The 69079-nt window shown below is 32.6% G+C and overlaps 7 protein-coding genes and 1 pseudogene across 14 annotated transcripts; 3 read left to right on the forward strand and 5 right to left on the reverse strand.

Moving 5' to 3' along the window:
* On the forward strand, positions 5205 to 9082 carry LOC109344295 (transcription factor TGA7-like). Of its 3 annotated transcripts, XM_019583012.1 has the most exons (10): positions 5272 to 5300; positions 5900 to 5909; positions 5944 to 6073; positions 6186 to 6266; positions 6446 to 6505; positions 6583 to 6660; positions 6729 to 6801; positions 7327 to 7598; positions 7718 to 7945; positions 8813 to 9082. In XM_019583012.1, exons 3-10 carry the CDS (start codon positions 5954 to 5956, stop codon positions 8963 to 8965), a joined length of 1065 nt encoding a protein of 354 aa, XP_019438557.1. In that variant the 5' UTR covers positions 5272 to 5300; positions 5900 to 5909; positions 5944 to 5953; the 3' UTR covers positions 8966 to 9082. The 3 variants fall into 3 exon arrangements, with proteins under 3 accessions (XP_019438556.1, XP_019438557.1, XP_019438558.1); XM_019583011.1 differs by having other exon boundaries at positions 5205 to 5309; positions 5900 to 6073; XM_019583013.1 differs by lacking the exon at positions 5272 to 5300 and adding an exon at positions 5539 to 5561 and having other exon boundaries at positions 5900 to 6073.
* LOC109344293 (F-box protein SKIP2-like) lies at positions 10663 to 12857 on the reverse strand. Its single transcript, XM_019583008.1, has one exon. It carries the CDS (start codon positions 12650 to 12652, stop codon positions 11057 to 11059), a length of 1596 nt encoding a protein of 531 aa, XP_019438553.1. The 5' UTR covers positions 12653 to 12857; the 3' UTR covers positions 10663 to 11056.
* Positions 14184 to 15778, reverse strand: LOC109342476 (F-box protein SKIP2-like). Its single transcript, XM_019580455.1, has one exon. The coding sequence runs from the start codon at positions 15570 to 15572 to the stop codon at positions 14184 to 14186; it is 1389 nt and encodes a 462-aa protein (XP_019436000.1). The 5' UTR covers positions 15573 to 15778.
* LOC109344294 (E3 ubiquitin-protein ligase At1g12760-like) lies at positions 16772 to 20920 on the reverse strand. 2 transcript variants are annotated; one of them, XM_019583009.1, is made up of 5 exons: positions 20692 to 20920; positions 18858 to 19719; positions 18219 to 18344; positions 17852 to 18134; positions 16772 to 17347 (listed from the first exon to the last, which is right to left on the reverse strand). In XM_019583009.1, the coding sequence occupies exons 2-5, from the start codon at positions 19526 to 19528 to the stop codon at positions 17153 to 17155; spliced, it is 1275 nt and encodes a 424-aa protein (XP_019438554.1). In that variant the 5' UTR covers positions 19529 to 19719; positions 20692 to 20920; the 3' UTR covers positions 16772 to 17152. The 2 variants fall into 2 exon arrangements, with proteins under 2 accessions (XP_019438554.1, XP_019438555.1); XM_019583010.1 differs by having other exon boundaries at positions 18858 to 19733.
* On the forward strand, positions 31038 to 34991 carry LOC109342641 (annotated as a pseudogene).
* LOC109344296 (arginine--tRNA ligase, cytoplasmic-like) lies at positions 36276 to 43397 on the forward strand. 4 transcript variants are annotated; one of them, XR_002107311.1, is made up of 19 exons: positions 36276 to 36411; positions 36712 to 36788; positions 37222 to 37370; positions 37533 to 37608; positions 37706 to 37807; positions 38005 to 38220; positions 38767 to 38847; positions 39418 to 39501; positions 39602 to 39706; positions 39963 to 40141; positions 40391 to 40475; positions 40909 to 41095; positions 41267 to 41336; positions 41943 to 42012; positions 42395 to 42484; positions 42591 to 42659; positions 42782 to 42883; positions 43024 to 43214; positions 43285 to 43397. XR_002107311.1 is itself a non-coding variant. In XM_019583014.1 (18 exons), the coding sequence occupies exons 1-18, from the start codon at positions 36300 to 36302 to the stop codon at positions 43132 to 43134; spliced, it is 1965 nt and encodes a 654-aa protein (XP_019438559.1). In that variant the 5' UTR covers positions 36276 to 36299; the 3' UTR covers positions 43135 to 43382. The 4 variants fall into 4 exon arrangements, 3 of the variants coding, with proteins under 3 accessions (XP_019438559.1, XP_019438560.1, XP_019438561.1); XM_019583014.1 differs by having other exon boundaries at positions 43024 to 43382; XM_019583015.1 differs by having other exon boundaries at positions 36276 to 36405; positions 43024 to 43382.
* On the reverse strand, positions 44227 to 47925 carry LOC109344298 (serine hydroxymethyltransferase 7-like). The gene is made up of 4 exons (XM_019583020.1): positions 46792 to 47925; positions 45611 to 46013; positions 45278 to 45370; positions 44227 to 44815 (listed from the first exon to the last, which is right to left on the reverse strand). The coding sequence occupies exons 1-4, from the start codon at positions 47740 to 47742 to the stop codon at positions 44592 to 44594; spliced, it is 1671 nt and encodes a 556-aa protein (XP_019438565.1). The 5' UTR covers positions 47743 to 47925; the 3' UTR covers positions 44227 to 44591.
* LOC109344297 (auxin response factor 17-like) lies at positions 55173 to 59195 on the reverse strand. 2 transcript variants are annotated; one of them, XM_019583017.1, is made up of 3 exons: positions 57860 to 59195; positions 56014 to 56752; positions 55173 to 55361 (listed from the first exon to the last, which is right to left on the reverse strand). In XM_019583017.1, the coding sequence occupies exons 1-2, from the start codon at positions 59009 to 59011 to the stop codon at positions 56051 to 56053; spliced, it is 1854 nt and encodes a 617-aa protein (XP_019438562.1). In that variant the 5' UTR covers positions 59012 to 59195; the 3' UTR covers positions 55173 to 55361; positions 56014 to 56050. The 2 variants fall into 2 exon arrangements, with proteins under 2 accessions (XP_019438562.1, XP_019438564.1); XM_019583019.1 differs by having other exon boundaries at positions 55173 to 55524.

The raw sequence follows: 69079 nt of genomic DNA on the forward strand, positions 1-69079 counted from the left end.
ATAATATGGATGATACATTTTATTATTTTATGTATAATAAAATAATACATTTGTCATTGAAAATATAAAGGAAAATAAATACTTATATCTTAATTACTGAGGATCATTTTTCAATAATTACTGGTTGAACCTTGGATATTTTTGTGAGGCTATGAGCGTATATTTGAATCCAGTAAATAACCCCATGAATGAAAGGATAATCAAAATATTCCATTCTTTAAAATGGTGGGAACGTATTCTACTACCATTTTGTTTATAGAAAATAGTGTATATAGGTGCTTCAACAAATGATACAATTTGAATGAGGAGTTCATAAAAATAAAATTAAAAATAAGCTAAGGTAAGATATAGGATATGAGATAAAAAAAATTAAGTATATCAGCCATGTATTTTGTGTAGCTCAATTTTGGTAATGAGTGAGAAAAGTATATAGTTTTTAAAGTGTTATATTTGTTTGTTCATATTTTAAATTTTACATTTTTACCAATTCAGTCGAGTGTTGGGAACTAACCCTATGTATTTAAATGTCATTCATAAACTAAAAATTACTTACTAAAAAATATTTATATTTAAAATAACAATCCATTTGTTATTACAAAATATTTGCATGCTTAATAAAATACTAAAAAATATATATGCTAAATAAATTTAAGTTCAGCCTATTAATAAATATAATATTGGAAATTTTCAAATTATCATATTTTATCATTTCTTTGAAAATTACTAGACATGACATGATTCATTAAAATAAATTACTAGATCGACACTCACTCACACTCTATATATTAGAGAAGTTATTACACAGTATAAAATTAATGTTCCAAACCAAACTTTCATCATTAATGGTGAATAATTGATCTTGATCATTAATCCTGAACCATGTAAAAAATTCTCCTATATATTAACCCAGAATTAACTATTTCTTTCGTGTGAGCAATTTTAACAAATTTATTTTTTTAAATTATTTTCGTGTACACTAGAGTTTTCTTAGTCAACATCTAAATATATACTAATCTGTCATTACCCCGAAGTTAGTATTCAAATATTTTTTTATAAAAATGCAACTACATTTTTATAATCAGTCATTAACGCGAAAGTCGTTTTCAAATCAATTTTATTCTCAAAATTTTCCAAACTAAAAGTGTAGACATAATTTTTATAAGATGAGTGAGTACTTGAAGACAACCAACTCATAGCATGTCATGACGTTAAGATGGGATGAGGATCACATATCCCTATTCATATTTACTTCCAATTAAAAATTTTATTTAATTAAAAATAAAAACTATAATAATGAAAAATAATATATTTATATTATTTTATGAAATTTGATTGACTCGACATTAGAAATTTCTCAGAATAGAGGATATTTCTAGATTAAGATGGACCAAAATCTCCACTTGTCTGATCCTTGTTAAAAGTAATAAATGTAAAGAAGTTTTGATGCAGAAATGATCATATTAAAACTCTTTTAAACGTTAAAACATGCATGAGTGAGTATATGCATTAATAGCTACATCTAAAGGGTCACAAATATAAAAAATTTGTTTTAGGGTTAATTAATTTTATTTTATTTGAAATTATTTATAGCTCATATTTATCTTCTTAGTTGCTATTTGAATTGTTATTATTTTATTATTTATAATGATTTTTGTCTATATAATAATAAATTAGTTAGACCTACTCATTCTTGAGTTTAACATTTTTTACCATCATAAATTTCTATATTATTTACCCATGATAGACTTTCGGTAGCAAATAAAAGATGGTTAATTACTCTAAATTTAAATCTAAATGAAATGTATTATGAAATATGAACTCATAGTTTAAGCGAAGGAAAATTATTGCTTAAAGGTGAACCCATATAAGAGCTTTTTTTTATGATGGAAAAAGAGGAGAAAAGAAAAGAAAAATAAAAAGGAAAACTACCTACTTTTTGAAAATCTTTATCTTCTCCTTTTTAAAAGCATAGTTGGATGTCGTTTATAAAGAACCATACATTTCCTTATGAGGTTGGAAGAGGCATCTTTGATCAAATTTAAGAGTAGAATAGTTGGCATGATCAACTACACTTATCTATGACCTCATTGTTATCAAGTGTAAATGTATTACTTTAGTTAAACACCATATTTATCTAATTACGATAACTTTCCTTTTTAGAAACAAACAAGATAAGGTTTACTATTCCTATAAAATATAACATCATAGCAATAGTAGTCATGATTGATTATGAATGACAATTGGATTTAGATTAGTAGATATCAGTGTCGTTAAAACTGTACCGGTTATTAAATTGGTCAGAGTATTGGTATATTGGTACAGTGGTTCACCCAGTGGTTCAGTAATTAAATCACATGTCGGTTAAACCGAACGTACTTGCTTATATTTATACATATATAAACTTATAATAAAAAATTCAATAAGTACATACTCAAATTTATAATTCATATTCATAATCTACTCAAAATTCACATAAACAAACAATTTTAAGTCTTTAATAAATGCAAAGTCTAAATTACAAAACATATATCAATCCAAAAGTAGTACTTAACAACCGCAAAATATAAATAAATAAATGACACAAGCTCACAACTCACTCTACAAAACAAATAAATCTGGAGTTTTAACATTTAATACCAATGTGTCAAAGGTGTCTGATATCGAGATTATATTTTTGCACCACATCCTATCTTCAGACACTCTAAGATTACACAAATGTTACTGAGATTACACACGAATGTTAGGAACCAAAATGTGTAATTTGAAGAATAGTTGGAAAGATGAGTCACCTTGTGATAGGTTTTTAAGTTTTTTTGTTAAAAAAATTGTGTATAAATCAGTCAGTTTAGTCAAATATCGGCCGGTTCACCAGTTTTGACTGATTTTGATAGTTGATCAGTTCAACATCTGTATCGTATCGGTTAGGGGTCTGGTTCACTAGTTTTCCGGTCGAGCCAGTCGGTACGGTTTTAACATCATTAGTGGATATCTATTTAATTATTTTATTTGCTTCAATCTAGTACTCTACTTGAGTGCAACTAGACATCTAGCTACTAGGTACGGATTCGAGTATTTTTCTTTTTCAAGGGCTTCCTCCATTGGTGTAAGTCTTAGGGGAAACCATAATTAAAGAGTGGCCACATGGCTATGTCCATCAATAAGGGACCGATAATGCATGGGAAACATTAAACGTAGGAGATTAAATAGAGTGTTTAAAATTTATACAATTATAATGCAACATGCTTAGTGAATTATTTATTGCTTATTTCTATTACTTTTATTTATGATAATTTAGGGTTATAACTTATTATTACGGGGAAGTGTATATATGGTGTATGAGTTTTATACATTATCAATGTATTATTCATTATTTACGTTTAATTATCATTACATCTTCAAAAGTAATACAGGTGAATATTGAATGATATACTGACTGTATATAAATCTTCACACAATAATATTTTTTTGTATGATCAAATGTGTCTCATCACCAAAACTTTTTTTTGGTAAGAAACTAATCTTTTTTGGGTTCGTGGTTGTTCGTACCAACAAATGTCGCTCTTATTAATCGAACCCTCGACCTTGGGGATTCAGTGAAGCTTTACATTACTGTACCAACACCATATTGGTATATCAATAATATTATATATACTACCCTCTATTATTATAGGTGTTTATGATTCAACCTTTCATAATAACAATTAAAAAAAAATTACATTGGGATATATATTCAACTCTTAATTAAACTTTAAAGAAATGAAGGTTGAAATTAATATTCCTTTAGGACAAACTGATATAACATATTATTATAGGTTCAACCTTTCATAATAACCCAATTCAAAGTTAATAAAAATGGATTCAAGATTTATAAATTAAAACTTATGTATTATTAGTTACGTTATTTATTTATTTTTCTCTTAAGTAAGACATCTAAGAAACATCTCAATTTTTCCATAAAAAGAATGAGAAAACATTAGAATTTATTTATGAGGATTTAAATCCAGACACTCAGTTTTCATATGGTATAAGTTATTTGTGATGTTGGATAACGAATAAAGATTACTTGTTCTTCACATTATCTCATTTTGAATGAATGACATATTGTCATATGAATATAATAAATTTTTTAAAAATAAAATGCAACATTCTAATTAGCTTGATATATGAAATGAAATACCACTTGTAACTGATTATTTTTGCCCGTGTGTTCACCATTATATATTAGTGGGTAAATTTAAATTCAATAAAATATATCTCAAATTAAAAAAGTATTAACATATCATATTAAATTCAGGTTAACCTACACATATCCTATATAAAGTTAGGATTATATATCTTTTAACAGTATCTCATTCCTTATTTTAAATCAATCACATATTAATATGTGAATAAAAAAATAAAAAACAGTAAAAAGTAACACTCTGGTTAACTTTAGATGAAGAGTAAAACACTATTTTGAACATTTAAACTATATACATGTATAACCACTCTCCCACTTCTTTTTTTCTCAAACAAACATTTCTTTCACTTCTTTTTTCGCAATCAATCACTCTTTCACTTATATATCTCTAAATCTCACACTTATATAGTCTTAAATATCAAATAAATTCATTTATAAGTCAGAAACTGGGCCATGAATGAATCACAGTCGCGTCAAGAAAAGATGTGACATGTGAATTAAGCACTTTCTTCTGCGCCTAACCTTTTCATTTTTATAATGCACTAATGACTTTTTAAATGCAGTGAAGTTAGAACTAACGACACAGATTAGTTTTATTGGCTAAATGGATTAGTTTTCTTTTTAGTAGAATTTTCTAAAGAATTGATACTCACACGATAGTTCAACTTTATTCTATTTTACATGCAATATAAGGTAATATTTAACTCTATTTATATAAATATATGAGTATTTTACCAATCATAAAATTAGTTATGTAAAATTATATAAAGATACGTATATTTCTCTTTAAGAAAGATACAAGTTCCAATCAAACCCTATTAAAATCTTGACTGGAACAAAATTGTCTCTTACAAGAGATATTTGTGACCTGAACTAAAAAAATTTGGTGATGCAAAAATTATTATTGTATGTACTATCAACCTTTAATTGCAATTGTTATCTACAGTCATATCATTGCTTTTATAGTTTGTTTGCATGTGCTAGAATAATAATAATGATAATAATGCAAAGCCACTAAGCTAGTTAGTTTCTCAAATATATATATTCAATACTGAGCATCATCCATAGGACTTTCATGAACTAATAAAAACTTTGGAGGTTGCATATTCTTCCAAGCTAGGTAGCATAGGTTAGTTTTCTTCAATCTTTAGTAGTAGCATGTAATTGGTTAAGTTCCAATTTCAAGTTAAATTTCACTTCAGTACATGAAGTTTAAGGTTGTCTTTTTTAGCAAAACCTTGGACTTAACTGGTCAAACATTTAGTTTAGTACTTTGGTCGGTTCTGTTTATTTCTAGAAAGAATATAAACTCATGCAAGGCAGTGAATTTCTTTTCACAGAATGAGTCTCTCTGTGTCTTTCCTTGTTCCTTCTTCTTAAGGTGTTGTTGTTGATCATTTCTGCATATGCTGTATTGAAATGCTTCTCTGCTGAAAATTTTGGATCAACCTGCTAAGATTTTTACTCTTTTTTCTCTCTCTTTTGAGTTAGTAGAAACACAGTAAATAAGAATCAGGATACTTCGGCTCGCGTAACCGAAAATCGGGGCAGACGACTCATAGAAAAATATATTAGGAGACTAGGAGACTGCTATGGATTGATTATCTCTTTTCAGCTTAGACCTTTTGATAGTAATTTAATTTTCCATGCCAGAAGTCTCTTCTTAGTACTAGTAAGTGAATCAAATGATCAAATTAATGTATTTTTTTCATTGTTCAGAAAATTCTATCCTCTTATATAACTCAGAGAGTTAAAAGAGACAAAAGAAAGATAATGGATATATATGAGCCATTCCAGCAAGTTAACATGTGGGGGGATAACTTTAAAGTTGAAGGAGGCTTGAATTCAATTTCTTCCCCAATGTTACTAGTGAACACTACCATGGAGGCTAAGGTAAGAAAGCATAAACTTCTCATTTTTCTTCTTTTCTTCTATTTCTGATGTGGTTAGATTCATGTTATGTGATAAGTAGATTATAACAATCTTTTGAATTTCAATTTTTCAGTCAGAGTATATTCCTCATGAACCAATGGAACCTTGTGGAAATGATCAAGAGAGTACTAGTACTAACAAAGATGTTAGTAAGGTGATGAATTTTCACCAAGAATCTATTTGACCTGATTTTCTTGTCTATTCCTAATGGTTACTCATGTTTCCTAGTACATAGTTTATCATGAATACACAATCATTTTAATGTTGATAAAAATGAATGATATGATTGAGTTACATCTGACATGTAGTAGTTCGATATTTACTGATGTGTAGGTGCTAAGACGCCTAGCGCAGAATCGAGAGGCTGCTAAGAAAAGTCGGCTGCGAAAAAAGGTAGTATAAGTGAACTTACAGAAAGCCAGAAATGTATTCAGTGTTTGTCATCTGATTCATACTTCTGTTATTCATAGGCTTATGTTCAACAATTAGAAACAAGCCGGTTGAAGCTTATGCAATTGGAATTGGAGATTGGGAAAGCAAGAAAGCAGGTGCACCAAAACTCATGATGTTTATGTTCCTTTCATGTTTTAGTATATACTAAAATGTCTACTTTCAGGGTATGTACATTGGTGGTACTACATTTGATGCTAGTTATATGGGATCTCATGGAACATTACTTTTGCACCCAGGTTTGTGATTTATAATATCAATTTAACTAAGCTCACTTCAAATTGTCTTCTATTAATTTTTAGAATAAATTATAACCTGTTCTTCTCTGATGACTCCATGCATTTGAACAATTTGAAGTATGGTTTTATTTTACCCTTCTATGTTCTATATAGGATGCAAATGATATTTTCATAGTTTTACATAGTAGCCAATATATTTCAAACTCTTCTGCTAAGCCTTTTTGCTAAGTAACAAAACATGATGCTTTTTATATGTCATATTATTATGCAATGACACACTTTTACTTCATTAAGTACTAAGTAAATTCCCTGCATCTAATATTGCACTATACATTCTATCATATCCTATCAACTTTTCTTTCATCTGATTCAAATCTGAGAAACTCAGTAACAAGTGTTGAACTACACAATATCAATGTTTACTTAGAAATATACTTGCTACTTAACTATTTTTGCCTGTGTATTTAATATTGTGCTTATATCATGTTACACACTTAAAAGTGTTCTTCCTATTCCGCGAAGCAGGGATCGTTGCATTTGAAATTGAATATGGAAATTGGGTTACAGAACAGCATAGGTGGAACGAAGAACTTAGAAATGCATTTCAAACTAATGCATCGGATGTTCAGCTCCATATACTTGTTAAGAGTGTCTTGAACCATTACTCAAACCTTTTCAGAATGAAAGCAGATGCTGCAAAGCTTGATGTCTTCTACTTAATTTCTGGTGTGTGGAAAGCATCGGTCGAGCGCATTTTCCTTTGGATTGGAGGATCGCGCCCGTCACAGCTTCTAAATGTACATACCATAGCCTGAATCTGATTCTCACAACTGCTTACATCTTTTTCTTATGAAACAGTCTAATTAATTTCGTTGAAGTTAAAATTAAACTTGCATAAATTGATCTTTCATTGCAGATCATTGTGCCACAACTTGAGCCTTTGAATGATCAACAAATGGCTAGTATTCACAATCTCCGTTTATCATCTCAGCAAGCTGAAGATGCACTTTCACAGGGATTAGATAAACTTCAGCAAAGTATGGTTCACAACATAGTAGTTGATCAGTTAGGTGTAGGAAACTTCGAGTTTCAGATGGCCATTGCCATGGAGAAAATTGAAGCACTAGAAGGTTTTGTAAACCAGGTAATATAACATCAGATATTAGACCATTCTAGATTTGTATTTTGTTCTAGGGAACATTCATTGTAGTCTACACTCGAGAAGTCTTTTGCAAATTACAATAGGACTAGACCCCTTTAGTTTCTTAAAATAACCCATTAGTTAATTCAATAATTAAGGTACCAAAATAATGGAATAGAACATGACATAAACTTAAAACAAGAGATTGAATAGAATAAAACATCTTGTTCCATCATGCTCTGTCCATGCGTTAAACACTATTGTCCACAAATTAAATATTGGTAAGTAAATCTTAAGGCTAGGCATGGTTTAAATAAATGTTGGATTAGTCATCTCATTGCTAATTGGTTGAGTCGGAACATTAATATGGTATTAGAGCCAAACATTAATCATGGGTAAAAAATAACTTATTGTCTGGTCCGCAAGCTTATGTGGAAGTGACATGTTGGAAAGTAAGTCTCACATCGTCTATCTCATATTTCTTGGCATAGTTTAAGTGCATGTTCAACTACTCATTTCATTTCATTGTCAATTGGTTTTGAGATGGAACCTTAACATGATATGACATTAATCATGGGTCAAAGATAACTCTTTGTCTGGTCCGCAAACTTCTATGGATGGGGCATGTTGGGAAGTAAATCTCACATCGTCTGCCTCGTTCTCCTAGACATAGTTTAAATACATATTGTGTTGCTCCTCTTGTTGTCAATTGATTTTAAGATTCAACATTAACATCAAACACTATCACCATAATAAGTTGTAATGGTAAATGTGACATCATATAACTTCTCATTCTACATTATAATTTCAAATGGGTCCTTGAATCTGCATGCAAATGCTAATTATCCAATGCACTTTCTTGCACTACAGGCAGATCACCTTAGGCAACAAACATTGCTTTATATGTCAAGGATCCTAACAACACACCAAGCTGCACAAGGATTATTGGCTCTAGGAGAATACTTACACCGTCTTCGTGCTCTTAGTTCTCTTTGGGCTAATCGTTCATGTGATTCTACCTAGCCTCACAAACTTAGGATTAATATGTGTGTATATGTATGAAAATTAATCCTCTAGTGTTTAACATGGACCAAAATTATGTAATTTGTTGCTCTTTGGAATATGATTGTTGTTATCACCCAAAAAAGAGTATGCTTGTGTTGTATATATATAGACATTGTATCATCTTCTACACTATTATAAAAAGGAATTTTACCTTTAATAGAACAATGTTAAGTGTCCAATATTTTACTTCTTTAAAATTGATTATTTGTGTTTTTTTTATAAATAAATTATCAATGCCTCTCAAAAGGGAAGATAGAAAAATTACATGTTATAAATTATGGAATGATTCCATAAATGTAGTAATTTTTTTACTCAACATAGTCAAAAAATGCTCCTTGAATCCTTGAAGCTTAGAGTTCAACGAGTTAGTTCAATGGAAAAACATAAAGAAGGCAGAAAGCATGGTAGAGTAACACTTCAGAGGTGTTCCATCCCGGTCAACCGGATACCTCGTCCAACCAGGATGAGATCCATTTGACCAAACAGAGGCCAAATAAACATGATTTAGGTACTTACGTCACTCTCCTGTAAGCCTCATAATTGTCTCTAACACTTCATTTAATGCGTTCCCAATTGAACTCGTCACGCCACCCGTGAAGTCAGTCTGCCCCCTTGAGCCAAGCAAGTCCAACTTGGAGGCTTGTATCACCTTGCATCAAGTGTCATTGTTCCTGACACCTTATTTAATGCGTCCACAAATGGGCTCTGCCACGCCGCCTGTAACTCCAACTCATGTCCTCCTCACAGTATAGTCAGAGACGAACCTACTATGCAGCGGGAACAAGTTTGTTATGCTTCTATGACACCTACTGTCAGTCACCATTAACCACTAGAAATATCTCATATTCTCTCATAGTGGGTGTCCCCTTACAAGAAGTATCTCATATTCTCTCATATCTTAAATATTCTCACTCACTCTCATAAGCACACTAACTCTCTCATTCATTGCTAGCATTTACTCTCATTTATTCTCCAATATCCAATAATATTCCCTAGATTCATATTGACTTGGGCGTTGGAAAACCTTTTCAGGACCTCCCCCGGCGGATCCAAGCTCTACAACAACCAGATCAGAAGACCGCAACACCCGAATATCTAGATCAAGAGGGCTGAGTCATCAAAGCACATCGTTTTATTTTACGTTGGAAAAGAAATTGTTTACAAATCGCTTGAATTTTCTTTTCAGACGTGAAAAAAAGCCATGTGCTTCAGGAGTAGAGTGATAAGAAGGTTGAGAGTTTGAATCCACCTACCACAAAAATACTAACATTTTGCCTATAAGAAAATCGCTTCAATAGAAGCTCGGGTTTGAAACCCATATCACGACCCGGACTAGTTTTTAACACGTTATATCACCCTTCAGCTTTTCATACCCTACTGCCTTGTAATACTTGTTATTTTATCCTCGTAATATTTTGTAGATTGTGCATTGTTAGGATTAATGATAATGAACATTTTAATTCTTCAATTTTGTTTGTGTTAAGTGTGATAGTTTTGAAATTTGTGAAATTAAATTGATCTGTAGAATAGTTTGATCTGATACATATGTAGAGCAGCTCAAACATACAGCCGCCAATAACAGCATACAGAAACCTAATTACCTAACTGTTATAATCTAACCATAATAGTATGAAACAATAGAAATAAATGAAAGATGTGCTGTAGCATTATATTCCTCTCTTTGAATATGTAGTGAGCATTATGTGCTTATGAGATCACAAAATAGTAGAACTGTTCTTAAAAACATATTGACAATGAAACAGTCATGCTAAACTATACACTCTACAACTTCCAAACCAAAAAAAGAAACCGAAAAAAGTGGTATAACAAATTGAACAACAACATGAATTGGGCCAATGAATGAAAGTAAATTAGCTACATGTGTAGTTATCGTGATAACTACGGCAGCCAGCAATAGATAGGGAATAATAGTAATCAGTAAGCTAACACTTCTAAGGAACACGGAATTTAAGACATGAAAACTCATGTAACATATTGTGAAAATGGCAAAGAATGGATTATCATCATTCTTAATTTTATTCAAGATTATCAAAAACTGTTACCAGAGATATTATCAATGTTTGCCCATCTTCTGAAGGCACAGGGCACAAAATTCCTACCAGCCAAAAATCCAAACTTTGTCCTCAACATTGAAAATCTGTTGCTATTGTTGTTACTACTTGATGCAGCAGCAGCATCTGCTAGGCTGGTTACTTGGGTAACTATTGGATGGGGAAAGACTATTGTACTTTCTCGAACTCTGCCACCATCACTACCACTTCCATCCAAATCATCACCTTCAACTTCACTATAATCAAAATTAAAACCCGAAGAACCCCGCTTTTCGCGCAGCCACTGCACAACTTCACCACTGACTTTCCTGCATTTTCTAACCTTAAGCTTAACCAAATTGGGACAACCAAAACCAAAAGCTGCAATCCCAGAATTAGACACAGGGCACCCTTTGATACAAAGCTTCTTCAGTGCCACAGATTTTGTAGCAATGTACTTAATTTCGGCATCACCAACTGTTCCAATCCCACAGAGAGCCAACCTTTCCAAATTTGGACAATTAGAAACAACCGCCTCTAACCCTAGACCAGTCGGAAACATAGCAATCAAAACAAGCTCAAGCAAATTAGGACAATTTCTCGCGATGGCAATCAATCCATCATCACCAATCCTATTAGACCTCCATCCATCAATGTGCAGCTTCTTCAACATCTTACATCTTTCGGCGACATCAGAAATCCCTAAATCTGAGCAATTAGGAGTTTTCACAACATGCAAAGTCTCCAATTTCAGACACTTAGATATCCCTCTAAGACCTAAGTTACTAACTTGAACCTTTTCAAGGTGAACCTCAACCAATCCAGGGTTCAATTTACCCATAGTTTCAAGCATCATATCCCAATCTCCCAAACATCGAATCAGCTTCAAACTACGAAGCTTCTTCGAACCGATTATAAGAGGCTCAAAGCTTCTTCCATTAACAAGCTCTTTCAGGCAAATTGATTTCAACGAAGAGGAAACGGAAACAACACCATTACCTACAATTTCGGTGCTTACGCCATCATCAACGCCACGAAGCCTCTTAATTGAGAGTTCTTCGAGGAAATTGCAATGTTCCATTAACGTGTAAACGCCTTTCACGCCGAACATGCAAGAACCGCAAGAGAGCTTCTTCAGATTCTTACAGTTTCTCGCTAAACCAGCCATTCCGATTTCCGTAACCTCTCTGCAGCCACGGAGCATGAGGCGCGTGAGGTTACTGCACCGAAGCGAGATTAAGATCAAAGCGTCATCGTTTATGCTCATGGATCTTCGGTCACAACGTAGGGTGAGTTTCGTGACCGAGTCGAACCGGGAAAACAAGGAGGGAACGCGGTTTACCAGTTCAGCCTTAGCGTTGAGTGAGAGACGGTAACGGCTTTCGCCGTCAACGCGTAACCACCGTTTGGAAACGGAAGAGCATCTTTTCCGGTCGACGGAGGTGAGAAAATGAAAAATCATAGCTAGACATTCGTCGGGGATGTAGGCGGTGTAATCACGCGCTCCATCTCCAACAGAATCATCGGAAGAGAAATGAATTTGGCGATGATAGGGTTCCGGCGATGTGACGGCGGTGGACGGTGACTGTCCCATTAAAAAAGAGACGGTGAGTTATTGAGAGATAGATTTGAAAATGAATCTGAAAAGAGAATTGAAGTGAATGTCGCAGAGAAATATGCATAGCTATTTATTTATTTGATTATTATTTTGTTGTTGTGGTTGAAAGTCGTGAAAGGGTGAAACGCGTGTTGTGGGAATTAGCACTGAAGACGAGGTTACTTATTGTTTGAAAATGGTGACTTTTCTTTCATAAAACTTGACAGGTAGTGATACAAAAATCGTGGTAATCATGGGTACTCGAAAAATATCGCAATTATGAGATTTACTTGGCTCATATTCAAATATTCAACTTTGTAAACATTATTCATACTAGTCAGGCTTCAATGTTGAATAGGACGAGAGAATATTTATTTCAGAACAAGTATTTGTTGTTCATAACTATGTTTCAAAATCTGTCTCAAACTAATCATAATATGTTATGAGTTAAAAAAATTAAATATTTATAATATTTTCTATTTTTGTTTCATTGTGATTGATTTGGAATATCCATAGGAATAGATCTCACCCATTTATTTCATGGTCATTTCCTTTCTCTGATCAACCAGGTCTTGTCAGAGGTGAAGTATAAGTGAACATAATTTCTCTTCATTCTTGAGGGCAGCCTTTCAAGTTTGAGTTAACCATTAAAACCCATAATAGAACCCATAACAACAAGAAAGTACTACATCCATTTCTTCAAAATAATCGTTCACTTACATAATAATAGAATTTTAAAATAATTATTCACTAATAATTTTAAGAGAGTATTAAATAATTATTTTTTAAAGAAAGTCTTCACTGGTGTAAATGAGAGGTTAGAATAAAGTTCGAAGGCTAAATTAGGAAAGTATATATTATTTTTCTGATTTTAACAAAATAAATTGGATTTTGTAAATGTGCTTTGTTTACTTCTAGACAATTATTTTGATAAAGCTAGAGTATTTTTCTCAACACCCAACTCTCCAATATATTGTGAAATATCAAATACATGCGTGATCATTAATTTTACATAAAATATATTAAAAATAATTGTTTGCCTCAGTTTTATATTAAAAATTCTAAAAAATAGATAATACTAGCTGACATTATGTTTACACTCCAAATTGAAAACATCACCATACAAGTACTTAATCAGATATCCAATAAAGAATCTCTACAAACAATAATATTTAGTAGTTTGGAGAATGCTTCCAATCAACTTAAGCTTATTTCAAATTCAATACAAAAACATTCTCATTATAGTAGTGTTTACAATATTATATATAAACATGTATGTATATGTAATATGTACACGTGGAGAACTATTAACTGAAGAAAGATTTGAACTGGTACATAGCCTATATCCTACAAAAATATGTTAAATTTGGGGGAAAGGTGCCTATATTGCATCTACAACTTATTGGGCTCTCACTTTCAGGTAACACAAACCACTCTTGAAAGAAAACTCCAAATATTTGATGTAACTTGAAAACTGCAATTACCTTGGTCCTTGGGGATGTGCCTGGCTTCAGGAAAGCTATTAGTATCACCTTGTAACGATAGCCGCCAATGGTTGGCTGACTTGGCATCTATTCTCATCTATTGCTGACGCTGGAATCCGTGGCCCCCGCTTTTCGCGCAGCCACTGCACAACTTCACCACTGACTTTCCTGCATTTTCTAACCTTAAGCTTAACCAAATTGGGACAACCAAAACCAAAAGCTGCAATCCCAGAATTAGACACAGGGCACCCTTTGATACAAAGCTTCTTCAGTGCCACAGATTTTGTAGCAATGTACTTAATTTCGGCATCACCAACTGTTCCAATCCCACAGAGAGCCAACCTTTCCAAATTTGGACAATTAGAAACAACCGCCTCTAACCCTAGACCAGTCGGAAACATAGCAATCAAAACAAGCTCAAGCAAATTAGGACAATTTCTCGCGATGGCAATCAATCCATCATCACCAATCCTATTAGACCTCCATCCATCAATGTGCAGCTTCTTCAACATCTTACATCTTTCGGCGACATCAGAAATCCCTAAATCTGAGCAATTAGGAGTTTTCACAACATGCAAAGTCTCCAATTTCAGACACTTAGATATCCCTCTAAGACCTAAGTTACTAACTTGAACCTTTTCAAGGTGAACCTCAACCAATCCAGGGTTCAATTTACCCATAGTTTCAAGCATCATATCCCAATCTCCCAAACATCGAATCAGCTTCAAACTACGAAGCTTCTTCGAACCGATTATAAGAGGCTCAAAGCTTCTTCCATTAACAAGCTCTTTCAGGCAAATTGATTTCAACGAAGAGGAAACGGAAACAACACCATTACCTACAATTTCGGTGCTTACGCCATCATCAACGCCACGAAGCCTCTTAATTGAGAGTTCTTCGAGGAAATTGCAATGTTCCATTAACGTGTAAACGCCTTTCACGCCGAACATGCAAGAACCGCAAGAGAGCTTCTTCAGATTCTTACAGTTTCTCGCTAAACCAGCCATTCCGATTTCCGTAACCTCTCTGCAGCCACGGAGCATGAGGCGCGTGAGGTTACTGCACCGAAGCGAGATTAAGATCAAAGCGTCATCGTTTATGCTCATGGATCTTCGGTCACAACGTAGGGTGAGTTTCGTGACCGAGTCGAACCGGGAAAACAAGGAGGGAACGCGGTTTACCAGTTCAGCCTTAGCGTTGAGTGAGAGACGGTAACGGCTTTCGCCGTCAACGCGTAACCACCGTTTGGAAACGGAAGAGCATCTTTTCCGGTCGACGGAGGTGAGAAAATGAAAAATCATAGCTAGACATTCGTCGGGGATGTAGGCGGTGTAATCACGCGCTCCATCTCCAACAGAATCATCGGAAGAGAAATGAATTTGGCGATGATAGGGTTCCGGCGATGTGACGGCGGTGGACGGTGACTGTCCCATTAAAAAAGAGACGGTGAGTTATTGAGAGATAGATTTGAAAATGAATCTGAAAAGAGAATTGAAGTGAATGTCGCAGAGAAATATGCATAGCTATTTATTTATTTGATTATTATTTTGTTGTTGTGGTTGAAAGTCGTGAAAGGGTGAAACGCGTGTTGTGGGAATTAGCACTGAAGACGAGGTTACTTATTGTTTGAAAATGGTGACTTTTCTTTCATAAAACTTGACAGGTAGTGATACAAAAATCGTGGTAATCATGGGTACTCGAAAAATATCGCAATTATGAGATTTACTTGGCTCATATTCAAATATTCAACTTTGTAAACATTATTCATACTAGTCAGGCTTCAATGTTGAATAGGACGAGAGAATATTTATTTCAGAACAAGTATTTGTTGTTCATAACTATGTTTCAAAATCTGTCTCAAACTAATCATAATATGTTATGAGTTAAAAAAATTAAATATTTATAATATTTTCTATTTTTGTTTCATTGTGATTGATTTGGAATATCCATAGGAATAGATCTCACCCATTTATTTCATGGTCATTTCCTTTCTCTGATCAACCAGGTCTTGTCAGAGGTGAAGTATAAGTGAACATAATTTCTCTTCATTCTTGAGGGCAGCCTTTCAAGTTTGAGTTAACCATTAAAACCCATAATAGAACCCATAACAACAAGAAAGTACTACATCCATTTCTTCAAAATAATCGTTCACTTACATAATAATAGAATTTTAAAATAATTATTCACTAATAATTTTAAGAGAGTATTAAATAATTATTTTTTAAAGAAAGTCTTCACTGGTGTAAATGAGAGGTTAGAATAAAGTTCGAAGGCTAAATTAGGAAAGTATATATTATTTTTCTGATTTTAACAAAATAAATTGGATTTTGTAAATGTGCTTTGTTTACTTCTAGACAATTATTTTGATAAAGCTAGAGTATTTTTCTCAACACCCAACTCTCCAATATATTGTGAAATATCAAATACATGCGTGATCATTAATTTTACATAAAATATATTAAAAATAATTGTTTGCCTCAGTTTTATATTAAAAATTCTAAAAAATAGATAATACTAGCTGACATTATGTTTACACTCCAAATTGAAAACATCACCATACAAGTACTTAATCAGATATCCAATAAAGAATCTCTACAAACAATAATATTTAGTAGTTTGGAGAATGCTTCCAATCAACTTAAGCTTATTTCAAATTCAATACAAAAACATTCTCATTATAGTAGTGTTTACAATATTATATATAAACATGTATGTATATGTAATATGTACACGTGGAGAACTATTAACTGAAGAAAGATTTGAACTGGTACATAGCCTATATCCTACAAAAATATGTTAAATTTGGGGGAAAGGTGCCTATATTGCATCTACAACTTATTGGGCTCTCACTTTCAGGTAACACAAACCACTCTTGAAAGAAAACTCCAAATATTTGATGTAACTTGAAAACTGCAATTACCTTGGTCCTTGGGGATGTGCCTGGCTTCAGGAAAGCTATTAGTATCACCTTGTAACGATAGCCGCCAATGGTTGGCTGACTTGGCATCTATTCTCATCTATTGCTGACGCTGGAATCCGTGGCTGAAGTTGACTGTTCATTACTTGTACCAACTTCACTTTTACAAAGAGGACATGATGCATTTATCTTTAACCATTTGTCGATGCACTCGACATGAAAGACATGAATGCAAGGTAACTCCCGAAGCTCGTCATCATCTACATATTTTGCCAAGCAAATGCAACAAACCTGCAGCGAATTTAAGAAAGCTATTGAAATAAATTGCATCTGGCATTCAGATATAGTCAAGCCAACATTAAAGATGGGACATTCTCTCAAAGAAAGGATACCAATCATAAAAGTCGGCTATATTTGAACCATGTAAACAATTGCATTTAGATTTTACTTAAATATTAAAAAAAGCATTTCTCTTTCAGTGGCTAGGTTTCTTTAGCATTCCTTAGGTCTTTCCCAAAATTGCAGAATGAGCTGCAGACATACAGGATGCATATCAGGTGAGAGGCGTGTACATCTAAACCATAGCATCGTACATAAATAGTCACGATTAAAACATCAAGTTGTGTGATTTCATAAGCGATCACAGAAACACTAACTTTTGATCTTGACCATCCTGCTATGGTTTATTAATGGCCCATATTTGTTCCTCTCAATCGGCACAATAAATAATAGGGGAGGCTGGAATTATTCTCTAGTATTTTTCTCTATCAAACATATAGCCAATTATAAACTTACGGCATCCTCTCTAGATATCAACCGTTCCTTTTCTGTTCCGGAAGCCAGAAGTCCACCTTCTGTATTGACATCCTGAACACCACTGTTTTCATTTTCCTTCATTTTGAACTTGTAGATCGGCAGAGCATTAATACATACGGCTGATGCTCCTCTATTTTGAGAAAAATCCTCCTGAATGCCCAAAATAGAAATTATGCAAGGTAGGCAGCAACAAATTGTTGCACACAGTATAAATGGCAAGGCATATCCGATGCAGCTGAAGGTAAGAAAGACTATACATAACCTGCATACAAGGAAAGCTATAATATTTGAATAATTGGGAAAAGTGAAATACTAGTACTACCAGTATATTGCTTGTAACAGGTACCTATACAATTTTGGAGCATCAGAAGGAGAAGTTTGACCTCCAAAGATCCACACATTGCCTACAACAAACCAAACTGCAAAAAAACAATCCAATACCATCTTGAAATGCTCTACTAATCCACCAAACCTGAAATTTATCAATGCACTTATTAGTTAAGTGCAATAATCATTAATTAAACATGGATAGAACCTGATGGGGTGGAATTTGAGTTTCATATTAACTTGAATTCGACATTAAATAACTCAGGAAATACAACAACCCTTATACCAACTAACTCGGAAAAATTAAGATCTGTCTTCTACAAACATTTTAAAAACATTCAAAAAAATTCAAGGTTAGTGAATTTTAGGAATTCAATCAATGACTAAAATGATTATCTAGTATATAGACACTAAGAGCAAAGAATTAAACAAAAGAGAAAGGCGGAAAAAAAGTGGAAAGAAAGAAACAATCTATAATGTGGACATAACATGCTGAGATGGAAGTACAGAACCACAATTTCCACTTTTTCTTCTTCCTTTCTAGATGATACTCTCGAATAAAATATCGCGCATTTTTTAGAAATGGAGACAAAAAATAAATAAATTTGATAACCATCAAAACAATAGATGAGTACCAGAGCCTAAAAAGAAAGCTTACCTTGAACTGAAGGGTTCAGGAATTCTAGCACTTCTTGTAGCTGATTCTGTAGCACGACTATTCTCTTCATTTGAAACATGAGCAACAGAGATGGCAGTATATGAAGAAGGTTCTGAAGGGTTTCTTTCAAAAGATCCTTGAAATGGTTGAGAGGTATCTTCTACAATACTTTGATTAGGGTATCGATATCGCCAGTAAAGAATAGGAAGCGTAGCAACACAACCAGATGTATAACCCAGAATCCACAGAAATAATGGTGCTTGAGGGTTTTCATTTCTGGATAATGACAAGACAACAATAGATGCTATGATTTGACTCAGAGTGACAGCAAGCTCCACAGAAATCCACAGTCCAGAATTTAGAGGGTTCCTTCTGAGATGGCCATACTCCTCACTTCTTGGTGACGAGGAATTTCTAGAATTATATCTGGATGCAGAAAAATAAGATCTTTGATGAGTCGAGAGTTGTGTGCTGCCATTTTGTTCATCATCATTCTGTGGTATATGCATTCCAGGGTGTTGATCATTATGAGATGAGCTTGATGAAACTTCATCATTCCTTGTAATATCAATTATGTGCTCATGAACATTGCGGGTTTCCAGCTGCTCCATTAGCAAAGGATAATGATCGGTTTGTGTGTTGCTATTTCGTTCCGGATGGGTATCATCCATCTAAGTTAGTCACAATCAAGGTAGAAGAACTGTAGAGCACAATAAAACAGAGATTTGTAGAAACAAGTTTTCCAAGCTACATCTTCTAATTCGCTTCCTGATCATCCATCTGCTCTAACATGCTGAATCAAAGTGCAACAAGATCATTGCAGCAATTTGCGCCACATGTTGTAAGAGATTGAATCTTTGTCCTGTTTAATAACCACTGGCCATTAATTTTATAAATTAGAGGCTTATCATATCCTCGGCCTGCTTCCAACACAAGCAATATCTTGAAAGTGATAAGATAAAAGAAAACAAATGTGGATTTCTCTTCCAAATCCAATGAGGTTGCATGATTGCTAAGATGATCATCATAACACCATCTTAACAAAACACAAGGAACATTGTAACAAGATATTAAGGTAGTTGTCAGAATTCTATTGTTATCTTTTTACAATAATACTTCATTTTAATGTTACTAAATGAAGAATATCTTATTCCTACAACGCTACCTATAAAAAGATAATACAAAGAGTCATAGGAAATAAATGGTAAAGCTTTACCAAAAGAACTTAAATGAAGATTTTAACACTATCAACTAATTATGCATTGCCACTTCATTAAGAGTATTTGACTCTGAAGTTATTACCTTAAAAGCCACAATGTGTTAATGTATGATGATAGTGTAAAAATCTTATGCCGCCAATGTATCAAAATTAAACTCCAATTCTAATGCCAAAATCAGTAAAGTAACAGTGCAAATTCAGCATACACTAAATGGATAAAGGAGAAGGTATGATATGAGCATGACATTAGGAACTAAATCTGTAGAGAAAAACAAAAACGGTTCCAAAATAAACAGAAACATAGCAATTTCAAATTCCAAGTTAAATCCACAACACAAGTTTGAATATCTAATTAAATACAGCATATAATTAAAAATTAGTAACACTGCATTTCATATATCTCAATCATGCAACCTACTGATCCAAAAAACAAAACAAAAAAATCAATCATTTTGACATCCCAATATATTAAATTGCAAAAAAATCTTAAAACAATTTCTAATTCATCATATTAAATATTCTTAAAACTGAGACCCAAATTTACAAGTGCCATGAAACCCCAATTGAAAATTTGAGACATTTTGAAATTGGGATGCAAAGAAGAATATTTTGCACCTGATTGAGGTGAATAATAGACGTGAGAGAAAGCGTTGAAGCTCGGTGTCGTTTCTTAACCTTCAAAATTTTCATTTTTTCTTCCCCAATGAAGAACGTTTCAGAGAGAGAAAGGTGAAATATTGAAATCAGATATAAGCTGTTGAGTTAACCTTGTGGCTTCCACACCGATGTGAGTGATATTTGTTCCTATGGTGGAGAATCAACTTCATCTGAATATCCATTGAAGCTTTTTGTCTATGTTATTTTTTGTGATAGAAGGTTGGGTCATTTATTTCTATTTTTCATTTGGAGATTTTTTTTCTCTTTTTTTTTTTGTATCCGAATTTTCTTCTTCTTATACAATGAGAATTATATAAAAGTATTGTTATAACCTTGTGCCTAAAAAGTATTATTATTATTATTGTTGTTGTAGGGACTAAGTGATTATTATTGACTTGTGTGATTGAGTATATTTTAGATGTAGTAATATTTATACTAGTGATAATATTTCCTCATATATAGGAACATATTTTCCTGAAATATATGAAGTTATCCTTATAAGAGAAGGTTACACTCCACCTACACCAATAACATACAGGATTAAATTTATCCCCTCATTACGCCATAGTAACAAAACAATAATTTTTAAAATTATCATTTAACAACGCTTTTTATGTGAGTCCAGTAGTACATAAGGTTATATTCAATAATAACGTTTTTTACAAAGTAGACATTTAACCGCGCTCATTGAACCAAAAACTATTAAATGTCTACTTTCTAAATAAAACAATATTTTTATGAGACATTCTATCAAACACATGACAAACATGTCCAACTCAACCTTAACAGATTCTAATACTATAAAACAACATACGAGTAATGAGATCTTACGGAAATTGTTCATTTTTTCTCCTCTAATGTTCACCATAGCAAAAAACCTAGAACACCATAGCTGCATAACTTCACAACAAATAAAGATCACACTATCAGTAAAAAAAGAAAAATAAATAAGCTAAAATAAGATAACGATCTACCTTATGTTTGAAAAGAAAAACAAAAAATCGGTAACTTCACTATAGTTGTATAACTTCACAACAAATAAATATCACACTATTAGTGAAAAGAGAAATAAATGAGCTAAAATAAGATAACGATTTACTTTATGCTTAAAGATAAAAACCAAAAATCGATAATTTGCTTGAAGAGAGAGAAACTAAAAAAAAAAGTAAGTAATGGAGAAGAAGAAGAAAAGTAAGATAAATAATAAACTGAGTTATATGTATTATTGTGTAAGATTTTGTTTTTTAATTTGAAAAGATTCTCGCTCACTAAAATAAACATTAAATGTATGACCTCTAACAGCAGTGGTTTCAATAAGCGCGATTAAAGCATCTTTAACAAACATTTATTGAAGTAGTGTCGTTAAATATATGAAGTATGACATTTAACAGCGTTTGCTTCAATAAATGCCGTTAAAAATAACACATTTAACAGTGCTTTTAAAGATGTTATATTTAACATCGCTTATTGAAGAAATGCAGAATATATGAAGTATGACCTTTAACAGCGATTGCTTCAATAAGTGTTATTAAAGATAACACTTTAACATCGTTTTCTTCAATAAATGTTGTAAATTCTCTTTCATCTTATATTTAACAGTATTCAACATATAAATGTTGTTAAATATCAATTCTAGCATAGTGATCAATCATATTCTATTTCCTCAAAATGTCAGTACTTTTAGAGTACAAGTCCTCATTTTTCTATGGAGAATACAATATATTATCATGTGAGTAAATAATTTATTATCTTTTATATATATAATTATTTTTATTTCTTTTTAACACGCCGGTCTATTAAAAACAATAAAAAAGACAATTCTATGGAAAATACTTGGAAGAGTTAGTCTCATTAATCATAAAGTGAGTGTTCCCAACTTGTACAAATTGTGATGGGCAGAGGAGGAAGTTGTTTAGAGAGAGAAAAAGTGAAAAGTGGTGTAAATCAACTTTACCCATTAAAACCCCAAGAACAACAATTAATATAAATTATTGGAGAGATTATTTTAATTTTCTTATGTTTTTAATGACAAAAAATATTATTTTATTATACTTATAATAAATATATCATTATATATTATATTTCCTTTAATTTTTGAAGAATTTGTCTCTACATTTCTATCCGTAAATAGAGATAAACAATATAGCAAGATGTACTAGCACCATGTGCCATGCAAGGACATCTCCCATCACGTGTGCTTCTATGTATGTGGGTTTTGCATTAAATCTCATGCCAATGTCCAAGTTATGGGAAACATATGCTCGGTTGGGAAGGTACATTTGCTTTAATTAAAAAATAAGTAAATTCTGGAAGAATTCGGCTTAGAATAAAGTAATATATTCTCCTACATCATAAGAAATATAATATTATTTTTTTATTAATGATTAGTTTATAAGTGATATATGTCATTTTCTTATGTTGTATAAAGATTTTGTACCATGATACATCATTACATTTTGGTTTATTGTTCTGATGTTCACCTAGCTAGCACATCCCGGAGAAATATGTTTCTGCTATATTATGGAACAGGATCAGTAGCAACATAGCAACCATGTCCAAAAGTGGCCCCAACGTATATTCTTGAAGATTAGTCTTAATATATAATGCTGGTATAGAAATTCTTTGGTATTTGCTCATTATATATCATTAATGTAAATGGGTTCCACGTATTCTCATTAATTATCCTTATAGAAGGTTCAACTCAAAGAAAGAGTACTGAAAATTCTAACAGATATACATCAACGGAATTGAAGCAAATGAAAATATCTTTGATATATTGTATACAATAAGAACACAATTATTATGGGAGAAATTTGATGTCCCATATTATATGTCATGAGTAAAAAAACTTATGATCAATCAGAAACTTATAATCTATTTAATTTATTGTGCATTTTGACTAATAACAATTTTTTGGGACATGAAAATGGCACAAAGCATTAACTACATATAGTATTTGTTACCAATTGTTATAGGTAGTAGTAACCTTTTGGTTAGTTCACCATAGTTTTCAACCATTTCTTCTTTCACATTGATATCATATCTAAAATTGACTTGACCCATTTATGTTTTTTCACCACAGGTACTCAGCAATATGGGTAAAATTATACTTCTATATGCATTAAGAGTTACAGCAGGAGCTTGCCATGAAGGATTAAAGGCCATAACATTTTTTATGGGCCTCCTAATCCAACACGATTAATTATGCATATATTGTTATAGTCTGGTTATCTTAGACATGATTTAAATATCATATGAACTAAATAACCAAAATAATAAATTAAATAGACTATTTTTCTCACTGCTAATTGTTTTGAGAGTAAATATTAACATGATATCAGAGTTAGAGTTCAACTTCTTTTCGGTTGTCATGAGTCAAAAGATATCATTTAGTCATGAATAAAAGACAATATTTCGTCTGATCCAATAGCCTTCTATGGATGGGGCATGTTAGGAAGTAAGTGTCACATCTATTGTCTCATTCTCTTGAACATGATTTAAATACATATTGCACCAATACTCTTATTGACAATTGATTTTAAGATGGATCTTAAGAGATATATCTCTCCCATTATATGTTAAAGATATAATATAATAATTAACAAAGTTTATCCAACAGTATAAGCTTCTTACATCTTTAATTTATTATTTCATGTATCAAAATATTTTACCACCACTGGGCCATAAGTTTTGTCATGAATGGAACATCTAGTTAGTTTATTGCGGTGCTTACTTTACTATCTAATATACATCTCTTTAATGTTAGACTTCTAGAAGGGCTTAAGTCATAAAAGTGTGCGCTTTAATTGACATTTGGGAGATAGAAAAGTTAGATAGAGGTTTTTTTAGTACTACCAATAATATTCACTCACCTTTAATTTATTATTATATGTATCAAAATATTTTACCACCAATAGGTCATAAGTTTTGTCATGAACCGGGCATCTAGTTAGTTTAATGTGGTGCTTACTTAACTATCTAATATACGTCTCTTTTAGGTTAGACTTTTCGAAGGGCTTAAGTCATAAAAGTGGGCGCTTTACTTGACAATCGGGAAATATAAAAACTGGATATAGATTTTTTTGGTACTACCAAGAGTATCCTCTCGCCTTTAATTTATAATTACATGTATCAAAATATTTTACCATTGGCCATAAGTTTTGTCACCAATGGAACATGTAGCTAGTTTAATTAGGTGCTTACTTTACTATCTAATATACATCTGTCACAAATGCAGTGGAGACCATTAAGGTAAATGGTAAAATGGAGAGGGCAAATGAGGCATTGGATGACACAGCTAATAAAAAACACGTAGCTACTGATCCGTATGGCAAGGAAGTGAGGAAATGCACAAGAACCCGCGTAACTAACTCTAGGCTGAAGGATTACAATTGGTCTAGAGTCTAGTATATAGCTGGTGGACAATGATGGTAGCAGGCATGGAAAGAATGATGCATATTTCTCTCTCTGAACATTTCTATTTCTAGTTTTCCTTTTACAATTCTCTCTGTAATGCTGACCTTTATGTTAATTAACATTCCATTGTAAGAAACTCAGCTTTTCATAATATAATACAGAGAGTATTTATTATTATCCCTATGTGCTTAGTTTATCCTTGTTACAACGTCTCTTTTAGGTTAGACTTTTCCAAGGGCTTAAGTCATAAAATTGATACTTCAATTGAGAATTAGGAAATAGAAAAACTAGATAGAGATTTTTTGGTACTCAAGGGTATCCCCTCATATTTTTTTAGGTAAGAAATTAATCTTTTTTGGTGTTCGTAATTGTCCTTCTCAACAAGTGTCGTTCCCAGGAATTAAACCATAAATCTTGGAAATCCAGTAGAGTCTTACACCACTAGACTAACATCTTAGTTGTTAAATAGAAGTCGCTTTAAGATATAAATACTAAATAATAATAAATGAGTGAAGTGGGGAAACAATTAATTACCAAACTTTCAACAAAAACAGTCATTGTTAAAACTTAAGTCCATCAAGAGAGCTCAAAGCTAAAGATCTACCCTTTTGATAAAAAAAGAATTCACGATTTTCTTAGCCTATACCAATGTCATAAGGTAATTTATAAGTTTATTTTCATTAATTGCTCCCACAAGTAAAAATACCGCGCTCTCCAACAACTATCTTATAAGTTTCTTGATATAAGGACGTGATTTGATGAAATGAGATAAGATAAAATATAGATTAACAAGATATCAGAAAATATGAACAACTATTGAGCCATAATACTCGTTGATTTGTTTATTTTAGGTTATCACGGTGACAAAATTATTCATAATCCAAAATTCATCTAAATTAAATCCATCCAAATCCACCTGTTAGAATAATTGGATTTAAATGGATATAACTCAATGGATAATGTTGATAATGAATGTATTCAAATCCATCTATTATATCAATGGATTCATGGGTATATCCATTTGGATGAATACTCAATCCTCCATCCAAAGAATAAAAACAATTTTTCCCCCAATTAGTTCAATATTAATATAAAAATCTCTCCCACCTTTCTAACAGCACAATCCCACACGCATTATAAAAGTTAAAAATTGCAATTATGATTTTAAAAAGTGCTTATAAAAAAAGTATAAATGATTTTGGCCTTAGTGCTTTACTCCCAACATCTTAGGGTAAGAAAATACTTTCTTAGAACCACACACCTTAATGCAAAGTATAAATATATCATTTTGGTTATTGACTAATGTGATAATATAATAACCAAATGAAATATTTTAGGAAGATGGATTGTTGCATACAACTTGTGGAAATCTCAATTATATTGCACGAGAGATTCTTGCCAATAAGAGTGTTTATTAAAAAGCTTCACAAATTCACATTTTTTAAAATGCTTATAAAAAACACTTTTTAAAAGTATTTTTTTTAAAAATATTTTTTAAAATTGATATTTGAAAATACTTTATTAACAATAAATTTAAAAAAAAATTCTTCAAATAATGCTTTATTAAAAAACATTTGTTCAAATTTAAAAAAAAAAGTTGGATATTCATCCATCCAATCCATTAAAATGGTTACATGGATAAAATGGATGAATTAGAATTCATTAGATATGAATGAATTTGATACTTTAAAAATATGATGTAATAGATTTATATGGATTGATGAATAGTTTTTCATCCATCCATTAGGATCCAAATCCAAATCCATCAGATTGTCACCCCTAATTATCACCCCTTGTGCTATCTTAATTCAAATCTTTTATCTTTTGGTGAGCAAAAAAAATGAACAACTATTGTCCCTTTCTAAACAAAACCTGCCTAATATCTATTTCATTTTTGCTATGTCACTTGAGAACAATAACACCCAAAACTAGTAATTCGTTCCTCAAATTCAGGGAAAAAAAAGGAAGGCATACCTCAAATTTTGCCATGCTAACTTGCCGAAAGAGGAAGATACTGTTCCCAAGTGTTAGATGATGCGAATCATTTGCTTGAAAATAAGTGTTAGATGATGCGAATCATTTGCTTGAAAATATGTGCTAGTAACTATATATATTAAACTTATGTGAATTGGGGAACATGTATATTTTTTTGGGCTATTGGTCTTCTTCGTTTGTGATATCACCTATAGTGGAACATGTGCTAAAGCCTCAAACTGTCTTTGTTCTAGCCTTGACCAAAAGACATTGTCTCCTTAATTTGTAACTTTAGAAAAGTTATATTAATTTATGTCCTTAATGTATATTCCACCAACTAGCTTGGTTTGTTTAAGTATCTCTCTTTCTGACATCTAAATATTTATATGTTTAGTTAAATATCGGTTATAATAATATTAATTGTAGTTAATTGAGATCCATTATCAATAATGTAGCAATATCCCAAAATTATTGACTAGAAATAAAACAAAGATTATTTAAAATGGCATTTGCCGTTCAAGGAATATATTGATTTGTGCAATACAAATTACAAGTGTTAATTTTGTCTTCGGTAGAATTCAAGTCATAATGGAGCCATTACCAAGCATGATACGTTTCTTTGAGTAATTAGTTCTACTTCTATGAGAAGACATATTTATTCTGATTCTTTTATAAGAGATTTACTAGTGTGTGCTTTGGGCACAAATTGAACAATCTTCGGAAGTAATATAAATATCATTTTTGAAATGTGAGATACTTTATAATTTTTATAAAAAAAACATCTCCTTAAAGGATTCAATAATATGTACTCTAAAATACGTAGTAGGAAAATCATATTTTTGATATTCTACAACATTTGGATGCTACTGAGATTTGCAGTAACATCAATAATTATGCATATATTCTTCAAACTAGCTCGCATATTATATGAGATTATATAAAGATTCTACATTTTCTATTTTCTTCAATATAGTTTATTCACTTCTGAGTTAAGATTGTATAGTTTTATCATCCTCATATCTCATTATGGTGAAAATACCATATATTAGGTTGCCCAAACGTTTAGATTATGAATTGTGTATACATATTTTTTTGTTAAGAACAATGCGTTAAAATCAGCATAAGGAGTATTAATCCAATACAAGAGAAAGATCAAAAGTTGATATTTTTAGAAGAAAGCAAAATATAAGATTTTGGGCCTTTACATCAATTAGTAAAAACTAATGATGCAGGAGCTACTTTTGCCAAAAACCAGGGCCAATATCTAGCTTGAATCAAATCCATAATATGAACATAATTCACAGGCTTATCTGAAAAAATAAAATCATTCCGTATAATCCAAATAAACCAAACAACAATAAATCAAATCATCCTCTAGAGATTTGATCCTTTAGCAGTAGACAAAACAACATCATGCATATTAAAGCAATCACGTAAAGATATTGGAATTGAAGTTGAGACTTGAAGCCAACAATAAACTCTTTTCCAAACAACATAAGCAAAATCGCAAGATAGAAAAGGATGCTCAATAGATTCTTCGTGGTTCAATCAAATGACACACTTAACTTCATCAACATTAAAAAGAACTTGTCTCATGAAAAGTTCCAACTTAGTGGGAAGCCTAAGTCTAAGTAATTTCCACACAAAACAAGAGATTTTTTATGGCACACAATCAATTCAACATTTATTTAAAATAGTACCTAAAGGTGAAGGACTTTGGCCCCTTTTGATGAGATAAGCAGAATTGACAACATACTTCCCAAATGCATGTAGACTCAAACTCCAATTGTCCTCAATATTCTTTTTGCAAGCATACGGTAAAATAAGATCATACAAATTCCGGACCAAAATTTCCTTTATGTCAAACAAATCCATGTGCCATTTGACCTCCCAAGACCACTTATTGTCGATCCAAATACCACAATCCCTCGCGGTTCCGATTCTATTCAAAGTTAATGCAAAAAGTCTTAGAAAGGCATCTTTCAAACTCTGATTCCCCACCCAATATCCATCTAGAAAAGAATTTGTGAACCATTTCCTAGAGTCCTCCAAACATTCTCATCAAACCAACCCCTACCATTTCAATGAATAGAACCTACTTTACATAAATCCTTCCACCATCTAGAAGCAGATCTATTAGCCGATGAAGCTAAATTAATACACCATATTTCAACTCAATTACTTTTACCAAAAATCATCATTATCCTGTAATATATGCCATCTCTATTTCTCTAAAAGATCCAACTATATCAAGCCTTCTTAATTACACACATTTTATTGCGAGAAACATATATGTGTAAGTCTTAACCATGTATATTTTTTGTATTACTAATGGTAACCCTTCACCTTTTAGTAAGGAATTATTCTCTTTCGGGGTGTGTGGCTGCCCCTCCCAACAATTGTCGCTCACAGAAATGGAATCATTGACTTTTTGATCATTAGGAGGATCTATCGAGACCTTACACCACTAATCAACACTTTGTTGGTAGTCTAACCATATATGTTCTGAAACAAATATTTTCTTTTATATGTCAAAGTATATTATTAATGAATATAAGAAATACTCAATTCCATAAATACAAAAGTAAACGGTGGAGAGGGAAGTTCTCAAGGCTTTCAGTATCCTAACCATGGCAATTGAAAAACCAATAGCCCCCATAGCATATGAACATATTAAAAGAATGTTAAAGAAGGTTTCTTGAGTATAACACTTTTTGATGATGATGAAAAGAAGTTGAATGAAACAAAAACATAAAGAAGAAGATATATGAAAAATGATTCTTCTACTATTGAGAATGATTTTGTTGAAATTATAAAAGGGGAAAGACTAATCCTATTTATACAAAGAGAAACTAGAGTAACCAAGTAACTAACTATGGAAAAAAATAAACTAACTAACTCTATGAAGAATAAAAGGCACACATGCCAAAACAAACTGAAATATACAAATGCTAACGGTGTTGCTTATTAGCCAAGCAACACAGGATAAAGAACATAGACATTTGCAGTCTAGGATGAAGCAGAGATATTTGCATCCTAAGCTTGATTGTGTTTGTCTGATTGAGGTAATTGACTAATATGATTAGCCTGGACATCCCTTGGATCATTAGTGAAGCTCCTTGTTTGAGGAGCATAGTTGGTTGATGAAATCTGATACATTATTGTGACTGATTTGAGCAGATGTAGTGTGGTTGTCCTAGTGCTTGTATGTTTGAATCTTCGAGTTGCTTATCCAATACACATTTACATGAGACATAGTAAATTACTATGAGTTTATCAAATTTAGTCATTCTTATCAACCAAAAACGATAATGAATTATGATAAACTTGTTAAAAAACTTGTATTAATCAATAGTATCTTCTCACTTTATACTAATTAATCACTTTCTATGTGCAAAACTTCTCATCTCAGCAAGTGATTTTTAATGAAAGTGGATATAATTTACTGGTAAAAGAAATAAGAAAAAAAATGATTTTTTCTTGTACTCAAGTTATCTTTCTAATTCAATAAATTTGTTTAGGAGCTTACTCCATACATTTTAACCATCTATTCTATAAAGATCTAATGATTCAAATTTACTAACTAATTTCAATCATTGGATTTTCCTAAAATGTATAATTAAGATGCGGAATAGATTTTTTCTACTTCCTCTTAGAGTAAGTGAATCCCCACCCAATTTGTTTTGCTTTCAAAAAACAAAAATGATTACATAATCGTGCACTTTCTTCATGCTACCCTACCTACATATAACTCATTGCAATTAAGAGCCTCTTCAATCAAGCAAATCACATGCTATGTTCCCAGTCACCTAATCAAACGGCCATGACCAAATCTCAATAACAATCGTTTGATGTGTCCCATATCCAATTTATGGTGCTGGCCATTGTTGGTGGTTTTGCTTAGAAACATGTTGTCCCCCAAAATTGTTTCTCATGTGACCGACCATTTACCCTTACTTGACCTGTCATTGTTCACACTATGTCCTTTCTATTCTCTTTGTATATATATATATAACCATGCCCTTAATTTCTTCCATGCATAAAAAAACTTGTAACCCTTCACCAAATATTGTGATCAAGTTAGTGAGAAAATGGCCAAAGAAGGTCTTGGACTAGAAATCACTGAGCTAAGGTTGGGTCTGCCCGGTGGAGAGTCTATAAAGGTGGTGAATAAGAATGATAAGAAGAGGGTGTTCTCGGCGGTTAACGGTGGCGTGGACGAAAATTGCGGCCGGAATGTTGAGAAGAAGAATCAAGTGGTGGGGTGGCCTCCAGTGTGCTCTTACTGGAAGAAGAACTACATGAATGAAGGTTCAAAGATGTATGTTAAGGTTAGCATGGATGGGGCTCCCTTCTTGCGTAAAATTGATTTGGGCATGCATAAGGAATACAAAGAGTTAGCCTTGGCTTTGGAGAATCTTTTTGGTTGCCATGGATTGGGTGAGTATACATCTTCTTTTTAATTTCTTATGAACCAATGTATAATCTTTCTCCACGTTTTTATGGTTGTCGATACATTGTGTTTATCATAATTATAGAAATTTGCAACCAATATGACCTTAGTTGCAATAATGCAAGCAACCCAAACCCTAACAACTTGTGTTGTTGCTGACTACAATTTGAAACCCTAATCTTTGTAATTATTATTTGTAAAATAGTCTTAATTTCTTGTTTGGTACATATAATATGGTAAAAAGTGGAGACATTAATGCAAAATATGCAGGTCTATTATTCATATATATGTAAAATAATACATAAATTGTATGAAGCATACAAATGATACAATTGATATTTATATGATTATCTTACTTTTAATCAGGAAAGTTGAGTTGAAGTTCTATCCTAAAAAAGAAACTAATAACTATTCATTAATTTCAAACATTCATTGTTTGTTGTCTTTGATGTTGATCATAGGCATCATGGTGCTTGATTAGGTTTAGTTAGCAGCATTTGCACTTAATGAACTCAACAAATTCTGTTGATGCAAGTTAAATGTGTTGACCGGAGAGATATTTTATAGTACAATATAAGAGTTATGAAGAACCTTTACTTAATTTTAATAATAGTCCTAGAAAGAATGGACAAGAGTAAAATAATTTTGGGAGGGATGTAGGACAAAGTGGGGAACCAAGTGTAGAATATACATTAATAATTAGACATTCTCCTTATTACGGTGATGGCGTGCAGCTAGTGTATATAAAGTTGATTGAGTTGCTATCTTCATAATAGGTTATCTTATATCTAACATTATTTTTTATTCTTGTCACAATTATGGTTGTTCTATTTTTTATGTATAGAAAGTTATTCACTTAATGGGTAATAAACTAATTCGGCTCTTTCGATTATATGATTGTCCCTTTGAATAATATTGACTTTTTGACCTATCTAAATATTCAATGAGCTTTTCACTACTAGATCAACGCCTTATAATCATGGGTATTACATTTCTCACGAAAATATGCTTGATAGACCACAATTACAATCACAATTGTAGAAAAATGTTGCTAATATATAAGCCACAATTACGATCATGGTATCATTACAGAAATTATTGAAAACATAACTGTGATTTGGGAATATAAATTCAAACACCGCTGGACATAAATTAATTATACTTGTGCTTAAACACTTCATTAGTATGAACTTAATGCATAGGAACCAAACATAATTAACAATAATTTATGAGAATTAATACTATCTTGTGATATTTGTTGGCAGTGGAGGCGTTGAAGGATGAGGAGAATTGTGAACACGTTCCCATCTATGAAGACAAAGATGGTGACTGGATGCTAGTTGGAGATGTCCCTTGGGAGTAAGTTCTTCTTGCCCCTCTCCCTTCTACACTATTGTTTCTTCATAATATTGTTTCCTACAAAAATAGGTTTAACTTTAGGTCAAAGTTACACTTTTCTCTCTCATCTTGATTATCTTAGAATAACAAGACGTTGATTTAGTGGTGTAAGGTCCTGTCAGATTCCCAATATAACCAAAAGGTCAAAGATTCGATTTTTTATAACAACACTTGTTGAAAATGACAGCCATATATTCTGAAAGAGATTAGTTCATTATCGTAAAGTGATAGATATTTTTGATACTATTAAGTAGTCCAAGTAAATAGTGGTTTTGGTCGTAATAGAAGACTGAGAAAAATAAATATATTTTATTAACATTCAACTTTAAAATTAAGGGTAGGACTAAGAATGCTAACGATTTTCAACTTGGGGGGTCAATTTACCACTATGATTCCTGCTTTGATCTACTATAATTATATTGTGTATGCATATTAAGGTGCTTAAATGCTAATTACCTTTCGACCCATAATTTATGAAATACATTTTGATTACTTGACTACTTGTAAAAGATGCACGCATGCGTTTACAATATAATCAACTGTCCCACTTATTCAAATGGAATATTTATCCAAGGTGGTCCAATAAATTGAAATAGGAATAAGTTTGTGAAAATCATTTTGTAGTCCACAAAAACACACTTGATAACAAATGTGGCAATTAAGTTTTTAGTGTACCTAATTAAGAACAATATTAGCTTTCTATCAAGTGTGTATGTTTATATCTATAATGAAAATTGAAAATATATTGTGACACCGACAATATTTATATTGGACCACATAGAACCAACATGCGTGAATCCCTCGTTATAATGTTCCTGGCATCAAATTGAGAAGGGAAAAAATCATCCATATTCCATAATGGCCTGTCCTGAAAAGGAAAAGGCATCATATTCTAACGTAGAGAGTGGTGTAGTAAAAAATGTTGTCTCACACTATCTATTATTTTAGAGAAAAAATGTATGCATTAAACATTGTATGAGTTTTATATATTATTATTGTATAATCTATTATTCATATTTAATCATTATTAATTCTTTAAAATAAGTAATACAAATAAACAATAAATAGTATATTAATTGTATAAACCGTTATATTAATAGTGTGCATAGATACTACAATCATTATTTTATGTGTTCTTTTTAAGTTTTTTACTTAACAATTAAATATTTGTAGGTTGAATGAGTAACATAAAACGACACAAACCGCTTACACAAAAATATATGATACATAATTACTTCTTTCATTCCTCACCTTTTCTAGTTTGAGATATTAGCACAATGATAAAAAACTATTACTTTATTTTTTATTTTATAGCATTTTGACTTAGATGACTCTATTAATTACTCCGTATGTGTTTAATCTATGGTGTAAAAATAAGATGATAATAAAATTATTCAATGAATATAAAATTGGTTAACTAAGCCTCGAAAATGTAAAACAATTGTAGTTTTGAGGAAAAAGAAAACCTAAAACTAAAAAAGATAAGAAATGTATGAACTATGAAGTAAGGTTTATATGTAAGAAGTGGTTGTCGGTTATAATGTGTTCCGAAGGTTACGGTGAAAAAATTTAAGGAATGGAATGAAGAAGATTATGGATTTGAGTCTCACACATAACAAAAGTATTTGGTACTTTTTGCAGAATGTTTACTGAGTCATGCAAGAGGCTGAGGATTATGAAGAGATCAGATGCCAATAGATTTGTTTGCAACCAAAAGGATCTCTAAAGGGATTCATAGAAGACACAACAAAGTGAAAGTTAGAGATGAAACAAATATATTATATTAGACTTCTAATTAATGTTGTGCACGTTTTGATGACAAGCATTCTAAATTTTTGCATGTTGTCACGTTATTGTATTTGAGTAAGCATGTCATAATTTGTTGTATGAATATGGCTTCTCTTTAAGTTAAGACATAATAACTAATGGAACCTTATTTAAGTAATTAAATAGGGAAAACTTGTTGTTTTAGATCAATGTTTCACAATATTTGTTCATCTGCAAAAACTTAATTTTATCAGTCCATTTTTATTTACTAATCCTAATTCATCTCTGTTAATGATGGATATTAAAGATATGCTATCAATTTATTGAATGTGTTTTTTTTGCTTAATTGTTGTCTTGATGTTAGCTCTGAAATGTTGATGAGGTTTTGTCATTTTTACTTTTGTTATTGGGCTATTCATTGGGTTAATTAGTGATGATGATGATTCTTATTCATTTCATATGACTGTTCTAAAAAATCTCACTATTTAATAATTTTTCCTTAAAAACAAAATTTTCATTTCTTGGCCACCCCATTTATTAATTAGTCTTAATCTTTTTGCATTATGGTCTACTTGATCTCACTTATTTTAGACCTCTTTTCTGATACTTAAGAGAAGTTGAGCCATAATATCTTTATGAGGAAAGTATAAAAAAAGTAAAAAACTTCAAAAGGTAATACAAGAAACTTATTATTTCTCCTAACATCAGCACAATACTCATCTCAATTTGAATTGGAATTGAATCCATTAATGTTATTCGGGAAAAATGATGCATTTCGATCTCAATTTAATTTATTTATTTTTCGTTCAATTTACAATTTTTCACAACTAAACGCAAATCTTATAAAAATATCATTGTAAATATTGTTTAACTAATTCTTGTAGGAATTAGTGTAAATCCACTCTGCTCCCTGAGGACAATATCCTGATACTTTACCGGATTTTATTACTCGAATGATACAGTGTGTTTGTCGATCCATAAATATCTAACTCTATTGTCATCACACTCATTAATGTTGCCATATTTCACACTCACTTTAGTTATTTGGTTGTATATAAAATGTTTTAAATCAATCTACCTTTCTTGCTAATGTCTCACCTTTTAACACAAAAATTATTGTGACCATTATATTTAAAAGAATTTTTTTTTCTTATTTTCTTTTTCAAACAAGTATATTTCTTACTAAGTTCAGCAGTGGTTTATGGTGTTGCAACACCATGACCGCTCCATCACCATACCACATCATTATTTCTTTCACATTATTATTATGATCGCTACAGTTACAACAACCATCACTAATTCCTTTAATATACTCTTTATTATTATCATCACACCCTCACTTATTATTTGCCAATTTTAAAAATTTAATATAAGGTGTCATGTATCAATATGTATTGATATAAGAATGTTTTATATAAGTGAATATTCACAATCTTTTTGATAACTTAGGGATAAGCTTTTTTTGTAGGAAATGTAGTGGCCCATTTTGATTATAATCTGATTATTTCACCCAAATTATATATCCATAGGCCCAATTATCTTCTTACAACATTGCTTTATGGCTGCAGCTTCTCAGTTCTTCCCCTTTCCAGGTCGCGCCACCCCTCTTCTTCTTCTTCAACACTTCACCAACGTGAGTCGTGCTTCTTACGCGCCTCAACAAGGTCCAGGTTTGATAGCACTTGTATTTTCTCTTACTTTCTTCAATCAGTCTCATTCTTAAAGAATTTCCATGTTGGGTTTTAACAAAACATTGGTTTAGTATCAATTTATCAATAAAGTTTCGATTTTTTGTTATTAAATTTAAAAGGGTATTTTTTGTGTGTGTCAGAAAGTATTATAGAAGTTACATTTGAAGTTATAATGTAGTTGTTATGATTATTGTTTCAATAGTTCTGGTTGTTTTTCTTATTCAGTCATCACTAACATGAGACAATTATGTTTGAATATTATTGTTGTTGTGTAGACAGATTTACTTAAGAAGCTTGCATATAGGAGATTTGCTTTGACAGCAGCTAAGGCACAATTCATATCCACCATGTCAGTGGTAAGTTAATTGAGTTCCCTTTGCTGTTGTTCAATTAGAAGAGGGTGAACTTGAATCAATGGTAAGGTTGTTGCTTAGTGACCATGAGGTCACAGTTTCAAATCCCGGAAACAAAGCCTATTGCATGCGGGGGTAAGGCTGTGTACCGTGTACATGTATCCTCTCCATACCCTACTAAGTGGCAGCCTCGTGCATTGGGCTGCCCTTAACGGTTTTGTTATCCTCATCCCTTAGGACAGAGTTTATGGAATCCAAAGTTGAATTTACTACCTTTGAAAGTGTGATACATTTAAACAAGTAAAAATTTTATGCACTTAGTTTTCCAAGGATGATATATCCTTTTGTGGCTTCTTAAACTCGGACCTTAGGGCTGAGGATAACAAAATCCTTTTTGTAATAAGATGGTTATCTTACCTTGCATGTTTGGATCCAGGGTGAAGATAATGTGAGCAGCGTCAAAAGGCGGTTGGCTCAGCTGTTTGAGACATCTCTCAGGGAAACTGTACCTGGTGAGCCAGATGTAGTGCCGATAGTTGATTCCTGCAGCGACAGATCTGGTGGGAAATTTGGAGATTATCAATGGTATGTGAATTTAAAGTTGTAACTGTATTGCGTATTTGCTAAAGATTGCTAGTGCACATATTTACAGACTTCTGGATCCTTTTAAAGCTAACTAAAAATGGATGGCCCAGTGCACGAGGCATTCTTTTTAATGCTAAGTACAGAGTTTTTTTCTCGGTGCAGTAATAATGCAATGGTTCTATGGTCAAAGATAAAAGGGAAGCAGACAGGATATAAGGGTCCCCCGGCTGTTGGAAAGGTGTAACTAATTAAGGATAACGTCTTTACTTTATTTTACTTACTTGCTTGTATGCCTTTAGTGTTAAATGATAATCTGTATGGTTTCGTTTGTGTAGGCCATCATGACAAATCTTCCTCCATCTGAAATGATAGAATCATGTTCTGTAGCTGGTCCAGGATTTGTGAATGTTGTCTTGTCAAAGAATTGGATAGCACAGGTGATTGCATTTTCTACCTTCTAATTTTAAATTAGAGATAGTATAGACCTTGTCCATCGTTGTTTTTGGTTTTTGGGGTATCTTCCTTCCACTTGATTAGATACTCTACTAAAAGGTTTAAGGTTTTTCCCTTGTTTGGATTGTTGAGCTTATTCATTGGCTTTGTTAGTACTCAACAGAAAATATTCCCCTTGCAGATCTTACTGAGGATGCTAATTGATGGTATTGATACATGGGCACCACTACTTCCCGTCAAGACGGCCGTGGTTGATTTTTCCTCACCTAATATAGCAAAGGAAATGCATGTTGGTCACCTGAGATCTACCATTATTGGGGACACGTTAGCCCGTATGCTTGAATTTTCACATGTGAAAGTTCTCCGCCGAAATCATGTTGGCGACTGGGGAACACAGGTACATCTCAACTTCAAAAGTTATTTTACTTTTATGCTATGCAATTGAAAACAGTACATGTTTAGTCTGATGTTAGGTGGTTTATGTCATTCCTTGTGACTAAATTTTTGGTATATGTCCTCAAAGCTAGGTTCCTTCATATGCCCCGTAACTCCGGGTAGTTCATTTGGAACAATCATTTAAGTTGACAAGCTCATGTTTATGAGCAATTTAGATTTAACTACCATTATTTTATACAACAAATGTTGGCTGATATAAATTGCTTTTCTGACATATTACATACCTCCTAATTGGATGAAGGTATAATGCGTGTTCTCTGTTATACTTTTTAATCTTGTAACCTGAAACAGTTGATATCTGAAAATGATGCCCGCTCTCTTTCTCTCTACGGAAAATAGCTCAGATATTGAATGCCCATTGAGTTGTCACAGACTCACAGGGATATCCTAATGACATATTTGTTTGAATTATACAGTATTTAATTATAGAAATTGTCATTTTTGTATAGGTACGATATAGCTTATAGTCCATCCATTTGTTTTGCAGTTTGGGATGCTGATTGAATTTCTCTTTGAAAAATTTCCGAACCCAGAAGAAGTTAACGAAGCTGCCATTGGAGATCTTCAAGTAAGAAAATATATTAAAATGAATTTTAGGCCAGTTATTCTTATTTATGTGTTTAATCATATATTTTTTGTTGATATCTCTTCATCCAGATCTGAGAAAGACGGCCATTTACTGCATGCTCATTCTTATTTAATTTAATTTCATGCTTGAAAGTAGAAACTATGCATTCCAAGTTATCTTAGAGTTAATATGATATAAGTGCTATTAAGTATTAAATCTAGCTAGGAAATATAAGCTTCTAGTTTCACACAAGCAAAGGCCTTGAGTAAAACTTCTAAGCAATTGGCTTTCTCTGGATATATTGCCGCAAGCTGTTTGTTTTTTGTTACCATTTTTTCTGTTTGAAATAAGTTCTATCCTTCTATTGTAACTTTTTTTAGTTTAAAAAGTTGAGTGAAGTCAGGCATAGCTGTTTCGTTATGTTTGATTATTAGTTTTCTCTTTGCCAATTCTTTTGTGTGGTAAATTTTACAATATATCTTTGATGATGAAGCACTTCTGGCATTCTATCAAGAGAAAAGTGAATTATTATGTGTGATTCTGAAATGCTGTGATCATGTGCATTTCTAGGCATTCTACAAGGCCTCAAAATTGAGATTCGATAGTGATCCTGAATTTAAGCAGAGGGCACAACAGGCTGTGGTCCGGCTGCAGGTAATTTATTCCCGAAGATTTTTCCCATTTTTCTATTCCTCAGATCCCGGGATGCTTGGTTTTAAAATTATGCATGTATTAATTATGATTTTGTTATCAGGGTGGAGAAGACAGGTATCGCAAGGCATGGAAGAAAATTTGTGAAATTAGTAGGACTGAATTCCACAGGGTCTATGAACGCCTAGGAGTTAGTTTGGAGGAAAAGGTAAAGGTTCTATTTTCCTTTTTTGTCAGCTCTGATGGGTAATATGATCTCTATTTTCAGTATCTCCGAGATAGATTTTCCAACCTCTAACCCCCTCCGAATGCATTATATAAGACCACTGAGATTTCCAGTGAAGATTATCAATGTTGCTACTGAAAGGGGGTTGGTTATGAGATGGTTATATATTTGCAGTTTTTTTATTACTTAAAATCAGTATTTTTTACAGTGTAGTGAATGATAACATATTTGGTCACAGGGAGAGAGCTTCTATAATCCGTATATCCCTGGGGTTTTGGATGAACTAGATAATAAAGGACTGATTAAAGAAAGTGAGGGTGCTCGTGTGATATTTGTCGATGGTGTAAATATACCACTTATTGTTGTGAAGAGCGATGGTGGCTACAATTATGCTTCAACTGATCTAGCAGCACTCTGGTAACTTTTCCTTTTCAGACATTTTTTAAATCCTGCTTGAATTGCTGGCTCTCTTGAGTGATTTAATTTTATTGTCAAATGTTATATCAAAATTTAATTATTTTGGATATCTATTTACCCCACCTTTTATGTGAAATTTTGGATAGCTAGTTCTATTTGTCTAAATTTTTATTTTTTGTACTAAACTGGTAAGAAATTGACTGAGGAAAATATATCGTTTGCGCTATCTGTGCTACTTGAACCATGTAGGTATCGGCTAAATGAAGAAAAAGCTGAGTGGATTATATATGTTACAGATGTTGGGCAGCAGCAACACTTTGATATGTTTTTCAAGGTATATCTCAAGTGATAATGTTCAGGGTATCTTATGGTTACTGCATTTTATTGTTCAAACTACTTGTTTTTGCAAGGAGCAACTTGTCCTTGTTTATTAACTTGTCTTCAAGGTTTAGAATTGTGCTCTGCAACCACAATTGCAATTTTGGCATTCTCTGGAACCACAATTTTTTGCAATTGTCTGAGGTGGTGATCGCAACATAACCGAGTCTGCAATTTAGAACGTTGCTCGTCTATATTTTGCATATCACACCTTTAGATAATTATTTTCTCTCAAAATTTTATTTCTTTATTGTATTAAATTATCAATCACTTTGTATTACTTTGAAAGTTTTGAAAAGATAAGTCATTGATCATGACACATTGATAATGGTACTGCCAATATTTCATTGAGTTAAAATGTCACAGATCCGCCTCCATTTTCATTTCAGGCTGCTAAACGTGCTGGTTGGCTGCCAGCTGATGATAGTCTGTATCCAAAAGCAACTCATGTAGGTTTTGGTCTTGTTCTTGGGGAAGATGGAAAACGATTTCGGACTCGCAACACCGAGGTTGTTCGATTGGTTGATTTGCTAGACGAAGCCAAGAGTCGCAGTAAAACTGCTGTTCTCGAACGTGGTAAAGTACCAGTTGCCTTGTGTGATCAATACAAATACGCCTTCCTTATCTGCATCCATGACATTAAATTTTTGCTTGATTAAAATCTATGAATGCATGTTCCTATTTCAATCTCATTTATGGAGACTTTAGACCCCAGACTGTTAACCTCCAAATCCTATGTTATTCTAGATGCTGCTAAAGATTGGCCTGAGGAGGAGGTTGAGAAAACAGCAGAGGCGGTTGGTTATGGTGCTGTTAAGTAAGCTCCTCTGGCCCTGAAATCTTCTTACTTTTGTTTTTGGCAAAATGAAATGTCCAGTGATACTATTCTGTAGTTTGCTTCTTTATAGCCATACTTTCTTGGGTTAATATGGACACAAAATATTTGTATTGGCTAGCAAAATTCTTGTAAACCGAATTTTTAAAGTTGTTATCTATAGGTTAGGTACTTTAAATTTTGAGCTAATGCATGGAATCCTCGTTTTTTTTAAAGAAATGCTCTGGATCCTTTTGTATATATAGAAATGCTCCAAGTCCTGTTAATATATATACTAATTGTCACATTGAAGTTTCTGATTATGTGTTATGTGCTAACTGATAAATAAAATAAATCATATGAAAAGTAAAGCATATGGGTTGCTAGGATGTTGCCTCTTTTGTGATTTTTCTTGCCAAATGCCCAACCCGAGGTTGTATTTCTATTCCACAGTTAGGTAGATTGGTTTAGTAACTTACGTCTGTCCATATGGTTTTGCCTTGACCTGACAAATCTTTTGCTTACATTTAGCTTATGACTGGGATAGAATGCTAAATGAGTTGTAGGCCTGTATCCCCTTATGTTTCTGTATTTAATCTGTGTTTACAGGTATGCTGACTTGAAGAACAACAGATTATCGAATTACACATTCAATTTTGATCAGATGCTGAATGATAAGGTGCAATTACTATAAACAAATTTGGATTATATACTAGTTATAGGGAAGAATGTAATACATTTAGCGACCATTCCTTAAAGGCCTTGTCGCACCCCCAAGGATAACTTTAATGTGTGGCTGCTGATAACTGTTGATGAATAATCACTGTTCAAAATTTGATAAATACAAGCAAATGGCAACAAAGCATTGATCTTTCAGAACCCACTCCCTTTGATGTTCTCTTCAGTTGTTTGCATCATCTTAATGACAGTTGCTGCCAAAACATCTAGAAAGAAATGTTTATGAAACTCGTTTTCGTGATTGTTAAACTCTTTCTTCATTCCTTGAAAAATTAACTAGTTTAATACTTATGTCTTACCTTCCTATGCTTGTTGTGTAACAGGGCAATACTGCTGTTTATTTGCTGTATGCACATGCTAGGATCTGTTCCATTATCAGGAAATCTGGTAAAGACATTGAAGAATTAAAGAAAGTAAGTTTATTTTTCTTCCCTAGGTGATGGCTTACCAGTTTATTAAATATTTTATATTTAATTTGTTATTATTGTAAAAAAAAACTAATATTTAATATCGTTACAGAATGGGAAAATAGTGTTGGATCATGATGGCGAGCGTGCATTAGGGCTTCATCTGGTACAATTTTCTGAGGTAGGGCACATGAATAATGAATAATATATATACTGTTCTTGAAACCCAGACCCTTATAATATTAATAAGTTTGTTACTTGAGCTCCATTTTTCTTGCACTCATAGGCTTTTTACCTTTTCAGATTGTTGAGGAGGCGAGCATCAATTTATTGCCTAGCACGTTGTGTGATTACCTCTATAATCTGTCAGATATCTTCACGAAAAAGTTTTATTCTAATTGTCAGGTATACTTTTAAATCTTTAACTTATGCTATGTATAAATTTCTTGAATGATACTTCAAGTGGGGTGTCATAATACAATGTAATGAAAGAATAATGATGTTTAGATTTCAAGCCATCTAATTCAAGTTGTTGCTCTGGGCAGGTTATTGGGTCACCTGAGGAAACTAGTAGGCTGTTGCTGTGTGAAGCAACTGCAATTGTGATGAGAAAGTGCTTTTATCTCCTTGGAATTGAACCTGTTTACAAGATATGACCCATCTGCATGAAAACTGTTAAAAACAACTTTTTGCAACTGCCATATTTTTGTACACTAGTGTAGGAAATGTCCACAATCAATTGTTCTGGCAAATTTATTTATTTGCATTTGAGTGTGAAGACAGTAAAAATAGTGAATGCTGAATAACAATTTTACTGACAAGGTACAATTAAGTTTGTTTAGATACTATATTTAGTAGTTGAGAAAATTAGTTGAGCAATATTTAAACATTGTCATTGCATTATCAGAACTCGTCTTAAACGATGATTTACTTTTAAGTAAAAGTTATACACATAAATGATGAATGACATATTGTTACTGTAAAGAACAATCCGATCCACTTTGGTATTGTGGGCATGTGAAAGCTTTTCTGAAGATGGGGTAGGGTTGGAGACATGGCTATCCTGTTCAAGCTAGACAAGTATGGAGGAGACTTCAACCTCATCCGAAGACGAGCTTTAGTGCACATATTTGCACTCAGACAAATGCATATTGTAATGTACTTAACTTCTAGTCTGGTATGCTTTGGTTGTAGTCGTTCTTCAATCTGGTGGGGTTCAAAGAAACACAATGATGGCTGTTATGGTGCGTCAAGGAGGTTTCGGTGCCTTGGCTAAGGTTAGGTGGTGTTTTTGGATTGGGAGTCGTGGGAAGTGGTTTTCTTTAATGGGTTAATCAGATAGTTTATAAATTTTAATCACTAATGCTGATTTTTAAGTAATAAATCAACCATGCTTAATCTTTTAACGACCACTATGTTAACCTTAAACAACAGTATATTAACCTTGGCCTATGAGAAGTTCTAAGAAATATGTTATGTATCCTCCTGCTACTTCTAACAAATCCTCAATGAAAATCAGATATTGAATATCTTATACACTTTAAATAGATTGGGTAGGTTTTTGTTTTTAACACTTTGTTAATTAATAAGAATGATTAGACCTCAAATTTTAATTCCTACTGCTATAAGCCTAATATAACCCATGCATTAGGCTACATAAACAGGAACAAACAGGGAAATACATATTCAGTAATGACAACAAAATAGTGTCAGGACATTCCAATTATAACACATGTTAAGATGAGCAGTGAACAGTAACACTTTTCTTTATGTATTTCCTGTTAAAACAGTGAAGTGTAATTACATAAGTTTTTTTCACAAACAAAGGTAGCCACAAAAGTTGTGGTTGGAGAAAAAGGGCACCAGTATGACCCTTGAATAATTTGTACAAACTACAAAGTCAAAGCAATAATAGTTGCTGAGTATGATTGTATGAAGGGGGCATGGTGATCTGAGTCTATTTGCATCCATAATCTACATGAGCCAACTTGATAAAGATATAAGGGGGACCTATGGTTACCATGCCAAAATAATTCAAAAAAGTGGAAGGAAGGTAAGCCAAGACATAATAATGTCAAGGATGTATGGATGCTGCCTACTTTGTAATTTCGAATCAGATATCGAATCCTGGCATTGCTAACTGGGAGGCAAATGTTTCAACCCGGTTTCTGAGTTCATAAATATCTTTGTTATTCTGAAGACCCTTGAGAAAGTCTTTGGATGATTTCCCATGATCCCTCTGTACAATACTGGTAATTTGAGCCGCCCTCAGAAGAAAATCAGCTATGGTCTCAAAATCTTCCTCCACACAGCCTCTTGATGTCATTGCAGGAGTGCCTGAAAACCGATGAAATAAAGAAACTTGAGAACAAGAATAAAGCATGAAGGCATTTATAAGACATAATAGTATTTTGTTTAAACATGGAAATTATGTAATATAATACAATGGGCATGAAGTCGAAGAGTAATTGTGAATGGATGGACCGTGAATGGATAATATATGCTCTCATGAACTGGGAATGGATAGGCAAAATAAATACAGATTTTCTTTCTTTACATTGATTCTTTAGAAAATGAGAGAATCAATGGACCATTTATTAAATCTATGGAAGTTGAGCTTCTAGGAATTGATTAACATTCATGACAAATCATAAGCTAAGCATGAATTATTAAATCCTAAATTAAATGGTCTGACAAACATGACATATTTGCTGCATCTGCAAACATATTCAACCAGAAAAATCATGTAAATAGAAACTATTCAAAACCATATTTATGTCTAAACGAGAGGCTACTCACCAATTCTTACTCCACCAGTAGAAATAGAACCATAGATGGCACATTTGTTGAGAGTGATGTAACACGCCTCACAAACCTTCTCATAGTTTCTGTCTGCATCGCAAAATAATATTATTTAGAGAGCAAGCTCAGCTCAACTTCAACTTTAAGGACATAATTTATAGGAGAAGGGAAAACAATTATCAGAAATCACAAGTAGCATACAAAACATGCAACCTAAAACAACAATAGTTTTGAAACAAAACAAAAAGCCTAAAACAACTAAAGCTATGGAATGGAGGGAATAACAATTTTCACATATATTTGTAAAAACAGAGAAGATTGAAATAATACCTATTAAGCCACTTGCAGTTAGATCCCAGAGCAATAGATGATTATCAGTCCCATCAGTCACCAATCTGCAGTTTCTTTTCAATAGGGACGATGCTAATGCCTGTGCATTTTTCTTCACTTGCTGCATGTATGCTTTATAATCTGGAGATGCAACCTGTTTCAAAGCTATGGCAAGAGCAGCAATGTGATTGTTGTGAGGACCTCCTTGTAATGAAGGGTATACAGCAAAGTTGATCTTATCCTCAAAATCGTAATTATTATTGTCTCCGTGACTAAGAGAGAAGCCTTGCTTCCTTGGTTTTGGCCCTCTTCTGTAAAAGATTATACCTCCCCTTGGACCTCGAAGACTTTTGTGGGTTGTTGAGGTAACAATATCACAGTAATCAAAGGGACTAACTACTTCCTGTAAAGAAAAACTGTCAATATACGTAGAAGCACATTCACACATGGAATGTGAAAGTAAAATTCTTTACGAAGACTCAAATACATAAGAGGAATGGCACATTTGGCACTTAAGCATTAAAAATGAAAGAATCCCAAAACTGTAAGAGTTCAAATACATAAGACATTTCTTCAATAAGCAATAATGCATACTAGAAACCTAAGAACAGACTAATATAAGAAACACAAACATAACCAATGCATGCTTCCTGGCCTACATAAGCAATTGCACTTCCACTATACATAAATAGCAAACAATTCCAGCATTAGTTTGCTTCATGAAGTTGATTAATAGGGAAAAATAAAAATCATCTAATTTCATGTATAATTTTCATTTTACAAAGGCAAACATGAAAATATTCAGGGAGAAGAAGAAAAGGCAGAGAAAGAATAGGTAATTTGGTTTTAGATGTTTCCTTCATGCTTAAAGAACTAATAGGAATTCATATCCATATATACATAGAAATATTACTAAAATCTGCTGTGTCTAAATGTCAAAAGGCTATCATGAATTAATTTTTCTTTCTATAAACATACAGTGAGTCAGAATATGTTGATACATGCACCTTAAAAAATGAAAAGCAAGGAACTATATTTTACAATTCAAACTCATAGCTGTCTCTACCCTCCAACAAAAACCAAATCATAATAACAACAAGAATTACAAAATTCATAACTTGATTTGAACAGAAATAAGTTATAACAAACATGAGAAAGGATGAGTTATATAGAACATGTACCTTTGCAGCCACAAGGCCACTGATATGAGCCATGTCACACATCAAAATTGCTCCACATTTATCAGCAATCTGTCTGAACCTAGCATAATCCCATTCTCTAGGATAAGAACTCCCACCACAGATAAGTATCTTGGGCCTAAAATCAAGTGCTTTATCCTCAAGGTTTTCATAATCAATGTACCCAGTTTGAGGATTAACCTTGTAAGGCAAAGTCTCGAAGAAAATCGACGCCGCAGAAACCTTCTTCCCACCCATAGTATAGTACCCATGACTCAAATGTCCACCAGATGGTGAATCCAAACCCATAATTCTACCCCCAGCATGCAAAAGTGCAGTGTATACAGCAAAATTAGCAGAAGTACATGAATAAGGTTGAACATTAACACCCCATTTTTTTGAATCAAGATCAAAAGCCTCCAATGCACGATTACAACATAGAATTTCAATTTGATCAATGTAGTGATTACCAGTATAGTATTTTGCACCTGGCATTCCCTCAGAGTATTTATTTGTTAAAGGGCTACCTAATGCTTCCATCACTGCTTTGCACACAAAATTCTCAGAAGCAATCAATTCAATCCCTTTGAATTGTCTTCTTTTCTCTTTCTCCATGATTTGGAAGATTTCTGGGTCTGCAATTCCAATTGATTTGTTCCCCCAACCTTGAACCCAATTTCTCTTTCCCTCTATGGTCCTATCCACATGGACACGTTTTGAAGGGAAATATGAATGTTGTGTCTCTCTATTCCTCTTCAGAGAAAGAGATTGACCCATGAAATTGATGGTTTCATTGTCCTCTTGAAATTGTTCAAGGTTGCTTTCTTCTGTTTGTGATGATGATGCTGATGATGACGATGATTCGTGTTTGAACAGAACCGTGTGAACAGAAGGGGTTGATGGGGTTGACATGTGTGAACTCAACCCAAGAGTTAAACCTGACTTAGAATCCATTGTTGAATCAGAATTCACAAACAAGTTTAGATTTTGATCGATTTTAAGCTTCTGGGTATGTGCAGAAACAACAGAAACAGTTACAAGATGTTGATGCTGGGTTAGGATTTGAGTAAAAATCAGATTTTTGACTAGAAATAGAGTATATGAATAGGAACAGATACACACAGAGAGAGAAAAAGAGAGAGAATGAATTTGAGGGGAAAATGAGAAAGAGAGAGAATGAATTTGAGTGAAAAAATGAGAAAGGGAGAAGTAGTTAAAGGAGAAAATGAAGGGAATGAATGTGGTTAAGAAAAAGGGGAAGGGGTTGGTGTGTGTAATAGTGTTTGTGGGAAGAGTGAAGGTACAAAATAAGCATATGCGAAATGCAGAGTGGGTATTTCCTAAAATGGAAGAATGAGAATGAAAATGGCGAAGGATACAAGGTTAAGGTTTAACCGGGATTGAATCATGGCTAGGTTCATTTCCGAGTGTTCATTCTCAACAATAAGTACACCGATTCTTTTCAGTATAATATATGAGAATAAAATATATTTTATTATAAAAAGATAAATTATCTCATTTAGTCACTAAAATCGTAACATGTGTCATATCTAATATTTTTTTATAAAAATAATTCTAAAATAAAATGAAAATGATACATATGTCATACTTTTATTGGCTGAAATACATAGTTTATTCTTATAATATATAAACAATATCGGTGTAAAAATTTATATAAATTTACTATATCATTCACTACTTATATGAACAAATTACCTTTTAAAAATCTTATAATTAAATATAAATAATAAATAATTCATGATTAATTATAAAACTTATATACTGATATCGGTGGATATATTTCTTTTATATCTTCGTGTCTGTTGGCGAATACTGTGTGATACTTTATATTCAATTTTTATATATTTCATTTTTTTTAATTAGAATGTATTTGTTGTGTTCGGTGTACTTTATATTATATTTTTGTGTGTTTATGATAATGTTTAATTTAATGTGAGATATGTGGTTAATTAATGCATTGGTGGTGATTGCTTATGATTATATAATTTTTTTGTAAAAATTAAATACTGTGAAGGGCAAAAAAGGAAATAAAAATTACACCATGAGGGAAGTTATTTCAAGTTTTGGCTTTATATATAGTATAGATATTTTCAGTTTTGGGCATTCCCTTAACTGTATTTTGTCTTCTTAAAAGGTGGCGATTGACTGTTTAATATTCATTTTTGACAATCCGTGGGGTAGTATTTAAGATTTTATGGGTAATAGGGAGAGAATATATGTAATAAAGATATGAATTTTATACACTATTATTCATCATTTATATTTAATTATTATTTACTTTTTAAAAATAATGTATCAAATATATACACATTTTTAATGACAATCCATAAATATTATATTATAATAACACGTATGAATCTTTATTCTCTCATGACTCAGATACCAATAAACTTTTTTCAGTTGGAATATATGACTTGCAAATCCCAATAGAGAAAATATGAAAAAGTACAACTCACCCCATTGCAAAAAGAGTAGAGATATGTCTAATTCTTTCTCTATATTAATTCAATAATATTAGTTGGTATAATTTTATTGATGAAGAAAAGATTTAATATGTATATAATTGAAAGTAAAAATATTTTTTACATCGTTAGTAAATCATTCATCACTCATATATTAAATATTATTAACTTTTAAACAAAAATAATATAAATCAAAAAATAAAAGATATATTGATAATGTAAAACTTTATACTAATGATAGATAGATTTTAAACTCTATGAGAAACAATGATATAAAATATTTCCACTAGACTTTAATAATGATTCTTGTTAAATGAGCATTAAAATTTCAATTTTTTAATTAAAAACTAACAAACTAATCCAAAAATATCTTTAATTTTTGAATTAGATATTTTAATTTAAACTAATCGAACCTATGTTATAAATACTTAAGATAAAAAATATATATTTAAAAATCGATCAAAATTGAACCACAAACAAAAACAAGTATATTACTAAATAATACTTTTAAAAAACAAGAATCGTATTACTTAAAATAAATACTTTTAATTTTAAATAATTATATTACATACATTTCACATAAACGATATTATTTGGTTTTCATTATACTTTAACTATACTACTTTATATGATATAATGAAGGTCATTTTTTATTACTTTTGTATTTACCCTTATTATTAAAACAATATTTTTCTCATACTTATTCAACAATTTAACAATACTTTTTTTCTAAATGTTTACAGGAAATAAAAATATTAATAAAATAAAATAAAGTTGACATAGGCAAGCTCCAGAAAGTAGTTGAAATGTGTTTGTAAAAAATTTATTGAAGGATTTTTTCACGAGCAAAAAATACAATATTAAAAATGATTTGAAAAGTTTAACTGACACCAAGTTTAATTTCCCAAAAGAATAAATAAGAGATAAAAAATTATAAGATTATTTATTCTGGTTCACTCCAAGAACCATTAAATTATTCTTTTAGAAAGATTTTTCATTATTTTCTAATTAGTATAAAGATTAAAACACAAATTAAAACTTGAGTCTAAAACTCACTTAAGAAAATGTAACTATAATAGAATATTCAGTATACATAACACACCATTATTATTGAACATTTATTTATTTTTTGTTGATTTTAAATATTTTTTTGAAAGTCAAAATTTTGTTTTTGATCTTATCTTCTTTTACTTAGCATGTTGGATAAATTCCAAACTTACCTGACCGGAATTGTTGTTAAGAAAATATTTCCTTCATTTTTGTTGATGCTTGTCGTTGGAGTAACTATGGTTTTTTATTCATTAGGTTAGATTTACTTAATACTGTGTTTGTCATGAAACCGCATCTGCTGCCTCATAAAGTATGTCACTCCATATATTGCAACTTTTGATTAGTTGAAAGCAATGACACATGAAGTGGTACACATTTATAGTGTAAACTTCGACTAGACATTTATATTTGTTGACAGATTAATCACAAACCTCATGAGAGATTAGTTTCTTATCCAAAAAAAATGACAAAGATACCATCAATACCAAAAAAATCAGTTTAGTAAGTTTCAGAACTCTTCTTCCTTAGAGCAATGCAATAGAGTTATTCACCAGTTTTTGCTAGTTCATAGCAATGTTAACATGACGTGACTATCATGTTACATTACAGTAAGGTTTCATACATCTATCATTCTATACTCTATTAAATAGGAATCTCGTGCATATTGCTAGAAGAAAATATATATGGAAAATGTTATTCACCTTCTTTTCTTTATTTACTTTTGTCTTATGTACATTTATCTGACCATGTTTGTTTTCATCTTCGGAGGACTTTATTATTTGTTTTAATATTTTTTATAGGTTGGAACTACATATTGTTGTAAAAAGTAGTATCAATTTACCCTCCATGATTTCAAAATGGACTCTTGTGAAAGCATATGAAGACAAATTTATTTAATTGGGCAAATAAATTAGAGCAAAGATAGAAGAAAAAACACTAAAGATTTTAATGTATAAAAACCTTCCCACTTAAGAAGTAAAAATCACTAGACATGGTTTATTAAGTATCTCTACTATGAAAACATAATGAGCATCAATTGTCTTCTTAAAAACTTTTCATTTTCATAGTTTTTTGGCGAACACAAATTGACATAAATTATCTTCTTAAATAGTGCTTAATCCTGAAGATTGTATATTCCTTGTAACAATGTCTCAATGCTTATTTCATACCTTGCAAACTTTTCTTCGAATAGCACATTAAGTGCTCATTATCAGATTCTTCACAGTTTTGTGATTGCTATGTGTAAATTTATTATTTAATGTCTCCATACAAGAATGTGATCTTAACCATCAAGTTGTTCAACTTCGGTTAAGCTAGTTGTTACACCCACAACCACTCTAATAGATGAACATTTCACCACTTGTGAGAATATTCTATTGCATCATTTCACTACAAACCATGCTTTATATATTGGTCTTGAGCTTCACTCTTTAGTTTTAAGCATATATGTTTCTTTTTCAAGTATTTTCTTTCTTTGGGTAGCTCCACCAAATAATATGTGCAGCTAACATGTAAAAAGTTTATATCTCCTGACATGGCTTTAATCCAATCAATTAAACTTGCATTTGTTGCTTTACTCGCTCTAGTTATTGGTGCATTTATGGGTCTAACATCCTTAGCTAAGGATATGGTTGTTAAATAGTATAATCTTGATCTATTTTTTTGTGTAAGGGCAAGATATGTCTATTGATGGATTTGATCTAGATATTGATTATGATTTATCTGTTGAGGAGTCTTCCCCTGAATCTATACAAGTATAAACCTCAAGTTGTTTCCTATGGTCAATATCTTTGATTGTTTGATCCTCAAATAATACACATTTCCATGTCTAACATCTTTTTTATTGATAGGATCTCATAGTCTATATTGAAATTCATCTTTTTGAAATCCAAGGTATATGCTTTATTTGTCTTTGCATTCAATTTTTTAAGTGATGAAGGATGTCTTCTTCTTGTCCCACACTCGAAGTTTATATCACCTATCATGCATCTCAGTTATCTTTAATTGTTGTGCTCATTCTCTCACTTCCATCATTCATTGGAGAAGTCTTCAGTGGAGTCTTCTCTTTAGTCTGAATCCATACACCTTACAATAGGCTTCAAATCAAACTTTATATTCTTCATTGTTGACTACTCCCATACACTTTAGCTTCATGTTGGTTAATGCTCCATCTCACCATGGAATTATTTGAATGCATTTAATACTTGATCTTTGCTCTTCACCAAGTATACTCATACTTACCTCCAATGATCATCAATGAAATAACAAGGTAATAGGCTCCTCTAATGAATCTTTCAAATGGTGCACACAAGTTCAAGTGCTTTTTGTTGCCTTGTGGGTGCATATGGTCACTGAAAATTAACTGTGCATTGTTCGAGAGAAAATCAGTACGTGATTCTGAGAGCTAACCTTTTATACTTGTCAAATGTTCTTTGGCGAGCATCTAGAGAGTTCTCTCACCCACATGCCTTAGTTGTCTATGCCCAATATCTTTTGAGTCTATTGCAACATTTCTTTCTCTAGAATAAATTATTCCTTGCATAATGTACAAGGAACCTTCTTTTAACATGTAGCCATCAAAGGATTTTTTTTTTTATAATTTCCACTTGCTAGCACAAAGTGGCTCACAAAACTAATGTTATCCATCATTCTTCACCTCTCTAAGTACAACCTAGCTTCATGTGTTTGATGATAGCATTAACCACCAATACCCACAATTTTTTTTGTAACATGGTTTCCCATCTTAATAGTGCCATAATTACCTTTCTCTTATAATTTTAAAATTAATGTTCATGTGGACTTATTACATGGAAAAGTGAGATTGGAATCAATAATAATATAAGAATAATCACAATATACAACATTCATGTATTTGTCTTGTCCAAATAAGAATATATCATTGTCGACTATTGATGGTTGTGATAGGCTTATCATATATCTTCCTTGATCACAAAGATATGGGTGAACATTTCACGTCTTCTGGATCCCTCTAGGAACCAGCATTCAGGTCTACTATGTCTTTATCTACTACAATAATAGCATATCATTAACTTGTTAAGTGATTGGGAACAACATCCAATTATGCTTGTTTTTTCCTCTAGATTTATTCCCCCTACAGGTTTCACTTATTCCTCGTCTCTCGATAATGTTTACTTCAAACTAGAAGGATGTACCTCATTCTTTTTTCTTGGACTATTCATTCAATAAATTGTCTTAAACATGATCTATTGAGATCTTTCCTTCAAGAACAGAGTTGCTGAGAGTGACCACCAATATGTCTCAACTTTCAAACAACAAACCAAATATTAGAAGCGTGTGCAACTCGTCGTCTATCTTCATCTCTATCATTCTTAATAGATTGACCAAACCCTTGAATGTACTCAAGCGCTCTATGATGCTCTAACCATCTTTGTGGTTGAGTTTCACGGGTCTAAGATGGTTGAGTTTCACGGGTCTTCTAATAAGATGCATATTGTTTGTGAGACTCTTCTTTTGAATCATAGGTTCAGCTTTGACCATAAATTATAAGCATTTGTATAAGTAGATATTCGCTCAAAGAACTTTTGTCAATGTACTTTTGAATCATTGTTGGGTCCCGAACTTTTTTTAGTCTTACATAGTGGCTAGGCCTTGCAAGAAATAGGTTTGGACATATCAAATAGGAATATTTGTTTGCAACATGTCTCCATCATAGGAAAAGTAGTATCAAATTTTCCTCCTCGGCTTAGATACGAAAAAAGTACTAATGGAAACACTTGCATAAAGTATCATTATTGGGCAAATAAAATAGAGCAAAGATAAAAGAATAATAAGAAAGATTTGAGCATGGAAACCACTTCCCATCCCGATAAGTAAAAAAAATGTGGGACCTGGTATAGAAAATATATTGATTATGAAAAATAGGATTACAATGGATTCTACTGGGAAGATTTCTCTCAATCTCATCCCACGGGGATAGAATACAATATATATAATATCTCAGTAGGATTTTTCACTCTAGTTTCTTGTCATGATCTCAATAATCTCACCATATAGTAGAAATCACATCTTTATGTGTTTCTAAGAATTTGGTGCAATTTGATCTCACCACATGCACTATTTTTAATCGCTCATGTGGCACAGCAGTGCACCTCCGCCAACATGATCGTGCATAGACGACATACTACAAAAGCCTAATTTGAACATTTCTAGTAACTCTCTAGTCAGGAAAGTGGCACAGTCGTACTTCAAATGAAATTTGTTTCACTTAATTTCAACCTCATGCAAGTCAAAGAATGGCTCTTGTACTTTTATTGCAGTTGTGCAATTTGTTTCACTTAATTTTCTACCCACTCTAAGTTGAATAACTATTTAACTATTCTTTCCTATAGCATTTTAGAAGTTATTTGTTTCCTTACCAGGTCATATCCAGTGATAACCAATAACAGACCATAGTCATTGGTTACAATTTCTAGTGTATTTCGCCTCAATAACAAATCTATTTTATTCCATGCTGCATATTTATGTTACTGGTTATCTATACTTATTTCTGACAAACTATATGCGCCATGGAGTGTGAGAATCCAACTCCTGGCAGCGTTATTTTGAACTTTTAGGCAATGCAAAATTTTGCACCTGTTTGAAAAAATCGCTCCAGCTGAAAAGGTCGACAATAGATATGGACACCTCTTTTTACATCACTATCTACAACACTAATTTTGTGTGTAGAAATTGTAACCAATGACAGCATCGAGATGATGTCAAAATTACGACAATTTGAGATGCCAATATATGCACAATCTGCAATCCAATTCTACCAAGCAAACAATGTGCAATCCAATTCTACCAAGCAAGATTGGAGAAACAATAATATGGTAATCAAACTTGTGTCTGGAAATCTTAGAAGTTTGTCAGACATCGACAAATACACTTAAAGCAAATATCACGAAATTAGTTTAGTTGTTTCAAGTATCAAAGAAACTACGAAAGAAAACCAGCACATATTTATTTATTAATACCGGAAAGTCAGAAGGGGAGTCAGCTTCCTGCCCGCTGAAGAACCTGTATGAAAGGCAATAAAAGTTAAGCAGAAAAGTAAACTAAACATGAATTTCAATCACATAATCACAGAGTGCCCTTACAACAAATCAAGGTAGCGTGGATAAGACATTCACGTCCTAGTCGAGCAATTACAAATTGCCCTTTTTTCCTCGTCAAGATAGTACTGGACATTCAAAATAAACATTCATTTATTGTTCTGCATTCATGCTAATTTAAAAAGAGAGGGTAATCCTATTCATTCAACCAAAACTTTCAGAGGCCCACTGAGCTTGCTAATCTTCATATAAGTTTTGGCTGCAAAATGGATTGTTCTCAAGATTGTTTAGAATATACAATCTGAAGTCCCACAAGGATGAAAATTTTCTTTTTCAACCCAGCCGGTCAGAAAACAGGTAGATATACATTGAACACTTTAAGAACACTCAGGAATTTTGATCAGTCATGTCAATCTGCCATGAAAACAATAACATCTAATCATCAAAGTTAAATGTGGGGTGATGATCATAAGAAGGATGAAATTCCCATTGCGATTTCCACTTTACTACATTGCAGGTAAAAGCATCAATTATGACTTTGGTTTCATTAGTTTTTAAGACCCCATGTGCAGTATCACAATTTCACAAACATGGTAAAGGTAACCCAGTTAGCATACCTGAACAGCTACTTGTCTTCTTGACAGACAGCTACTTTCACAAATTGCATTGACCATCATCAAGGCCGTCGTCAAGCCTGTCTAGCATTTTTGAATAACCCAAAGAATATTCCAGCTTGTCCATGACTTTAATTTCAGTGCAACCCTTAGAGCTATCATGACTTGTGTAACAAGGAAGATGCAAAACACTTTCAATAGGCTGTTTTGTTTCAATGGTGGCACCAAATAGCTGAATTGAACCAGACCCAGCTTTTGTTGACTTGCAGTTGTGGGCCCCAAAAAATTCTATGCCAAAGGAATGCAAACTACCCTGGCTATCTGGTGACAAGTTGTCAGATTGAGAGCTACCAATATTTAGCTCTGTTGACAAAGTATTCAAGCTTGGTGCTGAGTTGTTCCCAAAGGAATTTGCAAAATACAGACGAGACATATTACCAGAAAAATTGTAAACATCAAGTGTAGAAAAAAAATCATGCCTGGCTCCCTGCATGCCCGCAGGAAATGTACCATAACTCGACAATGTCCGATTTAACTGTCCCATTGTTGAATTAGAGTATCCTGTCATAGGAAAGAAAGGGTCTCCCTCACCATCAGTTAAAACCAAAGAACCATGGGCAGCTCTAAATCTTTTGGGTGGGGTGAATGCTGTATGAAGTGCAGGTGTGGCAGACACAAGTTCAACCTGCCAAGGGCTGACCAGCTTTGCATTCTGCAAGACTTCAGGTTCATCCCATGCAACCTATGATGTTAAGATCAGAAATTCATCAGTCACTTGAGATAGATGATAACTTTCAGAAATTTAACCTCTGTAACAAAGGCTTCTTTCAATGGAAACAATATTTTGTAACAACTGACATAATATAATACCAAGATTCATACATTAGAAATTAATGGTGAGAATCTCAATAACAGTTGTTGACAATTTGACAGGGCAAGTCAATGAAGATTTTTTTGGTGCATGGGAAATATAAAAGTCAATGAAGATGAACTCATACAAACACAAAAAAGAAAACTTGCATTTAATTGCTCTTCTCATAAAGGCAACAGGGACCGTGTATTTGGTACAACAAGAGCAAATGAATATCAAATATTGATGCCAAATGTCAACATGCACTTTTATGTCCATCAAAATGAGCAACATCATGTTTGTTAATTTTAAAACATTGCTCATCTCTTACTATATATTTAATAACAATACCATCAAAATGACAAGAATATATAGTGCAAGATAATGTAGTTCTGTGTGAATTTCACTTCACAATGGCAACAATTGAGCCTTATTCCACTAGACAAAACCACCGACATGGATCAAATAACACCATTAGACTCCAACAAACTAGGTTCAAGTGTTCAACCATTTCAGCATCAGTTGTGTTTTTGTAACCAATATTCAGTAGGATGTTAGTAGGAAACATAATGCACGTGAAACTAGGAGATTATAGACTTCATAACAGACCAAGAAAAATATCCTGCCAATCCCAAAACAAACTCCATGCAAATGAACAGTTTTAGCCACATAACTTTTGGTGGTTGATTAAAAACACTATTGCCACACACAGCTGAATAAGAAATACTGATGCAATTCCTCATACAAGTTTTTATTTAAGCACTTCCACCCCCAACTGATATAACTCACGTTTCAAAACATTCATATCAGATAGTCCTTCGTGGTAGATTAAAATCACTTTTGCTGCATACATCCTATTCTATCTTTATTAACTCAGCTGAATAAAGACAGAAAGACAAGGTGTAATTCCTGGTACATAATCTAATTTTGAATCTCAATTTTCAATAATTTTCATATAATCAATCAAAATCCATAATGTGGCTAAATTTTTTGCATAACCTGAAGCATGTGCCAAGGAGAACCTTGCCACTGCCCATTCTCAGGAACACACACAGCAGACACTGTGCCCTGAAACCAGCTCATCCTAGATGAATCCTCAGTCTCCACAGCCATCTTTACTCTCATTCCAGGGCTCCACATAACCCTGCTCGCTTCATCCACAATCTCCGCCTTCACCACAAAATCCGACCACCCAGTACTCGGATAATACACAACCTCAAAAGGCATTCCCCGCACTGCCAATTCAGCCGCCTCAGCAACCTTCTCAGGCTCCAATCTCCCCTTCCCGTTCCTCGAAAACCCTTCCTTCACCACCTTCTCCTCCTGCTTCTTCTTCTCCCCTTCCTCATCCCTTTTCCTCACCCCACCAACACTGAGCATCATCGCGCACCAGTCAGTGCCATTGCCACCTCCTCCACAGCCCCTTGAGGAAGACCGCTTGGCACGGCGAACTCCAGCGAATAACTCACCCTTCGAATTCTTCACGAAAACAACAGAATCCCCCGCGACGAGGTTCTTGAAGTTGACAAACTTGCTCCAACCAGTAGTGAGCAGGTGGCGCCGAGGCGTCCCACGGTAAATGTGGCGAAACTCCCACACAATGCCATGGATATCAATCACCCTCAGATTCTGAAGCGGCGGATCTTCCTGGAAATTCAGCGGCGGGAAAATCGAATCAGCACAGAACCTCGGAACAGAGAAACCACCACCATTGTTAGCATCAGAAGGCGTCAGAATCTTAGCGAACGAAACGACAGCGTTTTCATCACCGTCACCGGAACCATTTCTATTTTCACCAGCACTATCCGTTCGCCGAGGAGTGAGAAGAAACTGAGAAACAGAACCACGATTGATAGGCTGAAGAACGAGTTTAACGAAAACCTCGTCAGTGTTATGATCAGCGAGGAATTGAACTTCAACGATTCGAGCAAGAACGTAGGGAGTAGAATAGACATTAGGTGATAGTTTTTTCGGTGTGGAAGAAGCTTGATCAATATGACCTTGAAGGAAATAGTAAACCCTAGAATTAACGGTTGGGATTTGAGCAGAAGCTCCGGCGCAGGCACGCCAAATAGCGGCGTCGATAGGGGAAGGTTGCGACGGAGGAGACGGCGGAGGAAGGGGTGGGTTTGTTGATAATTGACGCCGCATGATGAATGAAAGAGAGAGAGAATTTGAATTGTAATGAAGAATGAAGGGTTTATTTGTTTGAATGATTAGGGTTCAAACATAATAAGTAGTGTGAGTGTGAAAGTTTGTTGTGTCTGGAATGAAATTGAAAAAATTGAAAATGAATTGAAGAGATGATAATAATAATAATAATGATAAGAAAACACAACCTCACTCTGTGTGAGTGAGTGAGTGTGAGAATAAAGAAGAACGAACTGCACTGAAAGAAATGTATTAAAATATTATGAGTAACAGAATAGAGATAATTACTCCTTCTTATGACTGAATGTGAATACTACATTTTATGACACGTTATCACAATATATTTGAAAAAACAGAGACTCGGTACTCTTCGTAATCCAAAACCGTCATTTTTAAGAACCGGTAAACGATGAGTAATTATTGCAAGTGTCAATTAATCAACCAATCCAAAACCATTTTTTAAGGGTCAAACTATAAATGGTACTGTAGTAATTAATCATGTTACTGTAGTAATTAATCATGTTAATGTAGTAATTAATCTATGTTACTGTAGTGATTAATCTTACTATTTGAATGCTTTAGATTACAACTATTTCTGTTTAGTAATTTGAGAGTGAGACTGTTTGATTATTATTCACATTATCTAATTATTAAATATTTTGAAAAGTTAAAATTGATAGACAAATTATTGAAAGATCATTTCATTTTCTTCAAGTAGTTTCTTGAAAATTAATCTTCAAATATTATAAGTTCATTTGTGAAAGTTACAATTTTCCTTTAAATTTTATTTACTCAACGAGTAATTTATAGACTAATTCAAAAAAAACTATAAAATATTTGAAAAAACACAAGCTCTCAGTGCAGGATAATACCTCTAACTTCTCTATTCACACTCCTAGCAAAATAATTATATTTTTTTTTTTTTTTTATTTTATAAATTGGTCGATAAGAATTATAAAATAAGTATTGATTAGTGTTAATAGTCCCATCCTTAATAATATATAGGATCAAAGCAAATAAATTTGATACGATGTATAAATTTAACATTACATATAGAAAACCCTAATTTTGGAGAAATAGGAAAGTAAATTTAAAATATACTTATATTATCATGACTAGGAATAAACCTTATCATTTATATACTTGATGGTAAGAAACAACATAATTTTATTTATTTATACGTATATATAAATTAGATTGCCACCGAGTAGAACATAAATATGACCCCTTAATATAGTTGTCAAAGTTTAAACAAAATACTTGTGCTTAATATCTTACAACTCTACCAATTCAGCTTACCCTCAAGGATCATACTAATCTTCTTTCTTCAATTTTTTATGCACATAAAAAATGTTCTCCGTTGAGAGTATAAAACTAATAATTCAAGATGCATGTAGAGATCATATAGTGAATTTTGAATAACATCTTTTTTCTATAAACACGATAGAGATTGAACCCATTACACTTAAGATTTTAAAGTGATTATCAATTATGTTAGGATTTTTTCGTATTACAAAAAAATATATAATTTTACATACACATATATGAGGTAACCTCGACGAAATAAATACATTGATCAGTTATCATGAAGTGTTAAATTGGAGAAATAATTGCATAGTTGCTAATCAAAAGTCTCAATCAACATATCATCATAGATGTTGAGTTAATAACTTAAAATTATAGTTGAATAGTTATATATTCGAAATATAAATATTTATACATAATCAATATATTTTCCATAATTATCATTCATTTATGAGAAAAAATATGTGCACTTATTCAATGTCATTGTTATTAGAAATAAAATGTAATCCAAATGTACTAGAATATAGTTAGTTGCATTAGTGAATGATTGAGTTAAGTTTGTTGAAACTTACTATTTTTAGTTAGGGGAGTTTTGAAATTCCGTTTTCTTTATTGTGTACTTTCTTTAAGTAGAAAGTTCTTCTTTGTTAAACAATGTCTTTGCTGAATCAATATACACAATATAAGCTCTTCTTCTATTTCTTTGTTGAGATTCTAACAATTGGTATCTAGAGCACGTTCCAAATCCAAGGACCTGAGAATCATGCTTCAAAAATCCATCATCTCACAAAAATATGCTATTGTGTGTAGAGTGCAACTCGAAAATTCATTGTGTGTGAATTAGGTTGGTGTGTGGTGTTGATTGCAAGAGGAGTGAAAGTTGCGCATAAGAATTGAGGAGCAGAAAAGCAAGATTTGGTTAAAAATGGTTGGAAATGGAGGAAATCTACCATCAATGAGTCTTCTTGCGTTAACAGAGAAAAATTGGGATAGATGGAGCAGACAGATGAAAGTGTTGTTCAACTTTCAAGAAGTAAGTGATGCAATTGAACATGGCCTTCTTGTACCTGGTCCTAATGCTACTGAAACTCAGAGGACTATGTTCAAAGAGGCCAAGAAGAATGATAACAAAGCATTGTTCATATTGCATCAGTGTGTTGATGATATACATTTTGAAAAAAATCCAGAATGCAACCACTGTAAAGAAGGCATAGGATATCTTGATTCGAAGCCACTCTGGTGGAGACGAGATCAAAAAGGCAAAACTTCAAACCCTTAGAAGCTCATGAAATGAGGTTGCTTGAAAGGAATCCAATCAAGAACCCTGAACAAGCTTTGAAGGCAAAAAAATTCAGAGATGAAGATAGTCGGAAAATCAGGAGGTGGAAGGGAACGAAGAGGAGAGGAGATCTCGATTGGTCTGAATCTTCAGATAGAAGAGGAAGACCAAGAAGGAATCTGAAACAAAAGAAGTATGACAAAAGGAATGTTGAGTGTTTCAAATGCCACAAGAATGGTCACTACTCATATGAGTGTTTTAATGAAAAAGGCAAAAAGAACCAAAATGAGAAAGAAGCCTATTAAGTTCAAGAAGAACTTGAAGAAGAACCATTGACTCCCATGGTCACAAACTCTGTTGAGCATAGCCATGAGTTTTGGTATCTTGACTCAGGATGCTCAAATCATATGACTAGTCACAAGGAGTGGCTTGCAGATTTTGATCCTAGCAAGCAAAGTAGTGTGAAGTTTACAAATGATAGCACTCTAAAGGTGGAAGGAACTGGAGATCTTGTGATCTTGAGGAAGAATGGGTCAAGTGCATTGATCTGTGATGTTCTGTTCATTCCTGGACTGAAATGCAACATATTGAACATTGGTCAGTTGGTGCAAAAAACACATTCCAAGTAAATTGACTAAGAACATGGATTCCATTGAAGAAAGTTGGCTATGGCATTGCAGGTATGTACACTTGAACTTCAAAAACTTGCACCAACTTGGTTTAGCTAATATGGTACATGGAATTCCCATAACTACACTACCTAAGAAAATGTGTGAGGTTTGCTTGGCTGACAAGCAGTCCATAAGATCTTTCAAATCTCACTTGAGCATGAGGGCCAAAGGAATCTTAGGAATGGTGCATTCAAATATCTATGGTCCATTTGAAGAGCCATCACTTGCTGGAAACAGGTACTTTATTACCTTTGTTGATGAATTTAGTAGGATGATTTGGCTATATGTGATGAAATTAAAGAGTCAAGCCTATGAAGTATTCCTAGATTTCAAGGCATCAATTGAGAGGGAAAGTGGAAAGATGTTGAAAATCCTCAAAATAGATGGTGGAGGTGAATTCATATCAAATGCTTTCACAACATATTGTCAAAAGAATGGCATTAGACATGAAATTACTGCTCCATACACACCTCAACATAATGGATTAGCAGAAAGAAGGAATAGGACAATAATGGATATGGCTACAAGTTTGATCAAAGAGAAAGGCATGCCACAAAGGTTATGGGGTGAAGCAGTTGCAACCTCAACATACATCTTGAATAGATGTCCAACAAAGAAGCTTGAAGGGAAATTTGCAATGGAAATTTGGACTGGACAGAAACCTATGGTGAGTCATTTCAAGGTGTTTGGCTCACTTGCGTTCAAGCATGTTCCTGACCAAAGGAGAACCAAGCTTCAATACAAAAGTAAGGCAATGGTGTTCATTGGATACCATCCTACTGGAGCTTACAAACTCTATGATCCTGTTAAAGATAAAGTGCATATCAACAGAGATGTTGTTGTATTGGAGAATGAAAGGTTGAATTGGTAAAGTAATACAACCAACTTGAGAAGAATCTTGCCTGATCTTGCTAACAAAGACACTACATTTGAAGAAGAGAATCAGAGAATCAATAGTGTCCCTACTACTCAGAGATCACAGAGAATGAGATCAATGCCCACCAGATTTAATGACTATGAGATTAATCATGACAATCAAATCAATGATGAAGGTGACTTGGTATACTTACCACTCATGGCACTTATGGCTGAGGCAGAACCAATCAATGAAGTTGATGCTCTACAAAACTCAGTTTGGAAGAAAGCAATGACTGAAGAACTTAAGTCCATTGAGAAGAACAAAACCTGGAACCTAGTTGAACTACCAAAAGATAAGCATCAGATAGGAGTAAAGTGGGTGTTCAAGCAAAAACTCAACCCTAATGGATCCATATCCAAGTATAAAGCAAGGCTAGTAGCTAAGGGGTTTTTGCAAAGAGAAGGATTAGACTACACATAAGTATTTGGTCCAGTGGCCAGAATTGAAACAATAAGACTAGTAGTAGGGATTACTTGTGCAAGAAACTGGGAATTATTCTAGCTTGATGTAAAATCAGCCTTTCTTTATGGTCCCTTGGAAGAAGAAATTTATGTTCAGCAACCTCCAGGGTTCATTGTCAAAGGGAAATAACATCAAGTCTATAAGCTGTATATGGCTTGAAGCAAGCTCCAAGAGCTTGGAATAAAAGGATTGACTCATTCCTTTTCAAACTGAAGTTCAACAAATGCATAGTAGAGCATGGTGTATATGTCAAAGAGAGTGGAAATGGTGACTTGATGATAATCTATATGTTGATGACTTACTCATTACAGGCTCCAATCCAAAAGAGATTGAAGAGTTTAAAGGAGTCATGAAAGTTGAATTCGAAATGACAGAGTTGGGAAAGCTAAGCTACTTCCTTGGATTGGAATTCACCTACACCTATGCTGGAATACTAATGCATCAGAAGAAATATGCCAAAGACTTGTTGTAGAGATTCAGCATGAAGTCATGCAATCCAGTAATAAATCCAGTTGAAACTCAATTGAAACTCGCAAAAGATGAAGAGGGCGAGGCAGTGAATGAGACTCTATACAAGCAGATGGTAGGATCCCTGAGATTTTTATGCAACAACAGGCCAGATTTATCCTATGGAGTTGGACTTGTAAGCAGATTCATGTGCAATCCTAAGAAATCACATATGTTAGTTGTTAAAAGATTGCTAAGATATGTGCAAGGAACAAGTGACTATGGAGTATTGTTTCCAGTCAAGAGACAGGATTGGAAATGGTTGGGTTTGCAGAATCAGATTATTGTGGTGACTTGGTTGAAAGAAAAAGCACATCTGGTACTTGTTTTTGTTGAATGATGCTCCCATTTCTCGTTGTTCTAAAAAACAGTCAGTCATTGCATTGTCTAGTTGTGAAGCAGAATACATATCGAGGAGTTATGCTACATGTCAGACAATATGGCTTGAAGAATTGATGAGAGAAATGAAGGTTGGTGTCAAGACTCCAATGCAACTAAAGATTGATAACATTTCTGCCATTAGCTTAGCCAAAAATCCAATGAGTCATGGCAGAAGCAAGCACATATAGGTAAGGTTTCACTATCTTAGAGACTTGGTAAGTAAAGAAGACTTGAAGTAGCCTACTGCAGAACAGAGGTGCAGTTGGCTGATGTATTCACAAAGGCATTGAAGGGTGATACATTTGATGATCTAAGGAAGAAGATAGGAATTGTATCAAGCATACATTTGGCGTAGGGGAGAATGTTAGAAATAAAATGTAATCCAAATGTATTAGAAGATAGTTAGTTACATTAGTAAATGATTCAGTTAAGTTTGTTGAAACTTACTATTTTTAGTTATGAGAGTTTTGAAATTATGTTTTCTTTTATTGTGTACTTTCTATAAGTAGAAAGTTCTTCTTTGTTAAACAATGGTTTTGCGGAATCAATATACACAATACAAACTCTTTCTTCTTCTATTTCTTTGCTGAGATTCTAACAATTGTAGTATTCATTGCACATAATAAATAATCATTGAATTTTCAAAAAAATAATAATAATTCAAATAAACGGTGGATAACGTAATGTCTGTATATAAATCTTTACGCTGACATATGTATAGATATTACACTCTTCATTTATAGTATTTTTATTAAATAGTCAATAATAATTAAATATAAATGATATATAATGCAATAGTAATAATATAAAAAAAACTCTTCCACGGTTGTTACATATATTATTTTCTTTTAAGAATAAGAAAGTTCATTACAAATTAGCAGTAAGGATGTGAGTAAGACCATTAATCTTGGACCGTGAATAAAACTTTTCTTCTGTCCCTAAGTTGCTTCACTTAACGTTTTGGAAAGGAAAGTGCAATATAACCGTTAATCATATAAATTAACAATTGATATAGACAAACTTCTTATTTTTTTGTTTCACACGTGTATTCTCACATTGAAGGCAATCATATTCGAGTCGGAAACATTCACAGGTATGTGAGGTTGACTCTCCATGCAGGTATTTTTTCATCCACAAGACTCGAAACTAAAATCTTACTTAAAAGGATCAAACATGTAATACTTAAACCAACGCTCGTTAGTAGACAAACTTCTTATTTGCTTACATTAATGGAGGTCTTTAATACTTCAAACCCGATGTTAATAGGAGTATATCTGTTGTCCATTTTTTATTACTTTGTGTATCATCATTTCTGATTGGTTGAAAAAATTATTTAAGTTAAGATTGCAATTAAATATTTTCTGACCAATCATATATCCCAACACATGGAGTGACACAAAGAAGTGAGACAATAAATGTGTACCCATGTGGGATGTGGGATTATATAGGCATTTTGGCTCTAATGATTGAAAATGATATTATAGTAATAGATAAAAATATATATGCATTATATATTATTTTTGTAACATCTATTATTTATGTTTAATTATGATTGATTATTTAAAGGGTAATATAAATGAACAATAAATAATATAATAAATATGTATAAGTTTTTGGATTGACAATACATAAATACTAAACATGTACTAATATAGTATTAATATTCAATTCTAAGTCAATAACTATTATAATAAGGAAAGGAAATATATAATGTGTGAATGTACACATGAATAGAGATGGCAAAACGGACCGCCCGACCCGTTTAGCCCGCGCCCGCAAATGCCCGCAAAAATGTAAGCGTGCGGGCACGGACATGCCCGTATTGGTTAACGGACAAAATTTAATACCTTGCCCGTTTTATAACGGGCTTGCAGGCGGCCCACATGCATTGTTGAATAATTAAAAAATAAATAAAAAATTCATATAATAAATGAAATTAAATAAATAAAGTAGTTGAAGATAAAAATTAACAATTTTTTTGATATTTTATATGAAGTTTAACAAATTATATTAGATTACAATTTTTTTAGGGATTAAGAATCACATTACATCATAACTAACATAAATTTTTCTTACTTTTTTTCTTAAATTATGTGCGGTCCATTTTGCCATTTCTATTCATGTGTACATTCACACATTATATATTTCCTTTCCTTATTATAATACTATAACAATGTTAAATCCATTATTAAATTTCTTAGTAATTTCAAAACAAAAAAAATGGCATTGACCTTTATCTACGATAACTACCAAACTATACTATATATTATCTTTCCTTATCTATACTATTTAATCTATACTATTTAATAAAGTGAAAACACAAAATAACCACCAATCATGTTGTAATTTGTATTTTCCTATTTTATCATTCACATATTTTTATTTTCACAACAAAAACCATATAATCATCTTTTAGTTTTTTATATTCTTCTACAATAACTATTACTATGGTATAATTTTCTCTTTCCTATTTTACACTTAGCACTTTTTAATTTATATAAAAATATATATTATCATATGTAACAACCACAAACATATTAATCACCTCCTCACCTTACTTTGACAATTAAAACTATATAATATAAAGTGCATAAAATAAAAATTACAACATAAATTACATTTAATAAAAAATATTTTGATTCACCCTAATAAAATATATATAACTTAAATCTTTAATATCAAAAAGTAAAAAATGTAGACTAACCAACACAAAGTATCTCTCTCCATACTAATATTAATAATGGGTAAGATTATCTAATTATCTAAGTATTGGAAAGTATAGTAATGAGCCTATATTCTGACAAGTGACAACTTAATCCATAGAAGTAGTGACAGCTCATATTTTTTTTGCTAACAAAGAAGCGAACAATATACGTCATTTTTCACAAATAAAGAAGCTTCACAGTTTCCTAACAAAGAAAAAAGTTGTAGGGTAAATTTAATTTCTCAAATAGACAAAAAGTGGTGTAATGTTCATGAAGATCACTAATATACAAAATTGAAGTAAGAAGGAAATTGAGGGACCACAACCAACTTGCTTTATCCTATATTTTGATTATTTATTCATTTTCCTTGCTTGATTTGTTTACTTGTTTAGAGTCTCAAAAAATATTTTGCACTTTCTTAAAAACATTTGTGTCATCTTTTTTATGAGATGAACCAAATCAAATTAATCTGAATGGTTTGTGAATTTTAATTGAGCCAAAATTATACTAAAACTAATTTATATTGAATTTGTGTGATTTCTGAATAATTGTTTGTCGAATTTAGTCAGCTTCAACTCAGTTTTACTCATTTATGCCATGAACTACATAAATAAGTATTTCACCGGTGAATATCAGAAAAGAAAAACAATATTTATTGGTTGTTTTTTCATGAGCACAATCCATTTCTAACCGTTCACCCGGTTGGACTCAATTATAATTGGGATCAGATATTATTGGGTTTCATCGAGTCTAAGGTCAGGTTTTAAATTTAGACTCACTCAATATTTAAGGCCGGATAAATAATAACATGACCCTATTTGACCCATCCCATGATCACATAATTATCATATTTGTATGTATATATTCAATTGTGTATAATAATATCTCTTTAATCTAAACTATTATTGATTTTCTAATTTTTCATCATGTATGTAAATGATTAACAAAATATTTAATATATATCATTCCATACTACATACTCTAATAATAACTAACATTAACGAGACTTTATCTAAAGAATATATGCATTATGATTAATCGTGTTTAGCGTCGGATTCAGATTCAAAGTTGACTTGATCGGCATTTGCTGACAGGTTAGTGTTCTAGTCCAGGGTCAGATTCAAAAAATAATTTGATCAACATTTAAGGTCGGGTAAGAAACAAACCTTATCTGACTCATGATCACCTATTCATTCTTTAGGTTATACTTGTTGGGTTTGAGTTTCCTTCCTATATGGAGAGGGCCCAGAAGAAGCAAGTGTGTGAAATTAGTTTAGGCAAAATGAAACATAGAAAAGTGATAGAGAAATTGAAAGAACTCAACCTGAAGGAACTCCTAGCAGCTTGGGAAATTTGTCATTGCGTCTTCGTTCACTGTTGGATCTGGCTGAAATTTGGACAGAAGGTTCACAATGTAACACCACGAATTTTACGAGTTTGAATTATAAGATTTTACTAATATTATTATTAATTATATATTCGAAAATGAATTTCTGGGCAATTTTGGTAAAGAATTAGACGAAACTCTAGTTGAGTTTTAGTCTTGAAATTTTATTTCCTATTTTGTGGTAAATTTTGGTAAATTTCGGAGACAGTCGGTTCTGAACCATAGTCGGGGCCGAAATCTACCCGGTACGGCTCAAAAAGTGGTTTTTGAGTTCCGTAACACGGAATCGAATTCCGATCGCACTGTTGGCTTCGTAATTTCATTTCGAGTTAATATAGACCCTGAATACACTCATACCTATTTTCTAAATATTTTTCACTCGGAATGCCGAAATCCGAAATTCTAATCGGATATTACGATCGGGCGATTTATAATATCCGATCGAGTATTAG

This window comes from Lupinus angustifolius, chromosome LG03 (genome assembly GCF_001865875.1).
Source record: "Lupinus angustifolius cultivar Tanjil chromosome LG03, LupAngTanjil_v1.0, whole genome shotgun sequence".
In the NCBI taxonomy this organism is placed as follows: Eukaryota; Viridiplantae; Streptophyta; class Magnoliopsida; order Fabales; family Fabaceae; genus Lupinus; species Lupinus angustifolius.

Excerpts from the sequence above, each read along its gene's own strand:
- LOC109344295 (XM_019583011.1), top strand. The coding sequence starts at position 5,954 with ATGGATATATATGAGCCATTCCAGCAAGTTAACATGTGGGGGGATAAC. Across the intron at positions 6,074-6,185 it reads ACACTACCATGGAGGCTAAG|TCAGAGTATATTCCTCATGA; the intron begins GTAAGAAAGCAT and ends TCAATTTTTCAG. Across the intron at positions 6,506-6,582 it reads AAAGTCGGCTGCGAAAAAAG|GCTTATGTTCAACAATTAGA; the intron begins GTAGTATAAGTG and ends TGTTATTCATAG.
- LOC109344293 (XM_019583008.1), bottom strand. The coding sequence starts at position 12,652 with ATGGGACAGTCACCGTCCACCGCCGTCACATCGCCGGAACCCTATCAT.
- LOC109342476 (XM_019580455.1), bottom strand. The coding sequence starts at position 15,572 with ATGGGACAGTCACCGTCCACCGCCGTCACATCGCCGGAACCCTATCAT.
- LOC109344294 (XM_019583009.1), bottom strand. The coding sequence starts at position 19,528 with ATGGATGATACCCATCCGGAACGAAATAGCAACACACAAACCGATCAT. Across the intron at positions 18,135-18,218 it reads GATGCTCCAAAATTGTATAG|GTTATGTATAGTCTTTCTTA; the intron begins GTACCTGTTACA and ends CCTTGTATGCAG. Across the intron at positions 17,348-17,851 it reads TGATATCTAGAGAGGATGCC|GTTTGTTGCATTTGCTTGGC; the intron begins GTAAGTTTATAA and ends AATTCGCTGCAG.
- LOC109344296 (XM_019583014.1), top strand. The coding sequence starts at position 36,300 with ATGGCTGCAGCTTCTCAGTTCTTCCCCTTTCCAGGTCGCGCCACCCCT. Across the intron at positions 39,707-39,962 it reads GAGTTAGTTTGGAGGAAAAG|GGAGAGAGCTTCTATAATCC; the intron begins GTAAAGGTTCTA and ends ATTTGGTCACAG. Across the intron at positions 41,337-41,942 it reads GTTGGTTATGGTGCTGTTAA|GTATGCTGACTTGAAGAACA; the intron begins GTAAGCTCCTCT and ends CTGTGTTTACAG.
- LOC109344298 (XM_019583020.1), bottom strand. The coding sequence starts at position 47,742 with ATGGATTCTAAGTCAGGTTTAACTCTTGGGTTGAGTTCACACATGTCA. Across the intron at positions 45,371-45,610 it reads AACTGCAAGTGGCTTAATAG|ACAGAAACTATGAGAAGGTT; the intron begins GTATTATTTCAA and ends TTTGCGATGCAG. Across the intron at positions 44,816-45,277 it reads TACTGGTGGAGTAAGAATTG|GCACTCCTGCAATGACATCA; the intron begins GTGAGTAGCCTC and ends ATCGGTTTTCAG.
- LOC109344297 (XM_019583017.1), bottom strand. The coding sequence starts at position 59,011 with ATGCGGCGTCAATTATCAACAAACCCACCCCTTCCTCCGCCGTCTCCT. Across the intron at positions 56,753-57,859 it reads CTCCTTGGCACATGCTTCAG|GTTGCATGGGATGAACCTGA; the intron begins GTTATGCAAAAA and ends TTAACATCATAG.